Source organism: Gorilla gorilla, chromosome 6, assembly GCF_029281585.2.
Source record: "Gorilla gorilla gorilla isolate KB3781 chromosome 6, NHGRI_mGorGor1-v2.1_pri, whole genome shotgun sequence".
Lineage (NCBI taxonomy): Eukaryota > Metazoa > Chordata > Mammalia > Primates > Hominidae > Gorilla > Gorilla gorilla.
In genome coordinates, this window is record NC_073230.2 from 160,285,395 (window position 1) to 160,357,121 (window position 71,727).

The 71,727-nt window shown below is 42.9% G+C and overlaps 1 protein-coding gene and 1 pseudogene across 1 annotated transcript; one reads left to right on the forward strand and one right to left on the reverse strand.

The window, feature by feature from the left end:
• Positions 1-5,241: 5,241 nt before the first annotated feature.
• RHEB (Ras homolog, mTORC1 binding) lies at positions 5,242-59,152 on the reverse strand. The gene is made up of 8 exons (XM_004046514.4): positions 58,691-59,152; positions 30,170-30,241; positions 23,979-24,046; positions 16,566-16,648; positions 10,787-10,843; positions 10,632-10,679; positions 9,809-9,890; positions 5,242-6,440 (listed from the first exon to the last, which is right to left on the reverse strand). Exons 1-8 carry the CDS (start codon positions 58,740-58,742, stop codon positions 6,348-6,350), a joined length of 555 nt encoding a protein of 184 aa, XP_004046562.3. The 5' UTR covers positions 58,743-59,152; the 3' UTR covers positions 5,242-6,347.
• Positions 41,100-42,694, forward strand: LOC101125591 (eukaryotic peptide chain release factor subunit 1-like; annotated as a pseudogene).
• Positions 59,153-71,727: the final 12,575 nt, after the last annotated feature.

Here is a 71,727-nt window from a genome sequence, read left to right on the forward strand (position 1 = left end):
GCTCATGAAGCTGCAGAAACTCACGGGGACCCTGACACCAGGTGAGAGCTCCAGCTGGCAGTCTGAGGTTAACACACCCATCCTCAGGACTGTGGCTTGGTGCTTCTATAGCACTTTGGAAACATCCAGGGTTTTCATACTTTTGGCTGTGACAACAATCCCTGGTGAAGGGAAGTTTTATAAATAAAAGAAGATCACAAAATATAAAGGAGTTGCCCAAAGGTTTTTATTAGCTGCAGAGGGGGCCAGGACTGGAATGTTCCAAGTCTTTGTCCCTGACTGGGGATGAAGCTCTAACTGGGGTTCCCTGTGGACATCTGGCCATCAGGCTCATGGGCTATGTCCCAATGTGGTGTGGTGGAAACACAGACTAAGTGGGGGATCAAGTAGCTGCCCCTTGACCTCTCTGGACCTCGGGTTCCATGATCTGAAAACAAGGATGTTAAATTAGATCTGATTCTTTCCAGTTCTAACCCCACAGCAGCTCTCACCTGGCCATTCTGTTGCCCTCTAGGAAGTCATTGAGGTAGGGAGGATGGGCAACACAAAAATTGTTTTTTTTTCTTTATATAAAACATCCCCTTCTTGGGGGAGGGTAAGGAGGTGGAATGGTTCTGGAATCTCCCAAGGAATGCTTTGAAGGCATCCTGGTTCAAGGATTGCTAGGCAGTGTGGGCAACCGGAGTAACCACAGCATCCAGAGGCTTCTGCGAGCACACACACCTCCTGGAACCTCAGGCTCTGCTGAGGAGGCTCTGGCACAGGGGCAAGGCAGCAGAGTGCACACCTCTTAGACTGGGGCAGCAGCCTGCGGGCACTACAGATATTCCCTTGAGAGCCCAGACCTCTACAAGCATTGCTATGAGGCAGCAGCACATTCTGGGGCATCTGAGTGACTTTCAGACCTCTGGGTACAGCTGCAATCTCAGTCTGTTTGTATTAACAATGGCAGAGGGCGCTGAGCAGGAGCAGCCCTTCCTTGTTGGGAGCTGGTGTCAGGTGGACTCAATAACGACAGGTCAAACGGCAGCACAATGCACTGTATACATGGTGGGGAATTTTAACCACACAGCAACAGGTGCAGGCTAAATTCAAAAGAACCTGTCCAGAAGGTGGTGCCCTACAAAGGCTCCTCTGCTCATTCATTCAGCAGCAACACCATCAGGAACTGTGCAGTAAGGACCCCAGAAACCTAATGAGAACACTGGCAAAAACTGTCCAAAAAAATAAACGTTTCCAGAGCTCCGGAAATTAACCAAAGGCTCATAACAATCCAGGGAGTGTTGAAGGAAATTGGCCGAATCTCAGAGCAGCGAGCATTGTGGCATTTTTACTGGCCCTATTCACAGCCCTCCAAACCTCTGCCCCTGAGCTCCCTGGTAGCCTTGAAAGCAACAGCAGCAATCCCCATAAAACTCAGCAGCTTAGCAGCCACAGGAAGGGTCAAGTTGGGGTTGGAGCTCAGTGACCTCATTTGCCTGGTCTGGTGGTTCCACCTGCAAGCTAGCCTGTGACCTGACTCTGAGCTAGGCTCACCCAGCACTTTCTCCCTGGGGACGTTTATCAAAACAATCAGCAGCAATTTAGTTGACACTGGGGCAAACAACAAGCTAACAGAAACTGGAAAATGAGATGCCCACAGAGGGCCTGAGAAGCCATTTGCCTTGTCTGGTGGTTCCACCTGCAAGCTAGCCTGTGACCTGACTCTGAGCTAGGCTCACCCAGCACTTTCTCCCTGGGAATGTTTATCAAAACAATCAGCAGCAATTTAGATGACACTGGGGCAAACAACAAGCTAACAGAAACTGGAAAATGAGATGCCCACAGGGGGCCTGAGAAGCCATTATGTTTCCGGGGTTACACAAGAGCCTACAGGCTCCGGGCTGAGTGCTGCTCATGAAATACCTGAATAAGTTGGGTAAGTAGAAGTGCTGACAGCAAAACTCTCCCCGCAACTTTTATACCCAACAAGACTATGCTTGAAAAATAAAGACATTCCCAGATAAACAAAACCCATGATAACCCATTGCTGGCAGAACTGCTCTAGAAGATATACCAAAGGAGCCCTTCAGGCTGAAAGAAAAGGACACTAGACAGTAACTTGAATCCTAATGAGGAGTAATAATGGGCACCTGTAAAGGCAACCACATAAGCATGTAGAAAAGACAACATTAATGTATTTTTTAATTGTAACTTCTTTTCTCTATTTGATTTAAAAGGCAACTTCATAAGCCAATTGTAAGCCTGTGCTGATGGGCATATAATATATAGAAATGTCATTTGCATGACAATAGCAGCACAAATGAGAGAGGAACTGGAGCCAAGCTTTTGTATGCTATTGAAATTAAGTCGGTATGAATCTTAACTAGAGTGTTATAATAAAGTAAGATGTTAACTGTAATTCCCAGGGCAACTGCTAATAACTTAAAACACACACACACACACACACACAACTAAAAGAAACTACAAGGAAATTAAAATGGCACAGTAGAAAGTATCTATTTTGTAGGCTCTGTGCTAGGAGGAGCTTGGAATCAAAGATGTCTGAGACACTGTCTCCACTCCAGCCAAATCTAGTTGAGTAATACACAACATACACAATACAAGGAACACAAGTGATGATCAGTTATGACACATGCTGTATCATATGATAAAACATGAGTGCTTGGATAGATTCACAGAGAGGGGTGCTTCAGGCCATCCTAGAAGCCCCTGGGAAGAGACAATGTTGAGATCTGAAGGCTTAGAAGTCTTGGGAAGGGGTGTCCCAGGCAAATGAAAGAGCCCCAGAAGCCCCCACGGCTAAGAGAGCTTTCTGGCTCTGGAAACTGATCAAGGCCACTAACTAGACAGGGTTGAGCTAAGCAGCAGCAAGGTCACTCTGAGCCTTGAGGCTGGGACACACGGATTTGGCACAATCATCACGGAAGGATTTTAAGCAAAGGAGCAACATGATACTGTTTTTACAAGCTGGCTTTGGCTGAGGTGTAGGGGCTCAGAGGGTGTCCCATTGCAGACCAGGATGCAGTGGAGACAAAAACGGGCAAAACACAAGGTAGATTTTTGAAGGCAAGGCCCTTAGGATTTGTTGATGGATCGGATGGGGAGTATGAGGGTAGGGATAAAGAACAGCTCCCAAATTGCTAATTTTCATACGGACCCAGTGAATAATGGTGTCATTTCCTGAAACAGGAAGTCCAAGAGAGGACCAGGTTTCCAAGGAAAATCAAGAATTCAGTTTTGGACATAGTAAACTTGAGATGCCTATAAAACACCCAAGTAGAGAGTCTGTCAAGATCAGCCTGGAGCCCAAAGAGGTCAAGGTGGGAGATAGACATTTTGGACTCTTCCGGTTACACAGAGTTACAGCTATGCTTGAAGAATATCAAGGCAGAGGGTGTAGGCAGGAAAAAAGGTCTGCTGAGAGGTTTGATACAGAACAGCCAAGGAGACCAATGCACCAGCAGAGCTGGCAGGCTGACCAGGAGATGGTGGGGTAATGATGACGCAGGGGAGACAGCAGTGAACTGTGTGGAATGCTACTGAGAGGTCAAGAAAGCAACCAGAAACTACTAGATTTGGTGACAAGCAGGTGAGAAGCCATTCAGGCAAGAGCATGGCTGGTGAACCAGTGGGGAGAGATGTCCAGAGTGGATGGACAATTTAGTTTTAACAAAATCCTATCACATTAATTTTAATTTGTAATGTGATTTTATAATTTGTATTTTAAAATTTAATTTTGAACTGCAAAATATTTTGGATATAGTTTTATAGTTGCACTTCCTGTATTTCAATAAATCTAAGACTACACTTACTTACCACAAAGAAAAGCATTACCTTTTCAACACAATTTTTTTTTTTTTTTTTTTTTTTTAAGAGACAGGTCTGGCTATGTTGCTAGCTGGAGGGCAGTGGCTACTTACAGGCACGCTCCCACTACTAATCAGCTCAGGAGTTCTGAGCGCTGTTTCCAGGTTGGATGGCTTCACCCTTCCATAGGCAACCTGGCGGTCCCTAGCTCCCAGGTCACCGTATTGATGCCGAACTCAGTGTACACACAGGATTAGCACTGCATACTACAGCCCAGAACACCTGGGCTCCAGCAATCTCCCACCTCAGCCTCCTGAGTAGCCAGGACTACAGGCACATGCATCGTGCCCAGTGACAATGTTTTATCACTGATTGTAAGACTAATGCTCTGCCAGGCACAGTGGCTCAGGCCTGTAATCCTAGCACGCTGGGAGGCCGAGGTGGGCGGATCACCTGAGGTCAGGAGTTCAAGACCAGCCTGACCAATATTATGAAACCCCGTCTCTACTAAAAATACAAAAATAAGTCGGGTGTGGTGGCATGCGCCTGTGATCCCAGCTACTTGGGAGGCTGAGACAGAATTGCTTGAACCTGGGAGGCGGAGGCTGCAGCGAGCTGAGATTGTGCCATTAGACTCCAGCCTGGGCAACAAGAGCGAAACTCTGTCAAAAAAACCAAACCAAAACAAAAAAACAAAAACACGAATGCTCAAACTATCAAGTAAACGAGTCAACTGTCTTCTTGGGATTGCTGCCTTGGGCAGCTGGACGGGGGCCTACCCTGTGTGGCATCTCCAAGGTTCAGCGCAGGATTGACGGCACACAGGGGTGCAGGTTTCTCTGCTGTGTTCATGGCACTCAGAGAAGTGTCTGGCACATGGCAGGTCCCCAGGGCATATCTGAAGGAATGTGTGCACTGCATCACATAAAGAAATGATACTATGCTCCCTCCAATCAGGAGGTCCAGTCCTTAAAGGAACACCTCAGGAGAGTTCAGTTGAACTTCAGTTTCTAGTACAATATGCTGTTCTAAGTTCCATTTACATAGACATAACTGGATGGACTAGGTCCCCATTTTCTGTTCAGTGCTCTTACATTTTTAGTCCTAAGAATAACCCTGGTAATAAGTAACAATACTGTGTTGTCAAAATTTAAAAGGTGATTATTTGGCCAGGCATAGTGGCTTAGGCCTGTAATCCTAGCTACTCAGGAAGATCACTTGAGCTTGAGCCCAAGAGTTTGAGGCTGCAGTGAGCTATGATCTGCACTCTAGTCTGGGTGACAGAGCGAGACCCTGTCTTTAAAAATGTATTTGGTGGAGGTCTTCTCAAGCAGAAATTTCATCCTGGAATGACAAATGAGGCAAAACTATTGAAAAGATCCAAATTAATGGCATGTGTTTTAAGAACATAATTTTTCATTAACAATCAACTGCAAAGCAAAACTATATTTTATTAATAAAGTCAATGTAACATTTGCTTACGTATTAGAAATAGCCCTGTGAAATCTTAGCTGCAAAAGGGAATCATTTAAAAAGCACTGCTCAACTCCAAGTTTGACTTACAGACAAGGTAACAGCCACCAAACAAATGAAATTCCTCTTCTCCTTTACAGCTGCTCCTTGGACAGAGGGAGGCCCGTCGTCTGGGTCTGAAGGAGGCTCCCAAGACTCTGACACAGAACACTAAACTCCAGGGTGTTCTAGGACAGTGACAGGCAAGGCTGTTCTCAATCGTCTCCTGTCTGACACGGACATCGAGCTAAGCTATGAGCAAGGGCAAACAATGCCTCTCAGCAGCTCCTCCTCCTTGACCAGGCTCCCGACCACGGAGCATTTCAGTCAAGGTCTAGGGATTTGAGGGTGGAAGGAGAGAATCTCATCACTGGGGAGGAACTCCCCTCACAGACCCCCCAGGGCCACTCAGCTTCAATCAGCTGTAACCCAGCCCCAACATCTGCAGGCTACTGCACAGGGAGTCCATGGTCAGCAGCCACCTCAGCACACCTCCTCCTGTGGCCACATCTTCACTGGTTTCTGGAATCCGACTGGGGGCCTTCCTGAAGCCAAGTGAGAAACTCAGGACAAGGCTTCTCTTCTTTGAAAGCCACATCAAGTAGCACAAAGGACTGAGGTTTGCAGCTATTTTATTTACAAGTATACATTTAACACAATGAAATAAACACTGATATATTGAAGCCTAGTTAATAGTAGTGTAACAATATGCATCATTTTGATGATTACATTATTTTAAACAACAAACTACACTGAAAAATTAATGCCGATAAAATTCTTGGTCATAATATTAAGAAATACAATATATAAATCGAAAATATGATTGCTTAAAATTTGAAAATGGAAGTGAACTCATTTGGACAGACTCAGAGTTAACATAATCTGAAGGGAGGGGAGCTCTGACCCAAATGATATCTTTCAGGTTAACAGAAGAAAAAAGAAGCATAGTTTATCTTCAAGGAGAACGGGCAGTTTGCTTCTTCAGGTAGAATATATTCCCAGTGTCCTCGGGCTTTGCAGCAGAATCACATCACCGAGCATGAAGACTTGCCTTGTGAAGCTGCCCCGTCCATTTTTTCTGCCTCCAAAATTATCCTTCGAAAAACATCAACAGCAGTCTGAAAAGAGAAAGAAACCCAATCACAGTGTTAGTGTGAAGCCGAACTCCGAGAGTATTTTACGGACTGAGGAGGGCGTGCCACCTGCCCTGCCCTCCTACTGGTGGAGGAGGAGGGGTTCTGGTGAGCCCCAGAACTTCAGGGCCCCCCGATGCCCAGTAAGGCCACTGTCCATCCCTCCTGACCCAGACCATAACCAGCCTCTGATTGTGCTTTTGACCCTGTTTCCTTCAGGCACCAGGAGACGCCCGAAGAGTCCTCACTCCCAGACTCACCACCATCTCCTGTCCCACTCCACCCCACGACCCCCACCCCAGTGTCCTCTGGACCTCAGGGTCCCTCTTCACTTCTGGCATGATCTTTCCTCCTTTCCTACAGGACATACTCTTCCAGCAGCCCTTGCCTCTCACATCCTTGACACTAAGAGGCCTCAAGTGGGGAAGGCACCCTCCATGCTCCTAAGATGCCACGATGCTAGCCTCCAACACCTCTGTGGCGTAATTCTCGGTCATTTCAATCCACAAACTGCCCTCCCTATCTCCTGGCCTCTCCTCTCCTGCCCGTCTTCCTGCCCTCAGCCTCAGCCCAGGGTCAACCCCACCAGTCCTTCACCACAGACAGGAATCACGGCCACTTGGAGCAGGAACTCTTCCTACACTGAGTGGGGAGGAGAACTGTCAGACCCTGTCCTTTATTTTTCTTTTTTTGTTATACAGATTGGAGGTTTCTATGTTGCCCAGGCTGGCCTCGAAAGCCTAGCCTCGCCTCCTTATGCACCAGGACAACAGGCCTGAGCCACCGTGACTCCCAGACCCTGTCCTTTAAATGCAGTCCTGTGGTCATGAAAAACTCCCCCTGTTCTCAGAAGCCCTACAGGAAGTACCCAGTTCTCCTAATCACCAAGAATCCCCCTCCCCCATCACTCCAGTGACTTCCACTATCCCACGAAACCACAACACACCAACTGCCAGTGTCCCACCACACCACCTTCCCAGCTCTTTCTCTAGCTATCCTGAAGCAACAATTCTCAGCCCCACAAGGGGCCTGATTTGTTGACCCTATTATTACACCTCCCCTGTCCCTTAACCACTTCTTGCTGCTCCTTTCCCTCTCGGTCAGCTCAGACTCAGCAGGCCACCATGGCGCCACTGTACTTCAACTCCCTTCCCTACCAACTGTCGCTGGCACGGTTCCCGCGGCCACACCATAAACGCTGCCCAGGGAAAACACACACCGCTCACTGCTGACCTCACACCCATGACCAGGAACCTGGCGCAGACACTTGGTGCTGCCTAGCCACCCGCCTGCATCCCTGGATCTGGGCACTCCCCAGAGAAAGGATCCACGCCTTGTCCCTTCTCCTCAAATGTTCCCCATGCTTACGCTCAGCTGAAAACCTTGTTTTACACACTTCACTGGAAAACAGAAGCCACATTCATGCAAGAACTCCACATCCTCCATCCACCAAGCTGACCCACCCACTTGAATGTGGGCTCCCATCCTCAGCCTTCTGTCCTGTTGGTATGAATGAGCTGTCTGTCCTCCTAGTTAACTGAAGCCAACCCCAGGTCCCACCCCGCTTGTCTAATCTAGGTCACCGGCTTCAGATCACCTGATTGACAGGAAGCAGTGTGTAGAGAAAAAAGGACTAGATGTGGATGAGATTTACAATTCAGTCCTAGTTCTTATACCACGTAAGGTAGTGGGTGATCTTAGAAAAGTCATTTAACCTCTCTGAAACTTAATTTCCTCACTTCTAAAATGAGGCGGTTTAACTACATGATCTGAAGGATACAGTCCGTAGGCACTCAATGGATTGATTTAATGCAATTTTTAAAATATAGGTATCTCTTAACTATCTCAATTCTTATTTGAATTCTGTGTATACTCAGAAACTGAGCTGACTTCGATAAATCCCTTGCTATCTGGAACTTGGGAACGAATTACACAGATCTGTTTAATCAGTTTTTTTCGTCCGCACGTAAGAGGACATAATCACATGGATTCACTATCCCTCCATATCCCAACACAGGACAAAGCCAATTTGACTGTCACAGGATACTTGGGCTGACGGATAACCCACTGTGCTAAACATTATGAAGGATATTTATATAAATGATACCGACTCAGATCTCAGAACAAATTAAGAGGGCTAAGAGAAGAAACCACAATTTCTTTTAGCTGGATGGATCCGGAGGGGTCAACAAGAAGGTGAAATCTAGGTGGGGCCTTGAGGACTACAAACCTCCGTCCTGCGGAGAGGGGCGGAGCAGGGAAGGAAGAGTGCCAAGGCTGCTGGCGCCCGGCCCTCCCAGGGAGGAGGCACCACCCTACTATACTAGAGTTTCCTCAGAGAAATGAAAACCAAGTCATCTTACCCGAGGATCAAACACCACCACATGTTGAAAACACATTCAAAATATGAAACCCCACATGAACGTAAGTAGATACTTAGAGAAGGGCTATTTTAAACCGGAGGGGAGCATGAGGAAAGGTGAGACATTTTGAAAGTGGGGTGGACAGGAGATGGTGTGTTTAAGGAAGGGAGCAGTTTGATGTGATGGAAAGTACAAGAACGTGGTGAGAGAAGAAACTAGAAAAGAACAAATTATTGACTGCATTCAGGACCAGGCAAAGGGTTCTATAGAGAAGGGGCAGTTCACTGACAGTTTCTGAGTAGAGGATGATACCATCAGATGTGTATCTTTAGAAAATTAAGGGCAGCAAAGAAAAATATATAGGTGAAAAATGCACTGGGGGCGGGAGACAAGCTTGGTGCCGGGGGTCTAAACGAGAGCAACGGAAGAGAAGGGTTCATACAGGATTGTGAAGCCTCCGGAGGCAGAATCCACATCCTTCCCAGAACATGCCTTTGAAGGCACATCTGCAGGGTGAAGTTGGTACTAAATGCTTATAAGATGGTTCTTCATCATTTCTATGTTAACAATTAACACGTACGTCTGACCCGGTTTCATCTAACAGAAAAAAAGCCAGGGGGTGGGTAGTTACAAAATTAGTACTAAAGTGATATAATTCTTTTTTTTTTTTCCCCCTGTATGGACTTATTTCTGTACCAGCTATTAATACAAAACAAAAATATATGTTTACAAAAGGTAGTATTTCCTTTACTAATAGTTTCTGTTTATCCTACAAATATCCTAGGTTCCACTGTAAGTAGAATACTGACTGAATTTATAAACACCTAAGTAGTATCTTCCTAAAGCAACACAAAACTTGGTATTAGAAATGGAGGAAGGCCACATGTTACACAGGAGTGATCAAGACAGAGGTCAAATGCCAACTGCAAGGAACACATCCCTGCGACTGATGAGAACGCAATGCAAAATGAGGTTTATAGAATCTGTTACCTGATTTTCTTTAGCAGAAGATTCCAAAAAAGCTGCATTCCAAGATTCTGCCAAAGCTTTCCCTTCTTCATAACTGATCACCCTAAAGAAAAAATAAAATTCTAGTTAAAGTACTTTGCTCTTCGTTATATAAAACATGTATAATTGATTTATGAAACAGGCTCCATTTTGGTCAATTTCTTTCTCATGAAGCAGAACCATGCCCTGGCCTAACATTAGCATCAAGAATGTAACACAGGAGTGTTTTAATTACGCCTGAGCTGGGGAACAGAATAGACATTGCTTTATGGGATTATCCATGCTCCAGCAAACCTTCCAGCTCAGAGAACATGATCTTATTTTCCAGTACTCCCGTATCTGTAACAATTGACTATTTTACAGCTAGGTTGTAAGCACCCAAGGCCAGGGGAAATTGTGAAAGAGCCTGAAAGCTCAATTCTCTTGCATGCAGGCTGTAGAGTCTCTTCCTCTCTGACATGAAGCTGCCTGGGCATGGGACATCTGCCTCCTTTGCTCCCCACTGTAATCCCAAACCGTGGTACTCAAAAACCACTTGCTGCATAAATGAGCACTATGTCTTTTTAGAATTTGCTTTATGCAAAGTGGCAGATAACCTAAAGGTAGTTTCCTATAAAGTTTGCTCTCTCTTTTCTAGAGGAATGTGAGATTTCTATTCCACTTTTGCTTCTGCTGCACACGACCATAACACCTCTGAACGGATAAAAATGCTACAGCTAAAAATATTCTTGACATCAGAACAATAATTAAAATGATACTTCAGTGACTAAATCATCTTAGATTTGACTTTATAAAAGCTACATACCTTTCCATATGCAGGTCTTTCTTATTCCCAACCAACATAATAGGTATTCTATTTATAAGAAAAAAAAGACAAACCAGTCAGTGCCAGATTGTATTGCTCAGAAGATACTATTAAAAGAAGTTTCTCTAACAAGCAGATAAAACGGTACTACTTACTGTACTTTCCCCACCATATCCAACAATTTGCCATGGATAACTTTAATCACTTCAAAACTATAAAACAAAAAGTATAAATTAGACATCCATTTTAATGTTGAAGTTTTTAAATGTATGTTATGTTGCCAGCTGGAAAAATGTAAAATGTCACAGACTCACCGTTTTAACATAACATAAACTGAACACAAAGAACTCTTGTTTTTTCCTAGCAATCCATTCACATGTGCATACATCTGACACTCAGCAACCCTGACTGAGGATATTCAAAGTGAAACAGGTAAGGCATTCAAATGGAAAGCCTACCACTGGGCTGAGAAACCACCTAAATGCAAATTTTAATCACCCAACTCATTCAGCAAAGAACCAACTGTTTACATTACAACTTGAACAGCTTTTCCTAGAGTGCCCTAGTACATTCAGCCTGCTCCTGTGTTCTTTCCTAGGTACATACATTCTCTGGGTGATGCCAGTATCTCTTGGCTTTCAATCAGATCAATGAGCCGATGACTCTAGGTTGGAGGTGGCTCTCACCGGGAAGGGGATCTGAGATGTCATAATGATCACTTGAAATCTGCCACAGCAGGATTATTTATACCACTGACTGCTGGCAAATGGCCACAAATCATTTTCCACCCTCCCCCAAAAAACCCATGCAAACATCTGCCAGCACATCACTGGCTCTACTTTCAAATCCTACCTAGAATCTGACGGCTTCTCACTCCCCTCCACTGCTGCCGCTGAGGTGTGAATTCCTGGCCCAAGTCTGCCTGCATCAGTGCCACAGCCCCAACCCTTCCCCGCCACCCCTGCTCAGCACAGCAACCAGAGGACTCTGCTGCAGCAGATGGATGGTGCCTGGTTCAACATCCTCTGATGGGTGGCCATCTTTACTCGGCCCCAGTGACTCTCAAGCCTCAAACTTCTGACCTCGTGATGCGCCTGCCTTGGCCTCCCAAAGTGCTGGGATTACAGGCGTGAGCCACCACACCCAGCCTCAAATGTCACTTCTTACACCTCTTCTGTTTACCCTAAATGACAAATTTCCTTTCCATTTCTTACCCCTTCCGTACTTTATTTTTCTTGGCAGCATGGTCACAGACATCCTATCTCGCATGTGTGTCGTTTTACTGTTTGTCTCCCACACCAGAAATAACAAGTCCGCAAGGGCAGGAATTTGTCTGCTTTGTTCATGGTTGCATCACAAGCTTCAGAACAAGTTAGCTTGTTGAATGAATTACACACTGTGCTATTTTAAATGATGTGTGCTGTCATTTGATAAAAACAAAAATGAAATTTAACCCCCCTACAAGCTCGCTGTGGGTCAACAAATGGGATATGGGTGTCCTAAGGACCTGCCTGTTGCATTACAGAACCACGGTTTCCTCCGCATGCTGTATTTGCCTACCTTTAAAAGTGTCGCCACTTGGGCAAAAATACAGTACCCTGTCACGTGAGAAACAGCTGAAAGAACTAGGACTGTGTGGCAGGCAGCTTGGAGCCGGCTCCCAGATCTCCTGCTCTCCTAGTGGACACACTGTGTGTCATCTCCCTGCATGGACCTAGTGACGTGCGTCTAATGAACACAATATGGCAAAGGTGACGGAATGTCCCTTTTGCGGTTAGGTTATAAAAGACAGTGGCTTGTCATGCAGGAAATTCCCTGGCTCTCTTGTGCACCTGCCCCAATGAAGTGAAGCACCTGGCAAGGAGCAGAGGGCAGCCTCAGGCCAGCGGCCAGCGAGGAACTAAGAAGCTCAGTCCAACAACTTGCAAGAAACTCAATCCTGTCAAGAGCCACGTGAACACGCTGGGAAACATCTTCCCCCAGGCAAGCCTTCAGATGGGACTGCAGCCCCTGCTGATACCCACACTGTGGCTCTGAGAGACTGAAGCAGAGAACACAGCTAGGCCACACCCAGATTCCTGACCCACAAAAACTGTGAGATCATAAATGTGTACTGTTCTAAGTGGCTAAATTTCTTGAGATCACTGATTTTCTGAATCAAACTGGTTGATTCGGAAAGTTTTACTGACATATTTCTTGGATATTCATAAATATTTGTGTATTCAGCATACAGATTTCTAAAAAACAAAACACCACTCTTCTCATACTCCCTCATGTCTCAAATTTGAGAATGCTGATTAAACTACGAGCTACTAGGAAAAAAAGGCATTATTTAAAACAGCCCCATTTGTTCCCAAACCCACTTATGCCAGTTAAATTCATCATAGTCATAATTTATGTTACAAACTTTTGAAGTATGTGTAGACAGAGTTTTGTCTGTCTGAAAACTAAAGTTGAATACTGTGAGTTGATCTACTAAAAACGGTGCTCGTTAATAAGGTGTGCCAAACCAACTGAAAAAGACTGCTGGGGAAAATCACAGCAATCTAAATAGTTGAGGTGTAGACTGTTTCCCAAGCATCTCACTCGGAAGAAACTGAACCAGAAGTCATAATGGAAAAATCGTGGATGTAGTCATACTGAACAGCAGTGGGTGAGCTCATATTCAAAGATGACAACTTGAAAATTTCACAAGATGAGTGACTGAATGTATATTTATGCTTTAAAACAAAACACTGGAGATTGACATCACCTTTCCGATTTTTTTCCCTTAACCAGTGTTGTTTTTTTGTTTTTTTTTAGACACAGCCTTGCTTTGTCGCTCAGGCTGAAGTGCAATGGCGTGATTTCAGCTCATGATACAGTCTCCGCCTCCCAGGTTCAAGAGATTCTCCTGCCTCAGCCTCCCGAGCAGCTGGTATTATAGGCGCCCGCCACCACACCCGGGTAATTTTTGTATTTTTAGTAGAGATGAGGTTTCACCATGTTGGCCAGGCTGGTCTCGAACTCCTGACCTCAAATGATCTGCCCACTTCGGCCTCCCAAAGTATTGGGATTACAGGTGTGGGCCACTGCGCCTGGCCCTTAACTAATGTTTTAAAGTAAGTAACCTGGCTGCCTCAGATAGGAGAGGCCTACTCCTATATCAATATACCCAATTTACAGGCGACAAAGGTACTGTGAAGTAACTTGTCCAAAGTTGTTAGTAGGGATAAATGAAAACCCAAATCTCACATCTCTCAAATGCAGGTTTCTTTTTTCCATTTCTAGAAATTATGAAATAGGATGTATTTTCGCTTTATTTACTCAGAAAGAGCAATTCTACAGGGGTTTTATGATATAAAGGAATAATGTGAGACTTCTGTTTTATTTCACAAACAATGAAAATGGTTATCATTTAGATAGAGGTTAAATTCAATAAAAAGGATTAGACAATTCTCATCAACAAACTGGTTGATTCAGAAAGTTTTACTGACATATTTCTTGTATATTCATAAATATTTGTGTATTCAGCATATAGGTTTCTAAAAAACAAAATACCACTCTTCTCACACTCATGTTTGAGATTTGAGAATGCTCATTAAACTATGAGCTACTAAGGTAAAAGGCATATAACAAAACAAAACACACCCATTTTAGTAAGGAGAAACTTGGTCAAAACTTGCGACAGTGCCACTGAGAAGACACAGTACCAAGCTTTTTGTCCTCTGCTTTGCACTAGGCCAATGTTTTCTCAAATACATAAGGTCCTTGGTGAGCACATTTTCAGATTTTTAATCCAGCTCAATGTATTTTTCAGTTTCCCCAGTGACACATGCTGTGTTTTCAACTTGATTCTATAATGTCATCTAATTTGTGCACACCAAAAAAGAGATTTAAAAAAAATCAGTGGATGCACTAAGAAAATTTTCTACCTACTATTTTAATGCCTCAAAGTAACAATTTGTAAAGTAACACCAACATTGTTTTCTAAAAATCAGCTAGGATAAAATTATACTTACCAACAACAAAACAATCTTTGAATCATGTTTTTCAAGTAAATTAGTAAAATAATGGAAATTCATAAACAAACATGAACTTCCAACATTCATTAGATTATTGGTACACTAAATTTGTTCTGGACAAGGCCTTACACGTGGCAGTATATACATTTTAAAAATATACAATTGAAATTAAAAAAATCTTTGTATAAAAACAGCCAATAGTTTTACTATTTAAAGTGCTCTTATAAGTCAGTAAAAAAATGATCATGTTTCCAGATACTAAGTACACAGTGGCTTTAAGCATAAAATCCAATCCAAGCATTGCTTTTAGTGACAAGAATATAAATACATTAAACAGGAAGAGAGATATCCATCTATCATTGAACATGAAATATTATAAAGCCATTTACTATTTTAAATACTAGGTAATATGGAAAAATATATATTACATGGTAAGTAAAAATATAAAAACATGGAAAATATAAATCATAAAACAGCATTCAGAGAGCAAATAAAAGGATGTTAAAACAATCCATGCAGACTAAAACAAAGACCAGAAAAAACATATACCAAGATATTAACAGTATCTATGCTTAGGTAATTAGATTAAGAATGATTACCCTCACTTTCTATTTTTCACAGTTCCCCAATTTTCCTTAAGGAACACATAATTCTGGTACTTGGTTTTGATTCAGGTGTAAACTTTCTCGGGGATTGACAGTATGGGGTCTGTTTATGAGAATGGCCGAGAATGGTACTCAAACATTTTATAGCTAGAACTCAACACCCTAAAGTATGTTTCTCTGCCATGGAGAAAAATGTTAAACAACACACTCACAGAGCAGCAGACTGAATTTTCACTGGCAGTGGAGTATGTGGGGGTAAGGAACCCAGACACTGGCCAACATGGCAGCCTCCAGCCACATGTGGCTACTGAGCACCTGAAATGGGGCTACTGTAACCGAGGGAGGCTTAATTTTTCATTTTTAGTTAAACAGCCACCTGCAGCACAGAGAGCAAACACTTCTATCACCGCAGTAAGTTCTATTGGACAGTGTCAGCCTTGACTGTGGAACTGGAGAGATGGCTATGAATCCCAGCAATGTCATTATGTAGCCCTGGGCAAGCTGCTTTAGGTCTCTGTCACTCAGTTTCTTTCCACGTAAAGTGGGATATAAAACATCTCTGATGAAGGATTAAGGTAATGATGAAATAAGTAATGTATCATATGTAGGCAAAGAGCGTAGCAAACTCCCTAACATGTCGCACACACTCAATAGATGCTAGGTAGCCACCAAACGCCCTCCACTGGCACTGATATTTTCATAAAGTCTTCAAACATAAGCTGTCACCAATGCCCAGAGCTCCGCTGCTGTATACAGCCAGCTGTTCTGTTAACAGACACAGACCACTGCTCCTCCTGATAATACATGCCATCCCCCGATAAGAGAAGACATGAAATACGTAGCTAGAGGAACCGATATCCATTCTTATTAATAAAAATAGTGGCTTTGTTTTTATGTAGTAAAGTCAGACTCTATTACCAAAAGGTCTTATTTCATAAATTCAAAGGATAAGATATTGAACAAACCCAAACCCCCACATTTTATTAGAAAGTCTATTTCACCTTAATATGGTAAAAACACACACAAAGTAAAATTAATTTAGGCATTTCCCATTTCAATTAGCAGAAAAGCTTAGATCATGCTGAACCACTGTTTTTCTAGGCAGCTTGAGGTAAGAAAGAGCCTTTTATCCTATTGGTGTAACTAACAGAACATCTAGTGGGCCATGTTTCCCAGCAATCCAGTTGCTCCACGAGAAAATCACTAAAAAACATGTAGCCTAATAATTCTAATTGTCACTATTAATAATTCCAGCACAGTCCCTTAAAAGGATCAATGCTATCTATGAGTAGCAAATCAACTCAAGCAGGCAGCAGGAGTCTTACCTTTTGATTGATGTAACAGAATACACAAGAATATAGCCATTAATATCTATGGAGTATGTCTGAGGAAAGATAGAATATTCATCCTGTGGGGAAAAAAAATTATCTTTGAGTAGTCTTCATATAGCATCACAAACAACCTTTACCCAAAGTTTTTCATGTATTACCTGAAGAAATCAAAGTAGACGCAGAGTGGATTACAATATTATGCCAGAAACAGCCTACAAACTGAAGCTTTAAGAATGGCCTGGAGGTGATAATGTGGTTCAAGCCAATATTTAAAAATGACTAGCTGTTCTAGAACTTTAGGGGAAAGTCTGATAACCTTCATAATTTCTGGGAGAAGAGGATGGATGGAACACAAAAATCATTGGCTCTGTGATCTCAAAACAAGGGATGAGCATGACTAAGTCCAGAATCTTCTAGACCTCAGGACATTTATAAATCCTGCTGATTTATCCCATAAATCTGTATTTTTATATTTGAAACTGTCATATTATTTGATTTATTCTCTGCATGTCAGTCACAATGACCTGAGCTTCAGTCTACAGGTTGCTAGAGGGGTGCCATCAGCCATCTGAAGGAGAGAGGGAGAGAGGGAGGGAGGTGGGGGAGAGAGAGAGAGAAACAGAGAAAGAGAAAAGAGGATCAAAACACCAGGTTCAATTGAGGTATTCAGACTTTTGGGGACCAAGAGAGTTATTTACTGAGCAACTCTAGGAATTAAAGAGAAAGGTACCTATTACGCAACAGCATAGTAGTCTTTAGTTTTATAAAGCAGCGTTATGACACTTTGCTTTATATACGTATTAAAGCATACAGAAAGTTCTGATGTCAGTGCAGTTTTCAACAGCACGCGCCACTGTCTGGTACAAACGTTTCATTCTTAGTTGAAACTAAATTGTCAACATAACACATGTCCTAAGCACTATTACAGAAAAATCACATCATGGTACCAGAAGATTAAGCAGCAGTCTATTATTTTTGTAAACTTATAGTATGGTTATAACCACTGTTTATGACAGCCCAGAATTACTGCCCTATGGTAAAGTTCTTTAAAGAAAAAAAAAAAAAAGAAAAGAAAAATTAAGTTTTACTATAAATTCTTTGATATAATAAATAAGATTAAAAACAAAATCCCAAATGATTTTAATCACTAGCTCAGCTAGAGTAGGTTCAAAGTTAAAATTCTGTTTTCCCTAAAGGGAAACTGTGGAAACACAGAAAAAAGAAGTTATGTCTAAGAAGCACTGAGTAAAAAACTACCAGTTAGAAGGTATAATGGAGGAAAGAGCCCCCAGCTGATATAATTCTGATTTTTTTTTTTGAGACGTAGTTTCCCTCTTGTTGCCCAGGCTGGAATGCAATGGCACTATCTCAGCTCACTGCAACCTCCACCTCTCAGGTTCAAGCGATTCTCCTGCCTCAGCCTCCTGAGTAGCTGGGACTACAGGCTACACCACCACACCTGGTTCATTTTTGCATTTGCAGTAGAGACGGGATTTTACCATGTTGGCCAGGCTGGTCTCGAACCCCTGACCTCAGGTGACCTGCTTGCCTTGGCCTCCCAAAGTGCTGGGATTACAGGTGTGAGCCACTGCACCCAGTCTGATTTTTTTTTTTTGAGACAGTCTCATTCTGTCACCCAGCCTGGAGTGCAGTGGCAGGAGCTACTGTGCCCGGCCTTTAAAGTCTACTTTCTGAGAAAGAATAATAGCAATATAACAATATAATAGCAATTGGGAGGGCAGCTGAGTAGAAATCATAAAGCTCTCATAAGTAATACTGTACTGGCTCACAAACAGAACAGACTGAAAAATCCAGAAAGACCTGACAGATATGAGAATGAGGTACATGATAATATTGGCATTTCAATCAGTGAGGACCAAAAGTAACCCTCAACTGAGTGTACAGGGACAAGCCCAGAGCCACCTGAGGATGAATGGCTAAGCTGGAACTCCAATTCACACTTTGGCAAAAACATATTCCAGAGGAAGCAAAGATTTAAAGATGAAAACGTGTGTATGATAGATGGGAGAGCTTAAAATACATTATCAGTTAAAAAAAGATTAATAAGGCCGGGCACAATGGCTCACGCCTGTAATCCCAGCACTTTGGGAGGCCAAGGCGGGCAGATCACAAGGTCAGGAGATTCACATCATCCTGGCTAACACAGTGAAACCCCATCTCTACTCAAAATACAAAAAAACTAGCTGGGCGTGGTGGCGGGTGCCTGTAGTCCCAGCTACTCAGGAGGCTGAGGCAGGAGACTGGTGTGAACCCGGGAGGCGGAGCTTGCAGTGAGCCGAGATCGCGCCACAGCACTCCAGCCTGGGCGACAGAGCGAGACTCCGTCTCAAAAAAAAAAAAAAAAAAAAAAAAAAAAAAGATTAATAAATAAATTCAACTATGTGAAAAAGTTCTTCATGGCTGCAAACCTCTCAAACAAAAACCATAAATAAAAGACAAACTGAAAACAAAACTGTGCATCTCAGATCATATACAAAACGCTAATTTTCTTCACATATCAAGGGGAATCTCACATCAACACGCAAAGACCAACCACCCAATAGAAAAAAAATGGCCAAGTACACAGACAGGATAATTCATAGGGGTAAAAATACAAATATCTTCTAACATAGGAAAAATCAAAGCCCCTCCTAAGAAGAAAAGTGCATTATTAAAAGTACACTGCATTATTAAAAGTACACTGCTTTTTTTCACCTATCAGATTGGCAAGTACCAAAACGTTTGCTAACACATAGTGCTGGTGAGGGTGTAGGGAAATAAGACACTCTCATTCACTGCTGGCAAGAACATGAACTGTAACCCTATGATAGCCCACATCCAGGAAGTTTTCCTATGTGCATTATTACCCTATGTCTAAAACAACGTCCGGGATGTTCATTAAGGGACTGCTGATGGTAGCAAGACCAGCAACAGTCTAACTGTTGATCAGCAGTTAACTTACGACATATATCCCAACAACTGGATATTATGCAGCCTTGGGGGAAAAGGAGGCCATAGGTATTGATATGGAATAATCTCCAAGATGGAGATGTATTACTTTTTGTGTAAAAAGGAAAAAAAAAAAAACAAAAAAACCCAAGCTTAAAACTATATTTGCATATTCATGTATCAAGTATCCTAGAGGCATATACTAGAAACTGGTAAATGTGGTTGCTGGTGGGGGTGGGGGGTTAGATAGCTAGGGTAGGAACGTCTTAAGTTTTACTATTTACACCTTTTTGCACTATTTATTTTTGTACCATGTGCATTATACCTATTTTTTAAAAATTAAACTCAATTTTCAAAAAAGCAAATTTGGTTACATTGTAAGATGGATTGTCATTGAATCAATTTTAATTATTATTAATTTTTTTTTTTTTTTGAGACAGAGTTTCACTCTTGTTGCCCAGGCTAGAGGGCAATGGTGCAATCTTTGGTTACTACAACCTCCGCCTCCTGGGTTCAAGCAATTCTCCTGCCTCGGGCTCCCAAGTAGCTGGGATTACAGGCATGTACCACCATGTCTGGCTAATTTTGTAGTTTTAGTAGAGACAGAGTTTCACCATGTTGGTCAGGCTGGTTTCAAAATCCTGACCTAAAGTGATCCACCCGCCTTGGCCTCCCAAAGTGCTGGGATTACAGGTGTGAATCTAAGTTATTAACCCATTTATGCTGGAGGTTGCAAAATTTTTTTTTTCATGAAAAATCAGACCTTGGTGACCTTGAGCAGTAGGATATAAATAACTCCCACAAGCTTAACGTTCCAATAATGGAACACTAGGCATAACTAGGTTAATAAAGAAGAGGCTACTTTTTTTTTTTTGATACTTCACATTCTTACCCCAAAATTCATTTAGGGTATATGTTCTCACCCTAAAATTGGGCAAAACCAAAATATTTCATGCAATCTAAAAATAATCTGTATTTAACCATGTTCATCATCATTCCTAGGTGGGCAATTAAACCACTATTAAACCATAGTGGTATGGATGTACCGACATAAACTACTAAGTAGTAAATAGAACTTGCTAACAAATACCGCTATGCAGCAATTCACTGTGTGCAATTTCACTCCTGAAATGTGGAAGCCAGTGAACAAATTTACTATAGATTACTTTTAAAAGAATTTGCCCCTTAATCATTTTACCCTACTACTACCAGTCTTAATCCCAGAACTAGCCCCCGTATGCATCCAATTTATAAAGCAGCTCTTGGAGCAGTAAACACCTGAGTTTGTTATCATCCAGTTTTCAACAGAATGAAGGGTGAAACCACGGCAGGACATGCCTGTGTGCCACCATCCTGAGCTGTAAATAAAGAGCACATCTTTAATTTATTGTCTCTCAACTGTAAATATAACCTTCAAGAACTACTAGTTGCAATGACTACAAATCATTTAAAGTAGCCAAATTTGGATACATTTTGTGCAAAAATTCTCCAAATACTCTTACCCAGTTGTAATATAACCCGAAGGGGCAAGACAACACGGCTGCTAATATGACCACTGCTCTTGTCTTATCTCATATCATATACTCTTCCTAAACACTGGTGCTTTTGGTTTCACTATTTGTATTACTACATCACTAAAATATTTTAAATTGTTTGATACCTGAATGTACATTTATGTTCCAGGGCAAAACAGTACCCCAGAGGAACGTATATTCCAACTTGATAAGTAGTCAATATACAGAAATTTTTTCTTTAGAGAAATCTTTTCAAAGACAGCTCTCCAAGTATTAAGAACATGTGCACTTCCACCATGCAGCCTGTCAACACAGTTAATATGCTGGCATCACACTTGCCTCAGCAGCACTAAAGGTCTACAAAGAAAGAGCACATCCTCTTTAACCCCAATGTGACAATCCTGCAACAATGCCAGTTATCACTATTTATAGATAAAGCTCTGAGGCACAGAAAGACTTCTTCACCCTTTTATGTAAAGAGATGGGATCTCGCTGTGTTGCCCAGGCTGGACTGCTATCACAGCTCACTGCGACCTCAAACTCCTGGGCTCAAGTGATCCTTCCACCTCCCACAGTGTTGGGATTAAGGGCATGAGCCACCATGCCCAGCCCTCATTCGCTTCCTTAAGGTTACTGGGTTAGCAACAAAAGCCAAGATTCAAATCCAGGCAAGTGTAACCCCAGGGCCCACACTCCAAACAGTTATGAAGTACTGGTTCCCTCAATTGCCTGATACAAAACGTGTTTCCACAGTAACATTACATGAAAGTGATTTATCAATTTACATTCTCATTACCGGTTTTCAGGAGCTTAAAGGAGATTCCAAATAAGGATACAAAAGCAAACTGAAGTCTTGATAGTGTCAGAGTCCCACAATAAACAGAACAGCTGTATTTCTTTGCCCAGGACATTCTAAGTTACACTGTTGTCCCAACATAATTATTATTAGCACCCCCAGCCCACAACTCTGAAAGTGTCTTGGTTTAGGCAATAAATTATATAGTCAACTATAAAAGAAAGATACAAAACCCAACAATCCAAAACGAATTCCTACTCAAGCGGCTCTTCCCTTCCCTACTAATTTCTAATGAGCCTCGTCATCTGCGCCATGCCCCCGCCCCCCTAACGGAGACTTCTACTGCTCCCCTGGTCCATATAAGCCCCAACTCCTATTCTTCTGTCAAGAGGACAGGTATCAGGGAGTGAAAGCCTAGGATGGCTCTGCTCTAATGAAAGCATCAAGAATCTGACTGCTAAAGCACATTACATCACCACCAGCAGGGAGTGTGTAGGGTGAGTGAAGGAGGCACATGCTATAGCTCTGTGTACAAGCTCAAAGAGCCAAACACATTTATTTTCTTCCAAGCTTCCAAAATGGAAACCTCAGGGTTCCTCCAATGCTAACATCACTCAATACAGCTATCTTCTTGCTTCACGAAGGCATCACACTTTCCTTCTATGTTTACTTCAAAACGCAAAGCAGAGGGAATTCATTCCAAACCCACAGGACAGGTCATATTATTCTGGGTCTACTCCAGTTTCCCCAGATTCCAGAAAAATAGCCCCCATTTAACACAGCAAACCAGATCACACTACACTCACCCTCCTGCTACTCTTATCCTTTGATTATAAGTTGCAAGGGTGGGCCAGGCATGGTGGCTCATGCCTGTCATCCTAGCACTTTCAGAGGCCGAGGCAGGTGAATCACCTGAGGTCAGGAGTTCGAGACCAGCCAGGCCAATATGGCGAAACCCCGCCTCTACTAAAAATACAAAATTAGCCGGGTGTGGTGGTGTGCCTGTAATCCCGGCTACTTGGGAGGCTGTGCCAGGAGAATTGCTTTAAGTCAGGAGGCACAGGTTGTAGTGGGATAGCACCACTGCCTTCCAGCCTGGGTGACAGAGCAAGACTCTGTCTCAAAAAAATGTTGCAAGGGCAGGAGTTAGGAGCTGAAATCCCAGCTTCTTTACATTCCTCACCCTCCAGTGAAGAAGGGTAAATTCAGTCTTACAGAATAGTTTCTAGTAAACGCAGGCCTGGATGTCATGGTAATGGGGCAGCTAAGCTGTCAAAAGGGCTTTTCTTTGTTCCGTGTACTCCTTTCCCCCTTGCTTCCAGTCAATTCCCTGGTGATCCATTCCACACATCCCTGCTACATTAACCGACATGTGAATATCCTTTCTGGGGGGATTATTTCACTTTTGGCCATTATCTACTGTCTATCAAATAAATTGAAACTCCCTTATCTAGTAATCACTCTCAAATCCACCCACCCAGAGACTCTACTATATAAACTAAAGCCAACACTCAAACCAGAGCCTGGACTCCAATCAAACTGGTATTTTATGGCCCAGGTCCTCATAAGATTAAATCAGCTAATTTCTGCCCTATGCCCCTCTTATGCCTTTCCTCTAGAAAAGATGTACTTTTGCCCTAATGTAGGAGAACACATATCACAAAGAGAAAGAAAGCAACTAATATGACTCTCTAATATAGAATTAAAGTTTAGAAAATAGAAAACCACTGTCCTGTAATAAGTATTAACCCTTACAATGTTAATATATTTAAAGCAATTCTAAAGCAGAAAAACAAGTTATTAAAAGAAAACTGCCAGAAATGTCTTAGAAAAGACCAAGTAGACAGCATACTAACATTTAGTTATCTGTGTAAGCTCCTTGACTTATGATGGGGTTACATCATGATAAACCTATTGTAAACCAAAAATATGATGAGTTGAAAATGTATCAAACACCTCAATAGACCCATCGTAAAGATGAGAAATTGTTAAGTCGAGCCACTGCAAGCCAAACCACTGGGAGTCAGGGACTGTCTGCACACAACATGAGGGGTTTTCTTGGCATAGCTGGTACTTTTAAAAATCAGTTCTAGGACCAAGACTGTCAGATATGCTGTATAAGATTCTAAGATACCAGAGGTCACTTACTTGCCCGGCTGTGTCTACAAGTTGAAGATGATATTCTTGTCCATTTACTGTGATCAACTTTGTAAAAGCTACAGGGAAAAAGGGAATTAAACATTAGTTTGAAAAAATTAACTCGAAACCACCTGAAGTTTGAACAATGACAACCAATCAAGCACAGAGTCCCTAGCAGTCTCAGAGAAAGGCCCCATGAAACAAAAAAGAGCAACTCTCTGACTTGTATAGATTCTCCCCTACTTCCATTATTTAGCTAGGAAATACGGTGACTGGCTAAAATCAAGCTTGGTAAACCTTGATGCTTTTTCAAAGAGACAAAGTAGGCAACAATTCATATCCTATAATAGTAATTTCAGTGCTCTGTGGCAAATCCTTCCTCTTGTGAAAAAGTGAAATATACTACGTAAAGTCTGAGGTCTAGAATAAACCAAAACCACAAAAATTTTCCATTAATTTATAGGAAGTCTGGCATCAGAGCACAAAGAGCTAATATTAGTTAAGTGCTAAGAACTTTTAGTACATAAAAGAATTAACAGTTTTACTGACGGATAAAACAGCAATGAAACAGATGTTCTGTGTTGAAGCCATCCTTCCCACTTAAGCTTAAGGATCCAAGCAATTTGTCACAACTTCTTTTCCCTGACAAGGGAGGAAAGAAAATCAGACTTGAATAACTTCCGGAAAAGTCAATTCAGAATTAGAGGGAGACAGACTTCAAACAAATATAGACAAAAGAGGAAAGAAACAATGTAAAAATAACCACCTGGAACTCTGACAAGGAAGTGGAACAGATTTATCTTGCATACCCGCCCCAGCCATCTTGACTCACCATGAGTCCTCCAATCTCCTGATTGGCCGTCCTATATGACTAGAGCCAGGCAGCAGAATCCATCCCTCATACAACTGAGAGGTCCCACTCTACCCACAGCAGAAAGGCAAAGCTGACACAGACAAATGGAAATTACGTGAGAAAACTCTAAGTAATAAGGAGGATTGATCAGAGATCTTATCTGAATTATATGAGTTCCATAGGGAAAGAAAAGATGGCTGAAAGACAAGCAATCATCACAGAGAACCATATTAGCGTCACACTTTTCTAATACAAGCAGGGGTGCCAAAAGTCAGGTGAGTAAAGATAACAGACCACAGCATGAAATCAATGGCCACACTATATTATGCTTGTACCTGTTCTGGAAGTTATCACTTTTAGGAAACAGTTAAATCAGATGGAAACTGAATCGGAATATTTCAAGCTGGGGGGATACCCAATATAACCTATTTCATCAATTCTAAGACAGAATTCAGATTTGGTTTTACACCTTATTCTCTCTGAACTTGGGATGCATCCTGAACCGCTGGAGGTTTCAGTCCTTGTCAGCCAGGGTGCAGTCACTATATAGCTGTGTGAAAACCTTCAGTCAGGTGAGACTGAAGTGTATTTCAGATTTGATGAGAAGTATGTAAGAAACACTGGTGAGCAATAAAACCAGTGACCTTCAATTAGAACTAAGTAACTGCAGTTACCAAGTATAATTATGATGACAAGGTTACTGAAAGGAAACATCATTCATTCATTCATTCATTCAATAACAATTTCTTGAGTGCCTATTATCACCAGTAGCACTGTTGTGGGTGCTCGGGATGCTGTAGTCTCTGAAACTCAGTGAGCTTAGATCCCAGGGAAGGAAAGAAGGTATAGACACACACATGTACCCTCCCACCCTGTCGGGTATCTTCCCTGGGAGTGGAACATCCAGGCAGAGGTTAAACAGCAAGTGAAAAAAGCAAAAAAGTCAATGCAGCTAAAGCTCAGAGAGAACGGTAGATAGCTAACCAGGATGGACAGGAGGCAGAAGGTCCTACAGAACCTGGGATTTTTACTCTGAATGTGAGGAGAAACCAAGGAAAGATCACTCTGGCTACGCTGTAAATAACAAAAATGGTCCCAGGGATATTAGGCAGGAGCCCATGATACAGTGACCACATGACTGTACAGACTATCACAATCTATAGAGGGTGACACTGGCCTGGATTAGAGGTGGAGATATTCTGGAAATATTTCAGAGGCAGAACCAAAAGGATTTTCTGATTGACTGGAAGTGGGATGTAAGAAAATGAAGAGTCAGGATGACTCCAAAGCTTCTGTAAGTTGCCACTTACAGGAAAGACTAGGGGAAGAATACAAGGGATAGGAGAGGAAGGGAAATGAGTTGGGTTTTAGGGATGTTTTGGGATGCCTATTAAATACCAAGGGGAAATGCAGGCAGTTAAATAAAAAAGCCCAGGATGTAGTGGCTTATGCCTGTAATCCCACTTTGGGAGGCCCAGGCAGGAGGACTGCTTGAGGCCTGGAGTTCAAGACCACCCTGGGCAACACAGGGAGACCCAATCTCCACAAAAAAGGAAAAACTGCTCCAGCGTGGTGGCTCATGCCTGTAGTCCTAGCTACTTGTGAGGCTGAGGAAAGATCATTTTAAGCCCAGGAATTCAAGGTTACAGTGAGCTATGATCATGCCACTGCACTCCTGCCTGAAGGACAGAGTGAAAGACCTTGTCATGTAGAATAAAATAAATTATAAAATAAAGCCCAGAGCTGGGGGGAGAGGTTGGGGCTGAGAATACACACTGGTGAGTCAACAGCAAATTGAAGAGAGGGGAAGATTACTTGAGAGCAAGTGCAGAGGAAAGGCCTGAACCAGGGCACCCCATGTTGCCAAGTCAAAAAAATGCAGAAGATTCGGCCAAGAAGACTGAGATGTCATTGTACATAGTGTATAAAAGAAAAAAAAATTAATAAACATTTGCATTTATCTTTGTATGTAAAAAGAATGTAACTTGTCCTACTTGTAGCAGTAAAATGAAAAAGACCTTCTATCTTGCTGTCATAGGAAAACTGCCAGTTTTTTACTATAGAAAAAAGGGAGGTATAATAAGAGATAGGATAGACTAGGAAATAATTCTACTGTTTCTCATTTCAACCTCATGTCAAAGTGGAAAGCTGGCTTTCTTCTGACATCACTTTCCTTGAGCCCCCTTCTCCCTGCCTCTTTGAATCACCAGAGAATCCATTTCCAACCTAAACCCCTAAAATTCTCCTAAGTAGACTAATAGCTATTTACTAGTAAATGCTACTAACCACAGTCATAGAGGTTTCTAAAATTTGGTGTTCACAAAGCAAGCTTTGTGTTACTAAAGTGTGGTGAGGACTCTTCATTCATACCCTACTGAGAAGTCTACACCCAGGACACAGTGCCTTGAGAATGCTGCAACACCTAAGTGCAACCTCCCAACTTTCTGGAAGGCGCTTTGTCATTCACTAACAGTGCTACCTTGAGATGGCAGAAGTCGGAAATTGCTGCTATGCTTGCTTTTTAGTTATAAACTACCACTAGCTTAATTTCAGCCTATCAATTTAGTTTGTATTGAGTTGTCAGATTAACACTACAGTAGATAATGAAGTACACTTGCATAAGTAGTACTTCTGCTTTAAAATTTCCCCAAACTAGAAAATATGTGGTTTTATTGATATTGTTGTCCTACACCCCTACTGTTAAAGATGACAGTCCCAGAATTCTTGCTCACCATGACACTTCATCGAAATGTGTCACCAGAGTGTTTGCTATAACAGCTTGTTCTAATATTATAAAGTGTAAAATAACTACTAAATTATTTCCAGATCTACAGAGCAGTTTTTTAAAATCATGAAACCACCCACTTATTTATCTTGCTAGCAACGAGTTCATGATTACCTTTTCTTTTCTTTCTAATTCATTGTTATCACTGAACAATGTTTTTCTACCAAACAGTGGAGGAAAGGGTGGACTAAGGGCTCCTGCCCTGTGTTAGGCTATCAGAAGTGTGGTAAGTAGAATATAATGTCTGAACATGCCTCACGAACTTTTAATGGACACATATTCATATTTATTTCTGCTCCTGCCTCCAGACTTTAATAAACAAGTACTCTGAATTCATTTTTGAGGTAAAGAAAAGTCTTCATTATTGAACTGTAAGATGAGAAAAAATTTAAAATACGACCAAAGATGATGCTGATAGCCTCAAAAAAGTAGGGTCATATTACTCTGTTTCTGAGATAACATCAAGTTACATAAGTTGGACTTTCTTCTGCTCCATTACTTACTAAGAAAATGTATGTATATATAGCTCCATGATACACAACTCCATGACTTTCCTTCCACCTCAGTTTTTACTTTTGAGACCACATCTTGCTCTGCTGCCCAGGCTGGAGTACAGTGACATGATTACAAATCACTGCAGCCTCAAACTCCTGGGTTCAAGTGATCCGCCTGTCTCAGCTGAGACTACAGGCACACACCATCACGCCCAGCTAATTCCAAGTCAGTATGGAATGGCAAGAGGACACATCCACAATCATCCACTTTTAGAGGCAGAGCTCAGGAAGAAAACAATCTTCTCTTGTTCTATTAATACAATTCCAAAATGAACCTTATTATTTCAAGGATCTAAAATCCTAAATTGCTTTGTATAGCAAATATTAAAGTCCAAGATGATGATTTTCTTATGTTCTTATTCCAGTGGACAGAAAACCGAGCTTGTTCATCTAGCACTCACATTAATCTGCTCCTCACACTTGCTTACTATTATATAATGACCAGCTAGACAAATCATAGGATGTAATCAGGACTCCTCCCTGTAGATACCCAGAGGTTACTTTCAAATATAACATCTTGAAAGGTTACTTTCAAAAATATTCCTGGAGTTAGTTTATCAACCAACAGGTTTCCTTCTCTGCTACCAGCACACTGGAACACAAAGGACAGCCAAATATTTTAAGCGAGGGGTGAGCAAACTTTTTCTGTAAAGGGCCAGACAGTACTAGTAAATATTTTAGGCTTTGTAGGCCACCTGGTCTCTGCTGTAACTATTCAACAACTCTGCCATTGTACAGCATGCAAACGACAACATGTAAAGGAACAAGCATGGCTGTGTATCAATAAAACTTTATAGAGGTTAACATTTGAATTTCATATCATTTTCACATGCCAGACATTATTCTTCTTTGGACTTTTATATATTATGCTTAAATGGAAAAACCTTTCTTAGCTCTTGGTCTGTATAAAGACAGGCAACGGGCCTTGCTGGCCTGCAGGCTGTCATTTGCCAAGCTCTTTACTGTCAGCCAAAGCATTCAAGTGATTCTCTTGCAAGCCTCTGGCAGGTGAAATCTGCTTCATGTCTAATATGCCAATCAGGTGTTGATGAATCCCATGTTTAAATCTACATGTTCCTGGTGACAAATCCTAGATAAGTCCTGGTCTCAAGAATCTGAGAAACCTAGTTCCAGGGCCCACCTGGGGTTCTAAGCCTGAAAAGACCAGCTTCCCTGCTTCAGATTCTCCTTGGCGATCCCTAGAATCAAGATCTGTCTCAAAGCTGGGCACAGTGTCGTATGCCTGTAGTTCCAGCCACCTGGGAGGCTGAGGAAAGAGGATCACTTGAGTCCAGGATATTGAGTCCAGCCTGGGTAACACTGTGAGACCCATGTCTCTTTAAAAAATAAAATAAAATAAATAAATTGTCTCATGGTCCTAGCATCCATCAGGAATATTCTGAAACCATGGATTAAAATTGAACAAAGTAAAGGTCATGGCTGGTTCTGTCTTCCCTGCTTTTTTCTGCACATGGCCTAAAATGTCAACAGGCTTTTTGAGCCAACTTCTTTTTAATGCTGCAACTGCTCTATCCAATCCCAGAATAGTTCATTTCTCTTTCAAATCTTTAGGGCTGGAAAGAAGGGTATAGAGAAATGTGGGTGGGAGTATGGCTTCTGTAAGAATAAGGAACAGGGATCTCGAGTGTTTTTCATTCTTTCAAGCTTGGAATCCCTGGAAACTGCAATGGCTGGGAGAAAGGGGGTGTGGGGGAGAAGACTGTGCTCTCCATTCCTGTTTTGGAGCAGATTCTGGAATACGAAGATTCCAGTAATGGGCCAGATTCCTACTGACTTGAATTAATAATTTCTAGATGGCAGGGGATGCAGACATGGAAGGAAAAATCTTTCAGGTTAAAGTAGGTAAATCTTTTGCAAGTCTTCTTTGACCCCAATTGGGAGACATACAGAATTTACCTCCTGCACTCAAAGCCTCCATGAATACACAATGGCTATTTTACACAAAAGAAGGCTTCTCAGTTTTTAAGTACTTGAAAACAATACTTACTGTTTTCTATGGTTGGATCGTAGGAGTCCACAAATTGGCCTTCAACAAACTGAATCGTCAATGAGGATTTCCCTACAAAAGAGAACAAGAGCTTAGTGTGTGTTGGCATATGAAGGTAAAAATTTTTAATTTTGCTGTTTTGTTAAAAAACCATTAATAGATGAAGACACTGAAGGTATCAGGGTCAGAAAACATTTCTTTAATTAGCATTTGAGCAATTTCAAAAAATGAAATAAATTTCATTAATTTGCTTTATATGAGGATATCATGCAATTAAGCTATTACAAAGTAAACATGTCTGTGACATTAACAAATATTACTGACCAACAAGCACATCAGATATTCTGTTAAAGATAAACTAAAAGGTTTAAAGTAAGCTAATTTCCTCTAGTATTCTTGGAATCTTGCTATTTAATTTTAATATGAAAATTAAAATGATTAGTTTCGTTGTATTCGTTCATATATGACGGTTAGAAGTGTTACCAAGTACAGCTTTTAAAAAGAGTAATCCGGCCAGGCACCATGGCTCACGCCTGTAATCCCAGCACTTTGGGAGGCTGAGGCGGATGGATCACCTGAGGTCAGGAGTTCGAGACCAGCCTGGCCAACATGGCGAAACCCCGTCTCTACTAAAATTAACAAAAATTAGCTGGGTGTGGTGGCGGGCACCTGTAATCCCAGCTACTTGGGAGGCTGAGATAAGAGAATCGCTTGCCCCCAGGAGGCAGAGGCTGCAGTGGGCCGAGATTGCACCACTGCACTCCAGCCTGGGCGACAGAGCAAGACCCTGTGTCAAAAAAAAAAAAGGGTAATCTGAAAATATGTAACGTAAGTCTTTATCTTAAACACTCCTTTGAAGCTAGAAATCCTATCTCATTCAGTATGAAAGGCCTAGCAGTATCTAGACAATTAAGAAATGTTATGGATTTCACAAAATCGCCAATAATTGAACTTGTATGTTAATAAATCAACAACTAGAGCCTTAGCTTCTCACTCTTCTGTTACCTAAAATGTCTACTGGAGGACTTTAGAACAGGGTACATGCCCTGTGAAGAAATCGCATGAGAGGCATAGTTCAGATGACTTTATCACTAGGAATGAGGAAGTGGTCTCTCCCTAATTTCACCTCCAAACCCTTCCTTCTCTCTTGCATCCTTGGAGCATTATTACACACATGCTGTATATGCCTGGCATACTTAACTCCATCACAACAGGACGTGCAGCGAGAGTGAAGGAGAGGCATGGTAACACCCATCTTACACTCCTGGGTTTACTTTACGCTTGTTTCTCCTCCAAACTATGGATAGGTACAGTTGCACAATGTTTTCACACCAAAGGCATTCCTTAAAATTTAAATTATTAAAAAGTTGGCTTAAAAGTAGCGGTTGCTGGCCGGGTGCGGTGGCTCATGCTTGTAATTCCAGCACTTTGGGAGGCTGAAGCGGGAAGCGGGTGGATCACCTGAGGTCTGGAGTTCGAGACCAGCCTGGCCAACATGGTTGGTCCTGTCTCTACTAAAAATACAAAAAAAGTTACCCAAGCGTGGTGATGGGCATCTGCGATCACAGCTACTCAGGAGGCTGAGGCAGGAGGATAGTTTGAACCCAGGAGGCGGAGGTTGCAGTGAGCCGAGATGGCGCCACTGCACTCCACTCTGGGCAACAGAGTGAGACTCTGTCTTATAAAAAAAAAAAAGAAAAGAAAAAAAGTAGGGGTTGCTGAGAAGGAAAGGCCACAAGTTGGCAGACTTATTTACTCCTTATCAGCAGCCCAATACAGTTCAAAATGTCTCTAGAATTACTAATACCTGAAATTATTCTCTACAAAGCAACCTACGTGAGCATTTGAAAATTAAACGGTACTTCTCTGCTTCCAATCCTCATTGCAATTAGAATAAATTCTCAACTTTTTTTTTTTTGAGACGGAGTCTTGCTCTGTCACCCAGGCTGGAGTGCAGTGGTGCAATCTTGGCTCACTGCAACCTCTGCCTCCCGGGTTGAGGCGATTCTCCTGCCTCAGCCCTCCTGAGTAGCTGGGATTACAGGTACGCGCCACCACACCCGACTAATTTTTTTTGTATTTTTAGTAGAGACAGGGTTTCACCACATTGGTCAGGCTGGTCTCGAACTCCTGACCTCATGATCCACCCACCTTGGCCTCCCAAAGTGCTGGGATGACAGGCGTGAGCCACCGTGCCTTCCCTAAATTCCCAGCTTCTAACCGTGGCCCACAAACACCAGGCCATCCCTGCTCTGGTTACCACTCTGATCTCATCCGCCAACAGCCCCCGACAACCCATCCTGAGGCTCCAATCACATCCCTTCTGCTCCTGGAGTTCCTGCCTGCCTTGGCCCCTTTATTCTAGCAACCCCCACTGCCCCCATCTCTGAATATATGACTCATCTTTGTCATTCTGATCTGAGCTCAAATGTTAGTTCCACAGAGAAACCTTCAAGACCACCCCAAGGCAGTACCCATTCCTTAAAAGTCATTCTCATAGCTACTGTTTTATTAAGTTATTTGAAATGATATTCATTTAGTGAACACTCCACCGAAGCCAGCACAGGGCCAGCTGACACACTGTAAACATTGAGATTTCTGAACAAATGAACGAAATTAAAGCGTAGATCTCCAAAGGTCACTCTTAGCCACTTAGATACTACAAAAGATCTCAATTTTATACAAATGAAATACAAAACACAGTTCAACAGAAATTAAGAAACAATTCAATTAGTATTTATTGGTACCTAATCACAGGCCTGCCTGTGATATAGGAATACAATAGTTTAAGAATTCCACAAATTTAAAATGAATTGTGTTGAAAAGAAACCATGTTATATATGCTAGCCTGTAAAGGAGAATTTAACTCAAAATACAGCAGAACTACTTCAGGTAACAAAAATAGCAAGAAGAAAACTCCTCTCTTATGTTATTGAAACTGAAAAATTAGAAGGAGTAAAAAAAAAAACTGTTATTTACACTGAATGCTACTGCTTAAAGAAATGAAATTTAATTAGAAAGAAAGAAGGGAACAAACTTCTTAAGGGCTTTTGCAAGGTACTTCTAAGGACTCCAGTGGGCTTTTTATACCCTTATGTGGGTAGGATAAGGGTTTGTGGGGTTTTTGTTTTGCTTACAAATGGAAAGAAAGGAAAGAAAGCGATCATTTTCTCCCTAAAGATATGGGCAAGAGTTACAAAGAAAAAAGGAAATAATATAATTAAAAAGATTTTTGCAACATTTTGTGTAGTAGAACTGGACTAAAAATAGTGAAAGAGGGGCTAAGTATGATACATGGGATAAGCTCCCCAAGCACTGGGCAACCGGGAACCCCTGGATCAGACAGTCCTCTGAACTGGCACTGGCCAAGTCTCGACAACCTGACTTGCGGGAGTGAAGGGACGGGGGAAAAGAGCCTCAGGAGTTTCCCGTGAAATTCAGGAAGCCACATCTGAACAGAAAAGAAAGTTACACACATTAAACAAGACAGCATGAGATCAAGTGCAAAAACGGAGTGAGAGAAGAGCTCCTTATTTGTATCACAATGGGCATACACTATTTGACAGGCTAAATTAACATTTCACTTGAAAACATAAGTAATCATTCTGGTAACAGACAATGTAGTCTAACCAAAATCACATCGCAGGTTGACAGCCAACTGTTGTTTTCATGAATAGTAAACTGGGATACCAGAATTTAAAACTTATTCCTCCAGGGTGGAAACTGGATTTTCAATCAGACTGGCCCTAGGAGAAAGGTACTACTGTTCATTAGCAGAAGTGGCACTGGAGAAAAAACTACGTTTCCCTTGGGTCTCTCTTCCCTGGGGCTCTCCCGCCAAGGTGAGGTCATTAATTATTTAAATAATCCAGAAGGGATAGGAAAGCTATATTTGCTAACATGCTGTTTTTTGCCATTTCCATTAAAAAGTGCTATTATTAACTAGTGTTGAAATCTTGACAAGTCAGCATTAAATGCTAATGAATCTTCATAAATAAACCCCACCGCTCATTTTCAAGTGTTCTCAGTTCCAGTTATAATTTCTGGCTTTAAGGAGTGTCTTCTGGAGACGTAGTTCAGATCTTTTGGTTAGGTTTTTCTAGTTTGTTTGCAACCACAAAAAGGCATTGGTGATCTCTACTGTGATCACCTTTAACCTTTTTCTCTCAATAACTTCATATATTTACTTTGGCTTTTGTCCTTAGCAAATTCAGGTCTGGAAACACTGTTACTCGCTTGCTGAAGATAATCTCACACTCCAGATCAACTCTTTGGAAAAATGTTACATGAAAACTACACAGGAGTGATCCCAAATAAACGGAAAAGTAGCCCATACTCAGATGTGTGTTTATCCTCAAACACAAATCACTCATTTAATGACATAAATTACTATAAATGGTTTAAAAGGCAGTATCTCAATTCCTACAATTAACTGTCAAATACTCTTCCTCCAAACCAAAACCCACCTTAACTTTTAAAAATAAAAATTATTTAAAAAAATTCTTCTGAGCTTTTATCGGGGAACAGCATTGTATTATTTTTTCCAATGATAAAATGGCACAGTGAGTTTCTCAGCTGGTATTTTCACTACAGAAGGTGTACTTTCAGGGGTGTTGACTCAATCTTATACCTCATGATTACTGCAAAATAGGCACTGTTTACAGAATTATTTTAAGTTTTCAGATTAATATGGACTTTGTTATCATCCTTATTCTCCTAAAAAATAACTTATTAGCCCGGTGTGGTGGCTCATGCCTGTAATCCCAGCACTTTGGGAGGCTGAGGCCGGTGGATTGCTTGACCCCAGGAGTTTGAGACCAGCCTGGACAACGTGATAAAATCCTATCTCTACAAAAAAAAATATAAAAATTAGCTGACTGTGGTTATGTGTGCATATAGTCTCAGTTACTCAAGAAGCTGATGTAGGAGGATCGCTTGAGCTGAAGGGTTGAGGCTGCAGCGTGCGTTGAGCGTGCCACTGCACTCCAGCCACGGTCTATCCTCCCTCCCACCGACTCCTACAAGCCCAGCATTTTCCCAAACAGTTTATACATTGCTTGTTCATTGGGATATGATGGGGAAGACCAGATTTTCAATCTATTAACTAGTCTATCAAGGCATTCTGCAGAAGGGGGAGTCCATTAGAACCGATGTAATGTATCTAGGACACAACCCATTCCAGGGCTGCTTTCACCACCTCAAATTCACAATATAACTTTAAGGGGCTTTGATGACCATGGACACAAGCTAACAGTGGGCCTGAAAGCCCACTGGCCTTTGCACCAGTAATCCTCTCCATGCAACTTCAGCAACCCACCTCCTGAGCACACCAAGAAGTGCCTGGTCACCACCCAGACTGCTGTTCCTCTGGCACCTGCCCTTCTTCCCACCTATCAATCAATACACAGTATTCCCCAGTGGTCTCCCTTTCTGATTCTCATCATCTAATCCAAACCATCTCTACCAGCAATGCTTTCAAATCAGTGGTGTGGCCTAACTATTCATTAAGTCAATATACTGAGCCATGACCCATACTATTTTTTTTTTAAGAAATAGGAATCCCAGCATGGACTGCAAACAAGAAAGGCGTTATGAACCTTCTATCTCAGTTATACATACATTTATTACTGGGTCACAATGTAAAATGTGTTTCTTACTAAGGTGGCTACAGACAAAAAGGTTAGAAATATACTAAACCATGACCTTGAATCTCCAATCTCCACCAGGTTTCTTTCTTCCCTATACAGTATAAGCCCCAAGACAAATCTTCCACTACTCTTTTGTAAGAAGTCTCCAATTTCCCTTCTGTAGGGCCCTTCAACAAACCTCTATGACTTTTGTTTTTTTGTTTTGTTTTGTTTTTTTGAGACAGAGTCTTGCTTTGTCGCCCAGGCTGGAGTGCAGTGATGCAATTTTGGCTCATTGTAAGCTCCGCCTCCCAGGTTCACACCATTCTCCTGCCTCAGCCTCCCAAGTAGCTGGGACTACAGGCGCCCACCACCACACTCGGCTATATATTTTTTTTTTTTTGTATTTTTAGTAGAGATGGGGTTTCACTGTGTTAGCCAGGATGGTCTCGATCCCTGGCCTCATGATCTGCCTGCCTCAGCCTCCCAAAGTGCTGGGATTACAGGTATGAGCCGCTGCACCCAGCCACAAACCTCTATGATCTTAATCTAATCAACTGCCTTTGTGAGCCTATTGAGCTCAGCTACAGAAAATTCCACAACCATGTGGGTTGGTGACCCTTAGCAAGCTAAGGTCTATCCCTCCATGTCCCATTGCTTTAGAATCCTGAGTGGCTTCTTCCTTGCCTCCAACAGTAGTAATTCTTTCCCAAAGTGTGGGCCCAGCAGCTTAGTACTACAGGGTAACCTGTAACAAATGTAATTTATTGAGTCCCACTCAAATCTACTGGATGCGCAATTCCAGAATGGAAGTATGAACAAGCCCCCTAGGTGATTCAGCTGCACAGTTCAATGTTTAGGAACCACTGCCCTCAGGCAACAAGTTCAACTATTATCACCTATCGCCTCCAGAGTGTTCCCTAATCCCCCAGCTCCTACCAGCAACTCAGTTCATAATCACTTAAAGGACACCTACTATGGGCCAGGCACTGAGGATATGGCCATGATTAAGACATGCTATGACTTCTGAGCTATGAGGAAGGCACTCGCAATGTCCCGATCGCCGCTATCCTCTATTCACCCAGTGTCCCAGCCTTGGTGCACACGCATCAAACACAGTGACTGGAGCTCCTGAGCTGGGCATGTAGCCCTGTCTGCCTTACACGGTCTGACGTTTTCACCGGAGGAAGAGTTAGCCACCCTCCCCTTCCACAAAAGCTGTTCTATCCCCTTGTTCTCTAGATCCCACACTCCCTCCTGGTCTCCTCTGAACCTTCCTCCTCCTGAATTAGTTATAAACACATTTTTAGTTAACTTCACTCCATGTGGCTTGTTATAATGGTATCTCTGAAATATTTAAATATACTTAAAAATCCAATGGGGCAGATTGATTAGGCTCCCCTTTGCTCTCAGTGTTACAGGGAACTCTTGCTGGATGCTGCAGTAGTTGGGTGCCACACACTTGACCATGAAGATGAATGCACCTTACAGAAAATGATCTCAGCCACTTACAGCTCCATTTTACTCACCTAAATTAAATGTGCCCATGGGGATGCACCTGTGCTCCCTGCAGAACTATAACACCCCTGACAACAGGTGCGTAGGTCCTGGCTTGAGGAACCTTCAAGGAAAAGGTCAGGTAAATAGAGTTTAAAGTACTGGAGGCAATTAAGGAAGAGGAAGAGAAGCAGCTCTCTAACTTTAGGGGAAACATCAATGAAAGAAATCAAACATCAATGAAACCTGCAGAATAGAACTCAATGAGTACCACTGAATTGAAAGGATATAGTAACTGTAATCCCAGCAATTTTGGAGACTGGGCTGAGGCTGGCAGATTGCTTGGGCCTAGGAATTCAAGACCAGCCCGGGCAACACAGTGAGACCCCCCAGTCTCTATAAAAAAATACAAAAAAAATTTAGCAGGGTGTGGTAGTGCACGCCTATGCTCCCAGGTACTTGGAAGGCTGAGATGGGAGGACCACTTGAGCCCGGGAGGTCAAGGCTGCACTCCAGCCTGGGTGACAGAGTGAGACCCTCTCCTAAAAAGATACCATTGAAAAGCTACTGGGCAGAGGCAAGAGGCAAGAGGCAAGCTGTGACTTCTGGATGTCTACCTCCCTACTGACTAAATGATGACATTCCCGCAGAACAGCTATTAGGTTTCTTCCCTCCAGCTCGGTTACACATTTACTTAAACCTCTACCTAGTTTCATCAGTTACAGACAGAATCCCTTTTGTAGAATAAGAAGATTAACTCTCCAGTCGTCCTTTCTCCCAGCTCTACCTCCTAACAGCTGTATTTTTACAGTTCCAAGCATGGCAACATTCCATTCCATTCTGAATCCTAAGTTTTCAAAGATCTGACTATGGATTAATTCATTCATCTACTCAAGTACCTATCTGTTAAACGGCTATTAAGTGCGAGGCACAATTCTAAGCATGGGAATACAATGATGAACAGACACAAACCCCTTCCTCAGTATATAAATTCTAATGGGGAGAAACACATTAAAAATAAACACAATAGGCCAGACACAGTGGCTTACGCCTGTAATCCTAGCACTTTGGTAGGCCAAGGCGGGTGGATTGACTGAGCTCAGGAGCTTGAGACCAGCTGGTGAAACCCAGTCTCTACTAAAAATACAAAAAATTAGCTGGGCGTGGTGGCACGAGCCTGTAATCCCAATTACTGGGGAGGCTGAGGCACAAGAATCACTTGAACCTGGGAGGCAGAGGTTGCAGTGAGCCAAGATCGTGCCACTGCACTCCAGCCTGGGATACAAGAGTGAAACTCTATAAAAAACGAAAAGAAAGGACAGGACAGGAAAGGAAAGGAAAGGAAGAAACAGGAGAGTGGGTAAAGGTTTAGGATTTAAACTCAAGACTGTGGTGTGAATCCTAGCTGTGTCTTGAAGTTAAGCGCTCTGGGCCTCAAAATCTCTCTGCATCATAATGATTAAATGAAATCACAGCTATAAAGCACAGTACCTGGCACCCATCACATACATATTCAGTAAACAGTTATTCAATTCTGTACCACAATCCCATATTCAATCAAGCCTTTCCCAAATTATGATCAACACCTTGAATCCACAAACACCAACTTAAGTCCTACTCCACATGTAATTGTGGAAGAGTCAGTATAAAATACCTGATTGAAACCTACAAGGAACCTGTAGTCTCAACAGGGAGAAAGGTACTACTAATTGAGGAAAGTCAAATATCACCCTCCTCCACTTTGGAAGTGTCTTTTTTTTCAGAGACAGGGTCTCCCTCGGTTGCCCAGGCTGGAGTGCAGTAGAGCAATCAGAGCTCACTGCAGCCTCCAACTCCTGGGCTGAAGGGATCCTCTTGTCTCAGCCTCCCAAGTAGCTGGGACTACAGGGTGTCCCCACCACACCCAGTGAGTTTTTTTTGTAGAGACAGGGTCCACCATGCTGCCCATGCTGGTCTCAAACACCTGGGCTCAAGCGGTCCGCCCATTCTGTCCTCCCAAAGTGCTGAGATTATGGGTGTGAACCCACTGTGTCTGGCCTGAAAATGTCTTTAAAAAAACATGCTGAAGATTTTCTTTCAAAAGCCACTAAGGGTTTTCCAGTCAGAAGAGTGACATGAGAAGATGTGTTTACATTAGGAAGATGAGAATGTGACTCTGAAAAATGGACTAGAAATAAAAACTGGACTTTTTTTTAGTCCACTTCAACATAGGTACTTATTACAAACCAACAAAAAAAGGAAAAAATTAATCTCTAAGAAGAAAATAAGAAAACCTTAAGAAGAAACAAAGTATGTACCTGGTTTCAAGACTTACTAGGAGTCTAAAGTAATTAAGACAGTGTGGTACTGGCATAAGGACAGACACAGATTAATGGAAGAAAATGCACACTCCCAAAATAGATCCATACACATGTATCATCAATTGATTTTCAACAAAGAACGGTCTTTTTCAACAAATGGTGCTGAAACAACTGGATGTCAATATCAGAAAAAATAAAAGAGAGGCTGCGGCAGTAGCTCATGGCTGTAATCTCCACACTTTGGAGCCGAGGTGCGAAGATCGCTTGAGGTCAGGAGTTTGAGACAAGCCTGGGGAACACAGGAAGACCAGTCTCTACAAAAAATTTTTAAAATAAAAATAGAAGAGAGAGAAGCTTGGTTTGTATCCTATAAAAATGTATAGGATCCAAAATAGATCATACTGCTTGAGCCCAGGATTCAAGACCTGCCTGGGTCACATAATGAAATCTCATCTCTATAGAAAATCAAAAAATGAGCCAGGTGTGGTGGTGTGCTCTTGTGGTACCAGCTACTGGGGAGGATGAGGTGGAAGGATCATTTGAGCCTGGGAGGTTGAGGCTGCAGCAAGCTGTGATTCTGCCACTGCATACCAGCCTGGGTGACGGAACAAGACGCTGTCTCCAAAATAAAAAAAATCATAGACCTAAATGTAAAAACTATCAAACTTCTAGAAGAAGCATTGGAAAAAAATCTTTGCAACCTGGAGATGGGTGAAGATTCTGAGGTATAAAATCCAAAGTACAATCCATAAAAGAAAAAAATAACATCTTGGTCTTCATCAAAATTAAAAACTGTACTAAGAGCCTTGTTAAGGGAATGAAAAGACAGGCCACAGACTGGGAGAAAATATGTGCAAAGGACCCATATCCAGAATATGTTTCACTCTCATAACTCAACAACAAGAAACAATCCAATTAAGAAAGTGAGCAAAAGATCTGAACACTGTAACAAAGAAAATATTCAAATGGCAAAGCACATTAAAGATGCTTTTAACATCATTATCCATTAGGGAAATGTAAATTAAAAATTACAATGAGATGCTACACACCTAATTAAAATGGCTAAAATAAAAAATACTGGCCATCCCAGTGCTTGCTAGGACATGGAGCAACCTAGACGCTCACCCATTGCCTGTGGGAATGCAAAATGGTGCCGTCAATTTGGCAAGTTCAGCAGCTTCTGAAAAGCTTAACCTATATGACCCAGCAATCTCATTCCTGCTATTTATGGAAGACAAATGAAAATTTATGGTCAACACAAAAACCTGTATTTGCATGTTTATACTGGTTTTACTCATAATTGCCCCAAAGTGGAAACAAACCAAATGTCCTAAATTATGTTAAACCCATCCCGCAGCCTTGTGCGCCGCCCCTGGCGGAGGAAGTGACATCACGGGCCCCATGTGAGCGCACTGCAACACATGCAGTTGCCTGGTCAGAAAGAGCCGGTGTCCTACCAGCCGCTGCTGCCCAGAACTGGGCCCTTAGGGAGGAGGAGGCAAGAAGATGGTGGACGACTCCAGTGCTGTGGACAGGAACGTGGAGTTCTGGAAGATCAAGAAGCTCATTAAGAGCTTGGAGGCGGGCTGGGCGCGGTGGCTCACGCCTGTAATCCCAGCACTTTGAGGCCGAGGCGGGCAGATCACCTGAGGTCAGGAGTTCAAGACCCGCCTGGCCAATATGGTGAAACCCCGTCTCTACTAAAAACACAAAAATTAGCTGGGTGTGGTGGCACATGCCTGTAGTCCCAGCTACTTGGGAGGCTGAGGCAGAAGAATCTTGTGAACCCGGGAGGCTTACGTGGCAGTGAGGCGAGATCACGCCACTGTACTCCAGCCTGGGAGACAGAGCTGTCTCAAAAAAAAAAAAAAAAAAAAAAAAAAAGAGCTTGGAGGCAGCCTGCAGCAATGGCACTAGCATGATATCATTGATCATTCCTCCCAAAGACCAGATTTCACCAGTGGCAAAAATGTTATCAGATGAGTTTGGAACCGCATCTAACATTAAGGCAGGAGTAAACCGCCATCCAGTCCTGGGAGCCATTACATCTATACAACAAAGGCTCAAACTTTATAACAAAGTACCTCCAGATGGTCTGGTTGTTTACTGTGGAACAACTGTAACAGAAGAAGGAAAGGAAAAGAAAGTCAACATTGACTTTGAATCTTTCAAACCAATTAATACGTCATTGTATTTGTGTGACAACAAATTCCATAAAGGGGCTCTTACAGCACTACTTTCAGATGATAGCAAGTTTGGATTCATTGTAATAGATGGTAGTGGTGCACTTTTTGGCACACTCCAAGGAAACACAAGAGAAGTCCTGCACAAATTCACTGTGGATCTCCCAAAGAAACACAGTAGAGGTGTTTTGCCCATTTAAAAATGGAAAAAGCGACATAACTATGTTCAGAAAGTAGCAGAGACTGCTGTGCAGCTATTTCTGGGGACAAAGTGAATGTGGCTGGTCTAGTTTTAGCTGGATCTGCTGACTTTGAACTAAGTCAATCTGATATGTTTGATCAGAGGTTACAATCGAAAGTTTTAAAATTAGTTGATATATCCTATGGTGGTGAAAATGGATTCAATCAAGCTACTGAGTTATCTACTGAAGTCCTCTCCGAAGTGAAATTCATTCAAGAAAAGAAATCAATAGAACGATACTTTGATGAAATCACCCAGGACACGCGAAAGTACTGTTTTGGCGTTGAAGATACACTAAAGACTTTGGAAAAGGGAGCTGTAGAAATTCTAATGGTCTATGAAAATCTGGATATAATGAGATATGTTCTTTATTGCCAAGGCACAGAAAAGGAGAAAATTCTCTAACTCCAAAGCAAGAAAAGGATAAATCTCATTTCACAGACAAAGAGACCGGACAGGAACATGAGCTTATGGAGAGCATGCCCCTGTTGGAATGGTTTGCTAACAACTATAAAAAATTTGGAGCTACGTTGGAAATGATCACAGATAAAATGCAAGACGGGTCTCGGTTTGTGAAAGGATTTGGTGGAATTGGAGGTATCCTGCGGTACCGAGTAGATTTCCAGGGAATGGAATACCAAGGAGGAGACAATGAATTTTTTGACCTTGATGACTAGACATGAGTCCGGCAAAACGTGCCTCACCCTCCAGCATCCAACCCAAGAAGCATACCCATGGTGGAATTCTAACAGATCCCTGCCTTACAACTGAAACACTTCCAGAACTTTATCCATGAGCACTGGTTATTGAAAAGATAACCGAAACAAAACCAGACCCAACCCTACACTTTGTTTTGTCATGGTGTCAGCGCAGCAGCCTACAACTAAGTTCCTAAATGCCACTTTGGACTAATTTAAACAAGAATCCCAGTTTTTACTTTTACTCGATGGTGAAATTCGTTGCTCTTGTATTTTATGAAAAAAAAAAATTTTTTTTAAGCCTTCATATACAGAAGTAAAAATATTTTAACTGCTGTAAACCTTCAAAAGTTAATAGAAGTGAGATCATACTGGTTTGTTTCTTATTTTGATTGGAGAAAAATTAAATTGCTGCATTTCACAGTGACCCATTTACATGGCATTCCCAGCTTAGACTGCATAAGAAATAGATGTGGTGAAATGTTGGAACCATTTCTCTCTTGGTCTGTTTAATGTTGAAAGGGTGAGCTAATAGGAGGCAATTTCAACTTCACTCCCTCAAGCTACCCTGTCTCCCTCCAGACTGGCTGTTTCAAGGATGCAAACTGCATTGCAAAATCAAACTGACTCATGAAGCATTTGGGCCAGTGCACTGTTTACTTCCATCTGTTTGCTGACACATTTGTGCCCAGCGTTTGGGAGCCCTTTGTATCAACGTTCTGACAAGCGTCCCTATAACCTTAACCTACTCGAAACCAGTTTGGGTTGGATATGATGGGGCTTCTGTGCTATTGCTGGGATTGGGGGAAATAAAACATGCAATTTAAGTGGGGGGAAAAAAATCCACCCAAAGGGATACAGGCATCCCTTGGTATACAAGGGGGACTGGTTCCAGGATGCTTGAGGATAGCAAAATCCCAGTGTGATGACGCCCTGCTTTTCACCCTGCAGAATCTGCATATATGAAAAGTCGGCCCTCCATACATGTGGGCTTTGCATCCAAGGAATACTGTATTTTCCATTTGCATATGGTTGAGGAAAAAAAAATTCCTGCCTATAAGTGGGCCCACACAGTTCAAACTGTGTTGATTAAGGGTCAACTGTCCTATTAAGCAATACAAAGGAATTAAATACTGGTGTATGTACACATGAATAAATCTCGAATGTGTTGTGCTAAGTAGCCAGACGCAAAAAGCTGCATAATATATGGTTCCATTTATTGGGCATCCTGATAAAGACAAAACTATAGGACAGAAAACACAAAGGGGTAGGGGGCTAACTAGAAACAGGCACAGGGCACTTTTTGGGTTGATGGATTGTTCTACAGCCTGATTGTGGATGTAGATGACTGCAGACTTGCCAAAACCTGTTGAATGCTACCTCAAAAAAAAAAAAAAAAAAAGAAATTTTCTCAAAGTTTTAAATGTTATTTTTCCTTTCTTTTTACAGGTGTGGGACCTCAAGTTTTTTTTAAAAATCTTCACCCTTACCTCATACATAAAAACTAACTAGAAATGGATCAGAGACCTAAACATAAAAGCTAAAACTACAAAACTTCTAGAATATGAAAAAAAAAACCAAAAAACAAAACTTTCTCAAGTCCAACAGAGCTTAAAAGTGAAAACAACAACAACAAAAAAACAACTTTATGATCTTCAGGTAGACAGATTCCTGACACGATACAAAATAAACAAACAAACAAAAAAAAACAAAAAATGAACCGAGTTTCATCAAACTTACAAACTTCTTCTGTTCTCTGAAACACAGGAACAACAAAAAAGTCACACTAGGAGAAAATATTCATTAAATACACATCTGAAAAAGGACTTTTATTCAGAATAGATAATTCAGTAAGAAGAATCTGATAATCTAGGCAAAAGACTTGAACAGACACTTCACAAACCAAGATATCCAAATTTCCAGTAGGTATATGAAAAGATGTCCACCATTCTTAGTGGGAAAATTCAAATAAAACCACAACCTACCATCTGAGAATAGCTAGAAAGTTAGAAAGGCCGCCAATACCAAAGTATCAGGGAGGATGGGCAGGCAGCTCTCATGTGCTGCTAGTGGAAGCATAAAATGGTCAAAATGTTTTGGAAAAACAGTTTGGTAGTTTCTCCTAAAGAGAGAAACTCTTTACACATATACACTTAACATATATGTGACTCAGCAATGCCACACCTAGGTATTTACCAAAGAGAAATGACTGTGTGTCCACAAAGACATTTACTCAAAATGCTCATAATAGCTTTATTCTTAATAGTTAAATACTGGGATAACCCCAATATCCACCAATGGGTGATCGGATAAACAAATTAAGGTATATCCATTCAACAGAATACCACTTTGCAATAAAAAGAAATTATACATGCAACACCATGGATGAATCTCAAAAACATTATGCTAACTGACATACAAAAATGAGTATATATTGTATGATTCGATGTATGTGAAATTTTAGGGTAAGAAAAACTAACCCAGAGTGATGGAGAGCAGATCAGTGCTTCCCGGGGAGCTGGGGTAGGGTGTGAGGGACATGAGAGAACTTGTGGGGATGACAGAATGTTTCATATTTTGATAAAGGTGGAGGTTACATAGGTGCATAAATCTGTCAAAACTCATCCAACTCTACACTTAAAATGGATACTTTATTATATGTAAATTACACCTCAATAAACTTGATTTAGGAAAAAAAGACTTTTTTTTAAAAGATAATGCATTTACTTTTTTTTTTTTTTGAGACAGGGTCTCTATCTGTTGCCCAGGCTGGAGTACAATGGCAGGATCATAGCTCACTGTATTCAAACTGCTGGTCTCAAATGATCCTCCCACCTTGGTCTCTCAAAGCACTGGGATTACAGGTGTGTGTCACCATGCCCAGCCCATTTACTAATTTTTACTAAACAGTATGAGATGGTGGTTATTAGCTATGTGACTTTGGGCAGTTTTCCTGAGTCCTTTTCCTTATCTGTAAATGGACATCATAATAGTACCTATCCTACAAGGTGCTTTGTGAGGATTAAATGAAAATATATACCAAACATCTGGCATGTAGCAAGTGCTCAGCAAATCTCATTATTATTAATATTAGTAATACTATTAGTAACTGCTCTTAGGCAGAAATAATCCGCTTAGGATAAAAAAAGTATTTTTGGAATTATATCTAATAAATTAACCTGAAAGATGACATACAGTAACTATTTCAACTAAAGCCTCAAAATAACACAAGCAAAATAACAAACACATACATATACCCCTAAAGCAGAAAATTACTGTTTCATTTACCCACAGCTGAGTGACTGACACCACCCATTTCATGTGCTCATGGTTCTACAGTCAACGCTGGGCTCACTTTTAGTTTACTCTTTGGGGGGCCTTTATCTGGTGGGCTGGTGGTGCTACACAGCTGGGAAGGTGGGGCATTCTCCCTTTCTCTGTGTCTCCTCCTAACATCTACTGCACATCACTTGAGGCTCCCAAGAACACAAAAGCAGAAGCTGCCAACTTCTTAGGGCTTAAAGCCTGGAACTGGCACATCACCATCTCTGCTGCATTCTGCAGGCTCAAGACAGTCACAGGGCAAGCAAAGGAATACCAGGAGAGTGCCTCGCTGGGGACTAACAATAGAACAGACACCAGTAAAGCAGACTTGGTTTGTAAACGGCAGAAAAAAGACTGCAGACTCACGTGGGTTATAAATGGAATGAAACCTGAATCACCACTGTTAAAAGGCTGGAAAAACAATGAACCGCATCAAGGTTTCTATGTGTTCCTTACATGACACACAATGCCAATCATATGCTTAACAATCATATGCACCCACTCTAGTAAGAAATGTGCAGCTCCCCCTATGGCACGATTGGTGGTTGTTGCTTTTTCGAGAGGGAGGGGTGATATGTGTTGTATTGTGTGTATCTATGTATATTACACACACATATATATATTAGTGTCACTAAGGAAGTGTTTTGAAAAGATGTTTACGATTCTAATCGGAATACCAATCCCCACATGTCCGTCATAGAGAGTCAGATGAGAGTGTGTGATGCAGAACATACACATCTTAATTATTGTACAGTACCTAAAAAGTGAGACACCGTTAGAGTTTACGGAACATTCTCACAGGAATTATCTCGCTTGTTCCTGTGAGCTAAGCAGGGTTGACATCATGTTGTTCTTTCTCACACCCCTTCCCCAATTTTAAAAATAGATGCCGAGAGATTTTTAAAAAAAGAAAAAATTAAACTGCAATTATTATTATTATGACAAAGACAAGGCAGAAAAAGTAAAACTAGTTCATAAAAATAACCTTTCAAATACTTATAGGTAACCCTATTGCCAGTTACTATGCTACCAGATATATACCACTGAGAAAATAAGAAACATGTTTAATTATATAACATGAAGGACTCAGTTTCATAAATGAAGAATTTTATTAACAGGATTATTAAACTAAAGAAAAATAAAGTGCTACCCAGAAAGGCCATAAAAGTGTTTCCCTGGAGACTTTCAAAACAAACAGGATATTCATCTCTACAGGATGGTTTAAAGACAAAGCTGAGGTGGAAGGCAACAATAATAGCCCTGATAAACTGCAGGAAATTAAATGTTTAGCAACAATGAAGAATGAGTTTTCCTAGAATGGTGGCCAATCTGGAGAGAAGACCCGGGATACAGGTGAGGGTGGGAAAGAGCTAGAGAAAAGCAAAGACAAAAATTCTCTATTTCTTAACATATTAAAGAACATGAAATTTAAGAATGATCAAAACTAGTAATAACACAGTATGAGGAAAATGAGATATGAAATAGAGTATACTCATCCGTCAGCCTGAATGGTTAAAACCATTCATATTTTATAAAGATAATTTCTTCAAAAGTTCTTAAAATCTGCGCTGACCTCATTATCAACACCAATTCACTCCTCACAGTATCTGGGCTGTCTAATATATATGGCAGCCAGTAGCCATACATGGACAGTAAGTACATGAAATGTGCTCAGTTCCGATTGAGATGTGTCACAGTGTAAGTATGACAAATGTACAAATATCAACAATATCCATCACATGTTGAAATAACATTTTGGACATACTGGGCTAAATTAAGTATATTAATTTCACTTATTTCTTTTTACTTAATATGCCAACTGGAAAAATCTAAAATTACATTAGGTTATATTTTTAGGTGGTTTTTTTTGAGACCTTAGCCTCCCACTTTTGTAGAGACAGGGTTTCGCTGTGTTGCCCAGGCTGTTCTGGAGCTCCTGAGCTCAAGTGGTCCTCTCACCTTGGGTCTCAAAGTGCTGGGATTCTAGGTGTGAGCCACTGCACCAGGCCAGATTGTTTCCATTGGGCAAGGCTGCTCTGTACCCTTGTTTAAGGGAATAGGATCATATTATTTGTATAAATTTAGCTCCCTAAATTTGTACTCCAGAAATACTTCCATAGAAGTCTAAAAAAAATGGAAGGTAGGCTCATTTTGTGTACAGCTCAATTTTTTAGGACACTGCTCATACACAAACATGGTTAGATTAAGAAAGCAATTTATTATTATAAAACATATTCACACATTTTTGTAGCACTCTTATGCAGAATGAAAAGATATAGAGAAAGAGTCCAACTCCCCCTACCAGCAAGCAGGAATGACAAACATCCTTGTAGTAAGACACTGCCTGCCTGAGTGGGCAGCGTGAGCGTGTGGGGCCACCTGGGTCCAGCAACCTCATTTGTCTCTGGGGCAACAATCCTGCGGTGTGAGGGTATGCTTGGTCAAATCCTTGGGTGACACAAGGACCCAGGGCCAGCAAACCCTCAGAACCCTAGTTGTAGGCACAGCCACCTGTCTTCGGGACCATGGGAACTGTGCCCTGTATGGGTGGTCGCTAGGGCCTCTGTGGCCAGAAAGCAAGGAAAGTGTGTGGATCTGGCAGGTGCATAAATAAATCTGGTCCGCCCCTTAAACTCGCTCCTGTTCCATCATTTCTGATTTTAGCCAATGGCAACATGACCTACTCAGGCACTCACATGAGAAATCTGAAGGCTACTTCACAGCTTCCACATTGGTCTTGTCCATTCTCCCTCTAAGGAAATCTCCCATGTGTGTCCTCTTCATCTCATCTACTCTGTGCCTTGGCTGGTCTTCCCATTTCTACTCCCTTACCACCCCTCCCACTTCACAGAACAGCAGGAGGGATGGAAGCCAGGATCAGCACACTACAGACCAGGGACCAAATTTGGCCTACAGCCTGTTTTGGTTTTGTACAGTCTATGAGCTAAAAATGTTTTTTTCATCTTTAAGTGGTTGGAAAAAGAAACAGTATTTCATGATACTGGAAATCAGATGAAGTTCAAGTGTTACATCCATAAATAAAGTTTTACTGGGACACAGCCACACCCACTCGTTGATGTATTGTCTGTGGCTGCTTTCGTCCTACAAAGGCAAAGTAGAATAGCTGCAACAGAGGCTACATGGCCTGCCCTGCAAAGCTTGAGATATTTACTATCTGGCCTTTTACAGAACAAGTCTGCCAGTCCCTGGTATAGATCATCTTATTTGTTGCTTAAAACCCTTCAGTCACTTCCCACAGTTTCTAGGAAAAAGTCTAAAACTTTTCACAGAGCAGACAAAACTGTTCTTGATGGACAGTTGGCAAACACATGAGTCCTGACCTCTCTCATTACTCACACCTCACCCTTCTCATTCACTCAGTCAGCCACACTGCCTTTCCTTTAAAGACAATTCTCCCACCACCCCCATCCCCACTTGATGATCAAGTTAGCCCTGCCTTTGATTATTTCTCTCAAACACCTATCCCAACTGTATTTAAATAACAATCGTGTAGTAGCTGGTTAAAGACTGCCTGCTCTGGAGCCACTGCCTGAGTTCAAAATCCTGGCTTTGTCACTTAACAGTTTGACATTGGGCAAGTCACATAAACTTTTTGTACTTCAGTTTCCTTATCTGCAAAATAGGTGTAACAACTGCACCCACCCGAGTTTAAAGGCTATTAATACATGTGCATTAAGATTGTACCCCATAACAGTAAATGCTTCAAAAGCACCAACAATCATTATTCTCAGTAGCGGGAACAAGTTCCTGTGGCTCTCAACTAGACTGAAGCTCCTTGAGGGCAAGGATTATAACTGTCCTAGCTTTTGTGACTGGTACAAAGTAGAGCATTTATTCAAATGCTTAATGAACACCTAATTTGAATAACACATAACACTCACAAACTGTCCTCTTCAACCAACAGTTGCAGTGATTCAATCTTTGGGGGCCTGGCCCAAATGTTCTCTTTCAAACAAATGCCAAATGTGATTGAGATTTTAAAGCCAGCAAAATACAGGTGCAGTGGCTCAGCCTGTAATCCCAGAACTCTGGGAGGCTGAGGTGGCTGGATCGCTTGAGTCCAGGACTTCGAGACCAGTCAAGGCAACAAGCGAGACCTCATGTCTACAAAAAAATTAAAAAACAGCCAGGGCATGGTGGCACACACCCATAGTCCCAGCTACTCGGGAGGCTGAGGCGGGAGGATCCTTGAGGCTGGAAGGCTGAAGCTGCAGTGTGCCGAGATCGCGACATTGCACTGCAGCCTGGATGACAGAGTGAGACTCCGTCTCAAATAAATAAATAAATAAATAAAGCTAGCAAAATAGGCAGACACATTTATATCTAAGACACAGAAGTCTTAGAAAAGCATTTCATTTCATAAAACTGTATTAACTGTAAAAGCCCATATTTGCATCCCCATTCACAAATTATGTACTATGCCATCAGGTAGTTATTAACATTCAACTCTCAATCCTGCAAAAGGTGGGATTGTGTATCTTGCTAAAACACCAACTTCTCTTTCAAATGTCCATGAGGAGTCCTTCTGCAAACATGTAAGCACAACAAAGAGAAATGCGGGAGAGAAAGACTCAATTCTACTACAGATAAGACGCAAACCAAGCAAGCATGACACTTCGGAGTGAATTCTATCAATATCTTTAAACTGCCCTGCTTTCTTAACTTGCCCATAAGAGCACAACGTAAAGGCTTTTCTAGCACTTCCTGTTCTAAACTAATACCAGTTTAGATTTAAAGCTCCAATCCTACAGGAACTCCTTTTTTTTTAATAACCAGAAGCCCAACATATATTGAAGAAAATTAAAATACTAAAATAGTATTCCAGGACCTTTAAAATGTTAGATTTCTTTTTTTTTTTTTTTTTTTGAGACGGAGTCTTGCTCTGTCGCCCAGTGGCGCGATCTCGACTCACTGCAACCTCCCCCTTCGGGTTCAAGTGACTCTCCTGCAGGCCTCAGCCTCCCTAGTAGCTGGGATTACAGGCACCCACCACCACGCCCAGCTAATTTTTGTAATTTTAGTAGAGACAGGGTTTCACCAGGTTGGCCAGTCTGGTCTCGAACTCCTGACCTCAGGTGATCCACTCGCCTTGGCCTCCCAAAGTGCTGGGATTATAGGCGAGAGCCACTGCGCACAGCTGATTATATTTAAAAATCAATCCAGCAATTCATGTTAAAAGGACTCAGCAGTTTGCATTCTCACAGTTAGCAAGAATGACGTGACGAAGATAGACCGTGAGTACTGTATCAATGTTAAGATTTCATTTGGTACTTCAGAATAAATTAGAACTAAGAATGAAGGTTCCTTCAAGTATGATCCCTGAAGATTTCATAATGCTCTCACTTGCACAATCATGTGCAAGTTCAGTTCTGATTTATTCAAGTAACTAAGAACAATCCAGCCATGGACACTATTACAGTTGTTTGCGAACTTGTTATTCTGAATCTTCACCCAAGAAAAGCATTGTGCATCTCTGACCTTCCACAATCACAGGTAGAGGTGGCGGTGTCTCATTCTGTGATAAAGTTGCTATTTTTACTTGTGTACTCCTCCCCACCTTCATCCTGATACTCGTATTTAAAAACTATATTATTAGTATATGGGTCTCTGGTATCCTGCTACTCTTTGCAATTTTCACTACTCTCTGGGAGCCTCGCCATCACCAGGTCCAAACACAACTCATCCAAAAATGCACCACAATCAGAGGCCAAACCAATAGGCACACAGATATCATAACTCTCCTGATGTTCTCTGGCCTCCCTCGTGCTTCCTTCCATTCTAACCACGCCAAGTTCTTTCCTGCCTTGCCATCTTTGTCTCTCACAACGCTACAGGGCCTCTCCTAGGAGGCTCTTCTAACACTGTGGGAACCATATCGCTGTGAACAGCATTTAGGATGCAGTCACTGTCAATTCAATTTTGCACAGCAGTGAACAAGATCCTAGCTTACAACAGTTTAATGGTTCTCAAAGGGTGGTCTGTGGACCTCTAAGGGGTTTACCAAAATCTTTTCAGGGGGCTCATGAGGTCAAAACGATATTCATAGCAATATTAAGTTATCATTTGCCTTTTCCACAAAGTTCCCATTTGTACTAAGGGTGCAAAAGCAATGGTGGGGAAAACTGCTAGCTCGGCACCCCTTGGCATGAATCAAAAACAGTAGTTACAAACTGAGTGGTAAGTCACTGTATTCTTTACTACCATGCATTCACAGTGGGAAAAGAGCTGTTTCTACTTAACAATGTCCTTGAAAAAGCAGTAAAATTATATTAAATCTTGACCCTTTGGTACATGTCTTTTTAATATTCTGCATGACAAAATGAGATGTACACATAAAGCACCTCTATTACATACTCAAGTATGATGGTTGTTTCCAAAAAAAGCACTTGTGCAGTCATTTGAGAAGTGATCTGAACTGGCCACTTTTATCATGGAATGCCTTTTTTACTCGCAAGAATGATGACAAACTATCATTATTGCAAATGTGAATAGCTGGCAGACATTTTCTTGGAAATTAAAGAAACAAAACAGTCAATTCAAGTAAAAACTGGTAGCATGTTGTCAAGGAAATTATTTGAACTCAAGGAGGAAATTAGAATTTTGGAAAACTTGCACCACTCATAGTGAACAGTGTTCTAAAACTTAAGACTTTGCAGAGATTGGTGGTGATATGAACAAATGTGATTTTTAAAAATGCTTGTATAATAAAATGTGTCAACATGTGGAAGATCTGCGTAACGATGAACAAATATTTTCCAAATGACCAGTAACGCTACAAAACCAGGCATGGTAGAAGATCCATTCCAAGTATAAAGCAGACCTGCGGAGTTGGGCAAATTCATCAATATGATTTCAGATTGCATAGTGTAACTATTCTTTCCAAACTATCACTTATGAAGTTTCGGTATCAAAGAATATTCAACTACCTGAAAAACTATTCAAGTACTCCTTACTTCATTAAAATAACGTTAAGGGAATGAATTCAGGAGCAGAGATGAGAATCCAGCTGTTAAGACATTAAAAGATACCTGCAAAACCGTGAAACACCCTATCAAAATTGCAGTTGCTTTTTTGGCAGAAACTGGCAATCTAGTCCTAAAATTCAATATGGAAGTGCAAGGGACTGAGAATACCCAAAAACATCTTCAGAAATAATAAAGTTAGAGGACTCATATGCCCCTATTTAAAAACCAGCTACAAAACTACAGTAATCAAGATCGTATGGTACTGGCAGGACAGACATACAGATCAATGGAATGAGTGAGTCCTTCCATTGACGGTCACTTCATCTCGGACAAGGGAATTCAATGAAGAAAGAACATTATTTTAACAAAAGAAGCTAGGGCAACTTGACATCCACATGCAAAAGAATAAAGTTCTATCCCTCCCTCACATCATATACAAATATTAACTACAAATAGATCACAGATCTAATGTAAGAGTTAACAGGATAAAATATCTAGAAGAAAATATAGTAGTAAATCTATATGACCTTGGATTAGGCAATGGCTTCTAAGATGTGACACCAAAAGCATAAGTGGCAGGAGAAAAATAGATATATCAGCCTTCAAATTAAAAACTTTCTGCTTTGAAGGACACCATCGAGAAGGTAAAAGGACAACCCATAGACAGGAGAAATTATTTGCAAATACTATGATACCACTTCACACCCAATAGGATGGCTAAAATGAAAAAGGCAGTGTAACAAGTGTTGACAAGAATGTGGAGAAAATTAAACCCTCATACATTGCTGATGGGAATATAAAATTGTGCAGCTCTTCTGGAAAAAATCTGACAGTTCTTCAAAATATTAAGCACAGAGTTAACCATAATGACCCAGCAATTCCACTCCTAGGAATGTACCCAAGAGAAATGAAAACATATGTCTACATAAAAGCTTGTACAGGAATGTTCAAAACATTATTATTCATAGTAGCCAGAAAGTAGAGCTCCAAGTGGTGGCTCACACCTGTAATCCCAACACTGGGAGACTGAGACGAGAGAACTGCTTGAGGTCAAGAGTTCAAGACCAGCTTGGGCAACAGAGCAAGGTTCCCACCGCTACAAAAAAATAAAAAAACTAGCTGGGTGTGATGGCGCACACCTGCAGTCCTAGCTACTCGGGAAGCTGAGGCAGGAGGATCACTTGAGTCCAGGAGGTTGACGCTGCAGTGAGCCATGATAGCTCCACTGCACTCCAGCCTGGGCAACAAAGCAAGACCCTGCCTCAGAAAAGTAAATAAATAAAAAATAATAGCCAAAAAAAAAAAAAAAAAAAAAAGAAAAGAAACCACCCACATATCCAATTGACAAATGCATATAAAAAATGTGGTATGCTCACATGACAGAGTATTAGTCAGCACTAAACAGGAAGAAGCGACATATGCTACAACATGAACGAAACTTGAAAACATTATACTAAGTAAAAGACGCCAGCCCCAGAAGACCACATATGTATGTTCTTATTTATATGAAATGTCCAGAGTAAGTAAATTCATAGAAACAGAAAGATTAGTGGTTGCCAGGGGCTGACAGGGAAGCAGGATGGAGAGTGACTGTTAATGAGTACAGAGTTTCTTTTTGGGGTGATGAAGTACAGAGAGATATAACCCATATGGACAGCAAAATAACATTTGGCACTGGAAAGTCATAATCAGAAATCTGAATTCTGACTATGCTCTTGTGCAGAACAATGAATGAGACTGAAAAACAGTAATTTCAAGTTTCAATACAAAGTGGGCACTTCAGGACTACCCCCACTCACAAGTATACAACATCAGAATATTAAGCACCTGAATATACAATTTCACATACTGGTAGATGTCATACAAAGCAAATATTGTTTTGCCTTTCAATTTTTCAATAAAAAGTGTCAACAAATGATAGGTTAACTTAAAAAATAAACAGTAAGTCGGAATCTGCTGGGAACAACCAAATATTTAATGACATCTTTCCTCATGAAGACTCTAAATACTACCTAAAACATTTTGACAAAGTAATAATTTGAGTACTTTTGCTGAATTGCCTTCTTCCAAACCACAAAGCTGTTTCATTTTCCCCCTATGATCTTTCACACGCCTGTGATCCCATCCCTCTTATTAACTGTATGTAAGAGGCTTATATATGACAACCAGCTTTTGATTATGGTCTAATGGTAAACTAGGTTACCAAAGCTCTCTGTACAGGTAAAATCCCAGTGAAAGATGTACCAGGCTGAAGACAGTTTACATAACACTACCATTTTAACTTAAGTTGAGTTACTTCCTATCGCAGGACTACTCCGTTGTGGTAGAAATAACGGAATGTCAGGGAGCTGGTACTTTCGGCCACCATGGGAACAGTTAATACAAAGCACTCCCTGAAAGCCAGACTCCCAGAGTTATAGGTGACGTGTCCTTAAAAGCTTTAACATTGTAAATACCAGGAAAAGTACAGGGGATTGGCAGGGAGAATTGTATAGACTACCTGAGAATTATATTTTACCTACTGGTAGTTCTAACAACACTCAAAAAAAAAAAAAGAAAAAAAGAAAACGGAAAGCCAAGTAGTGGGCTGGGTGCAGTGACTCATGCCTGTAATCCCAGCACTTTGGGAGGCCGAGGCAGGTGGATCACGAGGTCAGGAGTTCAAGACCATCCTGGCCAAGATGGTGAAACCCAGTCTCTACTAAAAATACAAAAATTAGCTGGGCGGGGTGGCAGGCGCCTGTTATCCCAGCTACTTGGGAGGCTGAGGCAGGAGAATCGGTTGAACCTGGGCAGCAGAGGTTGCAGTGAGCCCAGATCCCGCCACTGCACTCCAGCCTGGGTGATAGAGTGAGACTCTGTCTCAAAAAAAAAAAAAAAAAAGCCAACTAGTTAAACAAACATAGCACTTTTTTGTTTTATCTGAAGACAACTTTAAAGTTTGTGGCATGACAAAATCACAATAAGTATCCTACTAGTCAAACTGGCTTAATGTATTTAATCAAGAGAACATTCTAAGAAAGGTGTGGAGGCTTTTTATGTGGCTCTACCCCCAGAATATAGGACAAACAGCTCAGCATCACAAAATACCACAATCTAGAAACACATGTACTCAAATTTCTCTGGTACAGCACCATTTGCAAGCAAACATGCCAGTAAGCTCCCAGAAGTGAGCATGCTGAGTAATTCTCAAAAGGGTGGCTTACTAGAAGAAACCTGCTGGCAAAACCTAATCTCCTTCCCCTAAAAAAGACCCCACATACTACAAAATATCCTGGCTCATAATACACTTTAAAATCAAATGCGGCTGGGCGTGGTGGCTCACGCCTATAATCCCAGCACTTTGGGAGGCCAAGGTGGGAGGACCACCTGAGGTCAGGCGTTTGAGACAAGCCTGACGTTTGGCCACGTGGTGAAACCCGTCTCTACTAAAAATACAAAATTAGCCGGGCATAGTGGTGCACGCCTGTAGTGCCAGCTACTCTGGAGGCTGAGGCAGGAGAATCGCTTGAGTCTGGGGCGTGGAGGATGCAGTGAGCCGAGATCGCGCCATTGCACTCCAGCCTGGGTGACAAGAGCGAAACTCCGTCTCGAAAAAAAAAAAATCAAATACAAGATTGGGAGCAACTTAACCTCTCCAAAATCGTTTAATATGACTACGCTTGAAAATAAATATGGAGAAGTGGGGTAGGTTGCAGAAATATGAAATACTGAAGACAGAAAATAGGGACTAAAAGTGACCCTGTATCCCACCGGAGACTAAGTTAGCACAGTATTTAACAAGCAGCAGTTTGTGAGGAGAAGGCTAAGGGGTGGCCTGTCACATCTCCGTCCTCAGGAGGACGCTGAATAGAGGGAAGATAAAACAGAATGGATTTCAACTGGACATAAGGAACTTCCGTAGCCAAAAAAAGTGATAAAACTAGCCCTGCTCACCAAAGACTAGAGCTACCATTTCGACATTTGAAAAGGGTAAATCAGTCAAGATCTTTAGGTCATTCTCTTGGGTTGAAATCAGGTAGCCGAGGTACTTGTTGCCTATAACGTGATTATTCAGGGACTACTATTTTCAAATAGTTGCCAATAAGTACTTACTTGACTGACTAGGAAGGGCTCACCCAAGAGCCAGAACACCTCGCGGTCCCAACTCCTCAAAATGCAGAGGAGGAAATCAAGAGAACAGAGACAAGAGCATGGATTCAGGTTGCCAATAAAGGCTGGATCCCAGGTTCCATGTTGATATTTGAACAGTTAGTGACTTTGAACCCCTCCGTTTGATTCGTGGTTACTTCCTGGCTGCAGCTGTTAAAGCTGCCACCTATGCATCCCCTCGGATTCAGCACCGCATCGCACAAGAGTTCCCCTACGACTCTAGGCACCCCGCATCTCTAGCCAAGCTTCTTTCAGCCCTTAATTTCCCCCCGGCTCTCGACGGAGAGGTGGTAAAAGGATGAGTAAGCATGCAGTGGCTGATCTTGGTCAAAGAGCACAGACCCTGGCACAGGCGGTGGAAAGCGCAGTTGGGGAGTGCATCCAGTGAGCGGCAGGCAGGTACAAGCTTCCCATGACAGATAGTCACCCCGTTCCGCAATCACCGGAGCCTCTGAACCCTCGCTTTCAACTCCCCAGCCCCCCATCTGTGGCCCGGTGCACACCTTCTATAGACAGTTACTTCAAAACAGCCCGAAAAGATGAACGTAATTTCTCCAGGCTTCCGGATGTCGGGAGACAATACAGCCTCACCCTGAAGCGTGTCTAAGTTCAATCGCTCTGGTTTCACACAGGCCAGAAAACCGCTCGTTCTGTGACACCCCGTCCGCCCCCCAACCCGACCTTAAGCCACCTTATTCAGCAATAAGGCGACCGCTAGGAACTGTTTCAAATGTATGTCAACCTTTTGGGGGAAGAAAAAGAAAACCAAAAGACTTTGGAATTACTTCAACAGCCTGGTTGCAAGTACCTGACCTTATTCCTTCCCGAAGAAAAATAGGGCACCCAGAGATCAGACATTCCTTTTTCTCTGTCTTCCTACCCAAGCCGCCAGCAGCATCTCGAGGGCCTCCAGAGGGGCCTCTTTTGGGGGATCGCCTAGGTTTCCTATGCAGAAAACTTGCGTTCAGTGCCCAAACGTCCCCTAAATCCCTAGTTTTCTTCACAAGGGTAAACTTCGCCACAGATGGAATGAAGCCGAGGTGCTGCTTCCTTTGTTAAAATCCGACGGACTTTCTTTTCCTTACATCGGGGGCGGGGTGGGGGAGACCGCCAGCCCCGGTCACGCGCGCCCGCGGCGAAGGCGGGGAGGCAGGTGTGACTCCCTCGCGGCAGCCTCTAGCGCGGCTCCCCGGCGCCGCCCCACTTCCCCAGACGAGACCCGGACTCCTCGGCGGCCGACGGCCCCCGCCCCGCGCCTCCCACGCCCTCCGCCCGGCCGCCACCTGCCCGCCCGGCCCGCGGAGGGCGCCCAGCTACCGCAGCTCCTCCACCGGCGCGGACGCCGCCCCGACCGCCACCACCTCCGCTCAAAATGGTGGTTACGAAACGCGCGGCCCCCGCCCGCCCCGCCACATGGCCGCGCCGGCTCCAAACTTCGCAGGCCCAGCCGCGACCCGGCTCCCAGGCGAGGCCCCGGCGGCGCGAGGAGGCCGCGCGGCCACCGGCCACTCACCCACAGACCGGTAGCCCAGGATCGCGATCTTCCGGGACTTGGACTGCGGCATCTTGGCGGCCTCCTCAGCCCCGGCCCAACCACATCAACCGCGGCGGCGGCGGCTCCTGCTGCTGTGATCGGCGGCGGCCGCGCCGGGAGAGAGCGGCATACAGAGCAGGGGCGGCGGCTGGCGCGGCTGCCTCTCGCTCGCTAGCTCGCGCGCTCCCAACCGCCCGGAACCGACCGCGCGGCGGCGCCCCTCCCCCCCACAACACGCCCACGTGACCGGCCGGCGTCAGCACCGCCCCTCTTCGCGCCGTGGCCCGCCGCCTCCGCCCCCCGAAATACGCGGGGGGTGCGTCGGGGCGACGTTTTACTTTAAAGGCAAAAAAAGGGGACGCCGCGATGTCCCCACAAAAGTCACGACTGAAACTCGCTGCGTCATGACCCTCCCACCTTCTTCCGCCGCTTTTTAATTACGCCATTCTCCCCGAGCGCCGATTGGACAGCTCCTGCACAGCCGCGCGATGACGTGTCGGAAACTCCATCTCCCATTGGGGGAAACAAGGAGGCGGGGAGGGGGGGGCGGGGCTGCCCGCCCGGGAGCTAAAAATACACGGCGCTGCTACCGCGCTGTTGGACGCCGGCTAGGTTTGAAGGCTTCAAACTTCCAACCGGTTAGGGGCGGGCGGGAGAGGCGGAGAGACAAACGGTGGCTCCCTGGTGATTGGCCAGAACGGAGCGCAGGGCGGGGCAATAGGTGGGAGGTGCGGTGATTGGCGAAACGCTGAGCGGTTGGCGGGTTCGCGCCCGCTGAGCCCGTGAAGGGCGCGAGGCGCGTGGCCTGGGCGGGCGGCGGGTGGGCTGGCTCCTCCCTCGGGGGTTTTTTGAAAATTCCCCTTGAGCTGCGTTAGCGTTCGTGTCTGGGTTTGAGGATGTAGTGGTGACTAAGCGTCACCGACGGCCGAAGGACAGTGGGAAGCATGGAGTCTGCGTTAATTCCAAGTGTTAGGAATTTCATTAAAAACAGGGCGAGCCTCGTCAGTTCTGGTGTCCGCTTCGCTTCGCGCGGAGCTCGGCGCACCTCCTGGAACAGCGCCGGGGCGGGAAGCCGGTTCTCCGCCAGCGCCGGGGCGGCTGGTGCGGCGGGCAGGCCCGAGCCGGGTGCCAGGAACGCCTCGGGCCGCGGTGTGGACGGGCGGAGACCGTGGTGTGGGCACAGCCTTCCCAGGGGTGCAGTGCAGAGGGGCGCGGGAAGGGAAGCCCGGCCGGGAACGCAGGTGCCGTTGAGGGACCAGCCTGCAGGCAGGCCCGGCGTGGTGGCTCCTGGAGGGCTTGGCACTTGCCGAGTTAGCAGAGACTCCGCCGCGCCGGGGAACCCGCCCCTATTCTGCCCAGGCTGTTTGGCAGTGGGGACCTGCAGAGGCCGGGCATGGCCCTTCGCCCTTTCCCAGTGATCGGTGGGGAGGAATGAAGCCAGGGGAAGCTGAGTGGCAGGCCTTGTATTCCAGCGTAGGAAGGTTTAGAGGTGACTGGAGTCGAATTGGAACACCCAACCCAAGAGCGACTCCCTCCAGCTTTCCCACGGAAGCACTCCGATGAGGGGCTGGGGTGTGCATTCTTGTCCTCGGGGATCTACAGATGGAAGCCCCAGGCAGCCAGCCGGAAGTGATCAACGTCTGGAAGTTCTATGTTTCCATGAAATGTTGAGGTTTACGCTATAGTTATTTTAAGTATTTTAAAATAAAGGTCTTAAAATGCACTCTCCTGTAAAATGTGTCGTTTTTATCCTGTGGATTCGGATACCCTCACCACGGTGTTTTTGAACAGATGCTACTAAATTCCTTGCATTATAAAATCAGTTTAGTTTTACCTTTTTTAAAAAAAAATAGAACAGAATAGAAAACTGCGTTATGCATAGTAAGGGTAAGTATGTGTCCTCATTAGTACAGGGGTGAGTTAAAAAAATGAGTAAGGGTAAGTTTGTGTAAGTGCACGTGTAGATATATATGTTTATAGATATGCTATATATGTATTATTGCATGTTGGGATTTACTGTAAAGTTTCTTTTCTTTTTTTTTTTTTTTTGAGACGGGGTCTCTCTCTGTCGCCCAGGCTGGAGTACAGTGGCGCAATCTCGGCTCACTGCAAGCTCCGCCTCCCGGGTCCGCGCCATTCTCCTGCCTCAGCCTCCCGAGTAGCTGGGACCGCAGGCGCCCGCCACCACGCCTGGCTAATTTTTGTATTTTTAGTAGAGATAGGGTTTCACCATGTTGGCCAGGATGGTCTCGACCTCTCGACCTCATGACCCGCCCGCCTCGGCCTCCCAAAGTGCTGGGATTACAGGCGTGAGCCACCGTGCCTGGCCTCATTGTAAAGTTTCTTACGTAAAGTGGGTTGCTTCAAAAAGTTTGAAAGCACTGCCCTAGCCTGAGAATATTGGTAATCCAGATGTGAAGCACAGTTGTAAAGGACAAATTCATTCAAAAAGTTTTCCAGGCTGGGCGCGGTGGTTCACACCTGTAATCCCAGCACTTTGGGAGGTCGAGGCAGGCGATCACGAGGTCAGGAGTTCCAGACCAGCCTGGCCAACATGGTGAAACCCCGTCTCTACTAAAAATACAAAAATTAGCCAGGCGTGGTGGCACATGCCTGTAATCCTAGCTACTCAGGAGGCTGAGGCAGGAGAATTGCTTGAAACTGGAAGGCGAGGTTGCAGTGAACTGAGATAGCGCCACTGCACTCCAGCCTGGGCAAAACAGTGAGACTCTGTCTCAAAAAAAAAAAAAAAAAAAGTTTTCCAGTTGCTGTCTTCAAGCCCTTTAATGTAGGATCCAAAGGTTTAGAAGATTCCTTTATTCCAGAGTGGGGAGAATTTGTTTGGTTTGAAAAATGACTTAGCCAGCCTGGGGAACATGGAGAAAAGCTGTTTCTACAAAGAAATACAAAAAAAAAAAAAAAAGCCGGGCATGGTGGAACATGCCTGTAGTCCCAGCTACGTGGAGGGCTGAGGTGGGAGGATCACTTGAGCCCGGGAGGTCGAGGCTGCAGTGAGCTGAGATGGTGCCACTGCACTTCAGCCTGGGTGACAAAGTGAGACCTTGTCTTTAAAAAAAAAAAAAGAAAGAAAGAAATGGCTCAGATTACCTAAAATAGTAGGGACTCATTGTCTGAATTCACATGGAAATACCTGACTGCAACCAGACAGCAACAGTGTTGGAAGAAATGGACTTGCTTTTGTATTCAAAGTAGCTCCCTTATTGGTGGCTAACTCAGTCACCTTTGACTTTGCAGCAGCTGGAAGGTCTGCTGCCACCAGTCAGCTTCTCCTCAGCAGGTCCTGCTTGTTCGGGAGTGCTGGAGTCCTCAGCCTGCTGCCTTCTCTCTGTGTGTGCTTCCACTTCTGTTCCCTTTCCCTGCGAACTAAGAACTATGTGTCTTCTGTTAAGTTCCCAGAGAGAGAACATCATCGGTTCTGTTAATGCCCATCGTCCCTTGAGTGAGGAGCTCATGCTAAGCATGTAGATTGTCCAGAGGGGTCTCTGCTGACCTACACCTCTGACGGCTGGTGGTTATGGAAGTTCTTTGAAATTTGGACATCTGATATTATGGGGTTTGTATTAACTTTCCATGAGCATTTCCAAGCCCAGTATCTGATTTCTAGTTCCAACATATTTGTTTTAAGTACCAGAGATAACATACAAAACTTTTTCCCCCTACCATTGGGTTACACCAAGGTCAGAGTAAAAAACCACTGCTGTGATTGTTTTTACCAAAATGACATTCTTTTATGTGGAAAAGGGTGACCCCAATGAAAGTAGACATTAAGGAGTTCTGTGGTTTGGTTTGGTTTTTAAAAATATTTGATGAGGGAAGAATGGAGAAGAACCAGAATCCTCTTGATCTTGGCATAAGCCAAATCAGACTGAACTGTTATGTCTCACATTGGTGTCATTCAAAATCAAACAATGCATGCAAAGGTTATTCTATTATGTGGTCATCTTATTGGAGTCAAAGGGGCAGGTCCTTTGTGGATGGAAGAGGGGTTTCCTTGGTGGGGAGTTGACTGTCCTGTCCGCAGCGTTGTAGGATGAAAGCCATCCTGGGAAAGGTGAATTCCCTGAATTTCACTGGGAGGAAGGAAAATCCTGCCCTCTCTGACATACGGGATCAGTTTGGTCTGAACTCTGAGGTATGGAGTTGCATGGAGTCCTCCCAGAAGAGGGAATGTGAAGTAAGCCAGCCCTAAGGCCATGCAGGTAGGCCATGTTTGAGAGAGGGTTGGCTCAGCAAAGAACTCTGAGGACAGGTCTGGGGTTATACAGTAGTTGTAAATTGTTCTCAACTGTTCTCAATTGTTACAGGTTGAATCCCCCACCAAAAGATATGTCGAAGTCCTACCCTTTCAGAATGTGACCTTATTTGGAAATAGGCCATTGCAGGTGTAATTAGTTGAGATGAGATCATATTGGAGTAGGGTAGGCCAATCCAGTATGACTAGTGTCTTCATAAGAAGAGACACAGACATGCAAGAGATGGTCAACGTGAAGACCAAGGTGGAGACTGGAGTGATGTCTTAAGCTAAGGAACTCCTGGGGCTACCTGAACCTGGAAGAGGCAAGGAAATGTCCATTCCTAGTGACTTCAGAGGGAACACGGCCCTTCTGACACTGATTTCAGGCTTCTGGCTTCCAGAACTGTGAACAAATTTATCTTGTTTTAAGCCACCCAGTTTGCGGCACTTTGTTATGGCAGCTATAGGAAACTAACACATTAACTGTCCTCAAATTTTCAAGAAAGTTTCATTAAAAGTTCAAATCTGGTTTCTGCTGGGCTGTGAATGAAGTTGGCTTCTCCCATCCCCAAGACCAGGATGTTCCTAGTAGGAGCCTTCACCAGCAGCGGGCTGCCAAGCCCAGCAATCTCCTGAGGTTGCTGGTAGCAGTGGCCAGGCAAAATGGTTGGAGCAGAATACACACGTAGGACCTGTTCCTAAGAACCCATGCAAAGGCACCTGGGAGACACGCAGGAAGAGCCAGGAGGCCCCTTCCTTGCAATAAAACAGGTGATGGCTCGTGCCTGCACAGCTTGGATTACATGTGATCCTCAGATGCGTCTTAGATGTGGATTTAGTCACAGGGTTAGCAAGCCACTGAGAGATATGCTAATAATTAACATTTGAGGGACGTATTCACTATCGGTTCATCCGCCTATGTGAAGAGTTGTCTTATTCAGCATATTGGGCTCCAGAGAGTTTCTTCTATTGTGGTGCAGGAAAAAAAATAGAACTTCTATCTTAAACATTTTTCTTTAAAAACAAAAAAAAAATTGAGCTTTGCTAATATGTAATACATGGACTGACCACAGCACTCTCACTCAGTCTGTATAGTGGATGGTGGCATGTGATGACCGGTACATGTATCACAACAGAGATGCATTAGCACCATTGCCTTGAGTGTTTAGTGTTGAGAATTTTATAACATATTGCTTGTCACATGCTTGGTTATGAGGAACTACAGAATACATTACTTAATTTCTGCTAAATTAAACCAAACCTCACAAAACAGCCATTGGCCTAAAATATTACCTTCAAAGAAACCATGAATTAAGGATGAGAATAAATATGCAATATAAGCATATACTAAGAAAAATGGCAGAGCTGCCACCTCTTCCTGTATGAGCTCTTTGCAGCTACATTAAAGGTATACATGATGGTCTAATCATATCTGACAAGAAAATCACCAAAAAAGTGAAATATGACAAGAGCATTTAAAATATGAATTCACATCTACTATTTCTGATGACTAAGTGTAGCTACACTTTGAGATACTTGCTAATGATATAGTGTCTCTTACAAATAGCAAGATGTTTACAAACTAAGCCTCCAAAACATGAAGACAGACATGATATACACATTTTACTACCACCTTTTTTTTTAAAAAAAAAATGCATATCAGGCTGGGCGCGGTGGTTCACATCTGTAATCCCAGCACTTTGGGAGGCCGAGGCGGGCAGATCACGAGGTCAGGAGATTGAGCCCATCCTGGCTCACACGGTGAAACCCCATCTCTACTAAAAATATAAAAAATTAGCCGGGCATGGTGGCGGGCACCTGTAGTCCCAGCTACTCGGGAGGCTGAGGCAGGAGAATGGAGGGAACCTGGGAGGCAGAGCTTGCAGTGAGCCAAGATCGCGCCACTGCACTCTAGCCTGGGCAACAGAGCGAGACTCCATCTCAAAAAAAAAAAAAGCATATCAAAACTGTATCAGTGCAATAAGCTGCTGCACCCATCACCTGCTTCAGTGTTTACTGAATCACAGACAACCCTGTTTTTTTGTTTGTTCGGTTGGTTGGTTGGTTGGTTGGTTTTTTTGAGATGCAGTCTCGCTCTGTCACCCAGGCTGGAGTACAGTGGTGCGACCTTGGCTCACCGCAACCTCCACCTCCCAGGTTCAAGTGATTCTCCTGCCTCAGCCTCTCGGGTAGCTGGAATTACAGGCATGTGCCACTGCACCTAGCTAATTTTTTGTGTCTTTAGCAGAGATGGCGTTTCACTATGTTAGCCAGGCTGGTCTTGAACTCCTGACCTTAAGTGATCCACCCACCTCGGCCTCCCAAAGTGCTAGGATTACAGGCATGAGGCACTGCACCTGGTCGACAATCTTGTTTCTTCTTCATCTGTATCCTACCCACTTCCCCCATCCACACATGGATTTTTTTAAAATTTATTTTGGAGACAGAGTCTTGCTCTGTTGCCTAGGCTGGAGGGCAGCGGCGTGATCTTGGCTCACTGCAACCTCTGCTTTTCAGGTTCAAGTGATTCTCGTGCCTCAGCCTCTCAAGTAGCTGAGATTACAGGCGCATGCCACCATGCCCAGCTAATTTTTGTAGTTTTAGTAGAGATGGGGTTTCACCATGTTGGCCAGGCTGGTCTCGAACTCCTGGCCTGAAGTGATCCACCCACCTCGACCTCCCAAAGTGCTGGGATTACAGGTGTGAGCCACCATACCCATGCCATAGATTGTTTTGAAGCAAATCCTAAATATTATACATTTCATTCATAAATATTTCAGTATTTTCTTAAAGATGACTTTAAAACTATAATATCCATGTTTACATGGAAAACAAAACCAGGTAAGGAATGCTTTTTTTTTTCTTTTTCACCATGGATGGCACACTGGACTTTTTTTTTTTCTTGTTTTAGAAAAATTTATTTTTAGTAGAGACAAGGTCTCACTATGTTGCCCAGGCTGGTCTCAAATTCCTGACCTCAAGCAATCCTCCCTGCTCGGCCTCTGAAAGTTCGGGGATTACGGGCATGGGCCACCAAGACCAGCTAAGGAATCCTTAAATACCATCAAATATCCAAACTATTCACATTTCTCCTAACGTGTTTTTTTTTTAATATTATCATTTTATTTATTATTTATTTTTTGAGATAGAGTCTCGCTCTGTCGCCCAGGCTGGAGTGCAGTGGTGCCATCTCAGCTCACTGCAACCTCCGCCTCCCAGGTTCAAGCGATTCTCCTGCCTCAGCCTCCTGAGTAGCTGGGACTACAAGTGCATGCCACCACGCCTGGCTAATTTTTTGAATTTTTAGTAGAGATGGGGTTTCACCATTATTAGCCAGCATGGTCTCAATCTCCTGACCTCGTGATCCGCCCTCCTTGGCCTTCCAAAGTGCTGGGATTACAGACGTGAGCCACCACTCCCGGTCTTTTAATAGTATTTTTAATATAAATAGAGATGGGGGTCTCACTATGTTGCCCAGGCTGGTCTTGAACTCCTGGACACAAGCCATCCTCCCACCTCAGCCTCCCAGAGTGCTGAGATTACAGGCGTGAGCTGCCATGCCAAATTTCTCCTAACATTTCATAGTTCTTTTTTTCTTTCTTTCTTTTTTTTTTTTATTGAGACATAGTCTCGCTCTGTCACCCAGGCTGGAGTGCAGTGGCACCATCTGGGCTCACTGCAACCTCCGCTGCCCGGGTTCAAGCGATTCTCGTGCCTCAGCCTCCCAAGTAGCTGGGACTACAGGCTTCTGCCACCATGCCCAGCTAATTTTTGTATTTTTAGTAGAGATGAGGTTTCACCATGTTTGCCAGCCTGGTCTCAAACTCCTGACCTCAGGTGATCCGCCCACCTTGGCCTCCCAAAGTGCTGGGATTACAGGTGCGAGCCACCACGCCTGGCCAGGTTTCATAGTTTTCTTTACAATTTGTTCAATTCAGGATCCAAATAAGATCCATATATTGCAACTGTTTGCTATGTTGTTTAAGTTTCTTTGTTATTTTTAATAAATTTTATTTTTTGGAACACTTTTAGATATACAGAAAAATTGCAAAGCTAATACACAGAGTTCTTATATATCCTGCATCCAGTTTCACCCATTATTAACACCTTACATTAGTGTGGTACATTCGTTATAATTAATTAACCAATACTGATGTTATTTTTTACTAAAGTTCATACATTATTCGGATCTTCTCCCTCTTCCCCGATATCCTTTATCTGCCCAGGATCCCACCCAGAACACCCCTTTACATTTAATGGTCCTGCCTCAGGCTCCTCTTAACTGATAGTTTCTCAGACTTTTCTTTTTCTTTTTTTGAGAGGTAGTCTCACTCTGTCACCCAGGCTGGAGTGCAGTGGTGCGATCTCGGCTCACTGCAAGCTCCACCTCCCGAGTTCACACCATTCTCCTGCCTCAGCCTCCCAAGTAGCTGGTACAGGCGCCCACCACCACGCCTGGCTAATTTTTTTGTATTGTTTGTAGAGACGGGGTTTCACCATGTTAGCCAGGATGGTCTCGATCTCCTGACCTCGTGATCTGCCCGCCTCGGTCTCCCAAAGTGCTGGGATTACAGGCGTGAGCCACTGCGTTCAGCCAATTTCTCAGACTTTTATTGTTTGTGACGACCTTGGCACTTTTGAGGGGTACTCATCAGGTGTTTTGTAGAATGTTCCTCAAGTGAGATTTGTTCGATTTTTTTTTTAGGTCTAGACCAGGATGGGAATATTTTTTGGGAGGCGGAAGATCACAGAGGTGAAGTTCCATTTTCATCACACTGTCTCAAGGGTACACTGTCAACACACCGTATTACTGTTGATAGTAACCTTGATCATCTGGCTGAGGTAGTGTTTGTCAGATTTCTCCACTGTAAACATACTCTTTTCTTCTCTTTTTCCGTACTGTCCTCTTGGGCAGGAAGTCTTACAAAGCCCTCACATAAAAAAAAGGGAGTTATGCCTTCTTTACCCCTTTTACTTTCTACCTGAAGTTTCCCTTAGTCTTGCAGTCTCCTGGAAACAAGTTCAGCATTTATTTATCTGCAAGTGTCTTTATTTCATTTCTTTAACTTTTTGTTTTAAAGATTATAGATTAATAGGTAGTTTCAAAAATATTATAGAAAGGTCCTATGAACCACTCCCAATGGTAACATCTTACATACATATAGTACAATTTCAAAACTGAGATTGAAATTGATCTTACTCAGACTTCACCAGCTTTACATATACTCATTTGTGTGCCTATGTATATGTAGTTCTGTTCAATTTTATTACATGTGTAGATTTGTGTAACCAAAACCACAACCAAGATACAGAGCTGTTCTAGCTGGGAACAGTGGCTCATGCCTGTAATCCCAGCACTTTGGGAGGCCGAGGCAGGCAGATTGCTTAAGTCCAGAAGTTCGAGACCAGCCTGGGCAACGTGGTGAAACCCCACTCTACAAAAGATATGAAAATTTTGCTGGAGATAGTGGTGCACGCCTGTAGTCCCAGCTACTGTGGAGGCTGAGGTGGGAGGATTGCTTGAGCCTGAGACGCAGAGGTTGCAGAGCCTGTCTCAAAAAAAAAAAAAAAAAGAAAAGAAAGACACAGAACTGCTCCATCACCACGAAATCTTCCTCATGCTACCCTTTTATTCCTCTTCACTTTTAAACTTTTTAAAATTTTTTAAATTTTAATTATTATGGATATATGATAGTTGTATATATTTATGGGGTGCATGTGATGTTTTGGTGCAGGCATACAATGTGTAATGATCAAATCAAGGCAGTTGGGGTATCCATAACCTTATGCATTTATCATTTCTTTATGTTAGGGTTTTTGCTGGATATAGAATTGTAGGTAGACAGTATTTGTGTGTGTCTGTGTGTGTTTACTTTTTTTCAGATGGGGTCTTGCTGTGTTGCCCAGGCTGAAGTGCAGTGGTGCAATCATGGCTGACTGCAGCCTTGACCTCTCTGGCTCAAGCAACCCTCCCACCTCAGCTTCCAGAATAGCTGGGATTATAGGTGCATGCCACCATGCCTAGCTAATTTTTACTTTAAAGATGTTCCATTTTCTTCTGGCCTCCATTTTTCCTACTGAGAAATCAGCTATCATCTTATTGTTGTTCCCTTAATATGCTTCTCCCCACTCTGACTGGTTTTAAGATTTTCTCCTTATCTTCAGTGTTCAGCAGTCTGACCATAATGTGACCGTGTGTAGTTTTCTTTGCTTTTATGCTGTTTGAGGTTTCCCGGCCTTCTAAGTTTGTAAGTTACTGGGGTTTTTTATACAATTTAGAAAACTTTCCAGTCAGTATTTCAAGTGTTTTTTTTCTGCTTATATTCTCTCTCTTCTCATCTGAGGACTCCAATGTCATGTATGTTAGACAGTTTGATAGAATTCCACCAGCCATTGAGGCTCTGTTCATTTATTTCCTCAATACTTTTTCTCAATGTTTAAAAGTTCAGTAATGTTTAACAAAATTAGGATTCAATTCTGGGATTTCCATTTGGTTTTCTTTTATATTAATAGTTTTCATATCTCTCCTGAAATTCTCCCATCTACACCCAATATACCCATATTTTCTATAGATTTTATAACATAGTTAAAGCCCTTATCTGCTCATTGTAATGTCTGAATCATCATAGGTCTGCTTTTATTGAATGGCTTTTCCCTTGACTATACATATCTAGTAATTTTTATTGCATAACGGACATTATGAATGATACGTTGTGGAAATTCTGAATTCTGTATTTTCTGACAATTGTTGAGGTTTCTTCTGAGTTAATATTTGTATATGGTGAAAGTATGGATCAAAGTTCTTTTTTTTTTTGTATGTGAATATCTGATTGTTCCAGCACCATTTGTTGAAAAGACTGATTTCTCCACTGAATTGCCTTAGCACCTTTGTCAAAATTCAGTTGCCCATGTATGTGTGGGTCTGTTTCTGGGCTCTCTTGTGTCTCATTGATTTATTTGTCTGTCTTTATATCAACACTACACTGTCTTGATTACTGTAGTTTTATAATAAAACTTGAAATTAGACCAGGTGTATTAGTCCATTCTCATGCTGCTATGAAGAAATACCTGAGACTGGGTAATTTATAAAGAAAAGAAGTTTAGTTGACTCTCAGTTCTGCATGGCTAGGGAGGCCTCAGGAAACTCACAATCATGGCAGAAGGCATCTCTTCACAGGGTGGCAGGAGAGAGAATGAGTGCAAGCAGGGGAAATGCCAGAGCCTTATATTAATAAAATCATCAGATCTCATGAGACTCACTCATTCTCATGAGAACAGCATGGGGGAAACTGCCCCCATGATTCAGTTACCTCCTCCTGGTCCCTCCCTTGACACATGGGGGATTATGGGCATTACAATTCAAGGTGAGATTTGGGTGGGGACACAGAGCTGAATCATATCATTCAGATTCTGGCCCCTCCAAAATTTCATGTCCTCACATTTCAAAACACAATGATACCCTTCCAACAGTCCCCCATAATCTTAACTATTCCAGCATTAACCCAAAAGTCCAAGTCCAAGGTCTCATCTGAGACAAGGCAAGTCCCTTCCACCTAGTAGCCTGTAAAATCAAAATCAAGTTAGTTACTTCCTAGATACGATAGGGTTACAGGCATTAGGTAAATACACCCATTCCAAATGGGAGAAATTGGTCAAAAGAAAGGGGCTGCAGGCCCCACGCAAATCCAAAATACAAGAGAGCAGTCATTAAACCTTAAAGTTCTAAAGTGATCTTCTTTGACTCCATGTCTCACATCCAGGTCACGCTGATGCAAGAGATGGACCCCCACGGCCTTGGGCAGCTCTGCCCCTGTGGCTTTGCAGGGTATGGCCTCCTCCTGGCTGCTTTCATGGGCTGGTGTTGAGTGTCTGTGGCTTTTCCAGGTGCATGGTGCAAGCTGTCAGTGGATCTACCATTCTGCGGTCTGGAGGATGGTGGCCCTCTTCCCACAGCTCCACTAGGCAGTGCCCCAGTGGAGACTCTGTGTGGGGGCTCTGACCCCACATTTCCCTTCTGCATTGACTTAGCAGAGGTTCTCCATGAGGGCCCTGCCCCTGCAGCAAACTTCTGCCAGAACATCCAGGCATTTCCGTACATCCTCTGAAATCTAGGCAGGGGTTCCCAAACCTTAATTCTTGACTTCTGTGCACCCACAGGCTCAATACCATGTGGAAGCAAAGAAGCATTGGGGCTTGTACCCTCTGAAGCAATGGTCTGAGCTATACCTTTGCCACTTTTAGCCATGGCTGGAACTGAACCAGTAGGGATGGAGGGCACCATGTCTTGAGGCTGCACAGAGCAGGCTGCTCTGGGCCCAGCCCATGTTAACTATTTTTCCCTCCTAGACCACTGGGCCTGTGATGAGAGGGGAAGGTCTCTGACATGCCCTGGAGACATCTTCCCAATTATCTTGGATCTGATTAACATTCGGCTCCTCATTATGCAAATTTCTGCAGTAGGCTTGAATTTCTCCCCAGAAAATGGGTTTTTCTTTTCTATCACATCGTCAGGCTGCAACTTTGCCAAACTTTCATGCTCTGCTTCTTCTTGAATGCTTTGCCACTCAGAAATTTCTTCTTGGCTGGGTGCGGTGGCTCACACCTGTAATCCCAACACTTTGGGAGGCTGAAGTGGGTGGCTCTCTTGAGGTTAGGAGTTCGAGACCAGCCTGACCAACATTAGTGAAACCCTGTGTGTACTAAAAATACAAAGACTAGCTGGGCATGGTGGCGAGCGCCTGTAGTCCCAGCTACTTGGGAG

Excerpts from the sequence above, each read along its gene's own strand:
- RHEB (XM_004046514.4), bottom strand. The coding sequence starts at position 58,742 with ATGCCGCAGTCCAAGTCCCGGAAGATCGCGATCCTGGGCTACCGGTCT. Across the intron at positions 24,047-30,169 it reads CGATCCAACCATAGAAAACA|CTTTTACAAAGTTGATCACA; the intron begins GTAAGTATTGTT and ends TTTTCCCTGTAG. Across the intron at positions 9,891-10,631 it reads AAAGACCTGCATATGGAAAG|GGTGATCAGTTATGAAGAAG; the intron begins GTATGTAGCTTT and ends TTTTTTCTTTAG.